Here is a 66,266-nt window from a genome sequence, read left to right as displayed (position 1 = left end):
GAGTTTTATATACATGATAGGTGTCAACCGGATATGAAATATCAACTAGGAGATGAAAAACAAACTTCCTGTGCATAGCTTTAAAACTTAGTAATAAGACACAAATGTTTAAACATCAAGCTTTATGCTGTATTAATATAATATTCAATGTGTCCCAAGAAGAGACTTACATCTAAAGCTGGTAACGAACCGATAGCACTAGATATATCTTTTACCTTGCTAGACATGTTATCTGTATGAACATAAGATCTATATATTCTTATTGATGAAAATGTGGTAACCGAATACTGACATCCAGATTAAGACCATGGGAAGCAGTTATTGTACCTTGGTTATTTCAAAATGTATTTAAAAACAAAACAAAAAAAAAAAAACCTGTCACAAAATTAACCAAAAAAATGTTAAGGTTTGATGAAACGCAGGTCACCCAGATGCGACAACAGAAATATATGGTTTTCCTTTTACATTTTCGAACAGTATCTATTGTAAACTAAGTTTAGTGTCACCCACACTGTTTTTCTTTCAATAAATGTCTCGCACACAGAATTCATATTTGGAAAGCCTTTCTACATTCTGCTCATAATCAGAATATTGGTGGCATATTTAACAACTTGTTCTTCAATATTTCAATGCATCTTCTATATGTTTATTAAGTATGAACATCATTTGAGGCCTACTAAGGTTAATAGAGGCGTGGAGGAAAGAAAGAAGGAAACGTTAATCAGCCTATACACTGCTGCAATGAGCCACATGAACCACATATTTTTAGGGCCCATTTGAAAACTCTGTCTCCCTACCTTTATTTAGCTCATTCAAGACTTAATAGCTGGAATGCTTGGGATTTTGACAAAAGTTTACTTTTATATAATTGACATATATGCATTGATAAGGAGACCACAGCGTTACCATACCAACAATGAATATGGAACAAATAGTACACAGTGATCCTGATGTTGAAGCATGTTTGTACTGCTGTATCATGGGACTAGAATGTATTACCAGTTTGCATTGGTTCGTTAAATCATGACTGCACTTTGTTGTGTGCTGTTACAATATGCAACAAGAATGCAAACAAAGAATGGAAATTAATTTTAAAGATTAGCGGATATAGATTTCAGAGATGTAAGATTTACAGTAAGCCATTGTACAAACTTGCCTTTATTACTTTAGAGAGTTAATAGACTTTTGATTTTTCTTATTGATAGCTGGGTTTTACCATATACAGCTGAACTTTTGAAGTGTTTTGAAACTGATGTTTTTTTAAATTGACTACTGCTTTTATAGGATTAGCTTTCTCGTTAGTATTTGGTTGTTTAATGTCGCTTTTACTTGATTAAAATTCTATATTTGATTTTTTGATATTCAGAGCTCCAGATACAATCCCACAGTTTGTATTTTAGCAGTTGTTAATATATCATGAAACTACTTCAGAGAACACTTCAGATAATTACATGCATTTTGACTGAGGTTTAATTTTGGAATATAATCAACTAAACTCTTATGACACTTTATCTGATCTACAGCAAATATAAACTAGTGTTCTTAAGATTAATGGATATGAATATTTTGGACCTTTGTTTCAAAATGGTTTCTTTCAGAGAAAAAAAAAAATGTAATGCAATCAGAATTAATTGTAGAAAAGACACAATTAAACAATAAACATAAACTTGTTTTATTTAAAATAATTTGTTTTGTCTTGTCTTGAGTTTGAGTTTTAGCCCCTGTATTGCATCTTTGAAACCAAAACAGCAGGAGTGCAGAGAATATTGTATTTGTGTAAGATACTAACACTATAATGATAAAGAAAATTAAAATAATGAATATCATATCCATACACATGAAGAGCTCTGTGAATTGATGTATATGAATTATCTTCCATCAAAATCATCATTAACTGAACTCTACAGATGGCAAAATGTTTCCTCATGATTATTTTAAAAGGGAAGTCAGTAACATGCATACACAGCCACAAATACAAAATGCAGTGACCATGAACAAGTAAATCACCTATAATCAATCACAATATGTACGTGGAAAAATGTAACAAAAAAAAGTCATAGCTGAAAGAGGAAATATAATCCCTTAAAAGATGCAAAAAATGATGTATGCAGGGTACAAAATGTATAAAATATGCAAATAAACGCCAGAAGAAATTATACCGGAGAACCAGAGAGAGCACACTGTGATAAGGTAAACTGAACAGGATGGAGATTGTATACATTTTCCAGTAGACATAACATGAGAACCTACTGCTTAGTAGTTTAGAAAATGTTCAAGACCATCGAAAAGGAGTCCCATTTTCTCACATGGTTTCATATACAACTGTGTTAACCGTTTCTAATTTATATCAGAGCAGTCAGCTACCAAAGTAATGTACACCACCAGAGAGCGGTTTTAGGGATGAATTGAACCCATGGTGATGCAGCTGGATAAACTCAATAAAGCACATATTTTCCAAATGGTGACAACTGACTGGATGATAAACGTGAGCATTTCATCTTTCCTGGCCACACAAACATACACACCCACACATATCCACATTATGACATTGTTCAAAAAGAACAGGAGGCCTACAGTAGATGAAAAGGTCCCTAACCCAGTTTTCAGGAAAGGGATACTGCATGCACATTTAGGAATGTCATCTGGATTATTGCAGTAGTATTAGATGCGTAAATCCCCTTTGTGATTCAGTGTTTTAGCTAATCAACTAATTTACCAAGTGTAATCTCAAGCCGTAGATTAGCACCAACCTGAATATTGCTGAAAATGTCTTTGCCTTTGTAACACATTTGAAATTCTAACGACTAATTTATAACAATTCAACACTGATCAATAAGAATTCATATTGTAAAATGGTTCTGACACAAATGCAATTTTTTTCAGAGGAATAAAACAATTGTAACAGTATAATGCTAGCAAGAAACAACTTGTGCATTTCAAATCTGTTTATGATTAGTGTCTTGCTACTTTTATACCATTTAATACCTTTCTGAAAAATGTTGTTTGTCTTGGCACTTTATTTAATTTTGGAATCTCGTTCTTTGATTGTTGTTGCATTGCAATAAGATAAAAGCAAAGAGATTTATACAGTTGTTAATCATGCCTGATATTTTGTGGATTGAACCCAATAAATCCACTCACACAATTTAGTCAAATGATACTGATACAGAATTTGACAATATTTACCTATTCCGAAGAGACAGGGAAGCAGTCTTTATTTCATTTTTCCTGCTATGATAAAGAGCTCTAATCAAGCCTGTTTTACACAGCACTTGATGTTTACATCTTTCTTAACTGCTTATATGTTTCACCCAGTAGTCCACATTTTTCTGCACAACTCATTAAGTTTCATAACACTTCCTTGGTCTTGACATCTGCATATCTTCAACTGTGGCAGGGCAGGAGCCTTGTATATGAAAAGTATGAGTATATATATACACTGAACAAAAATATGAATGTAACATGCAACAATTTCAAAGATTTTGCTGAGTTACAGTTCATATAAAGAAATCAGTCAATAGAAATAAATTAATTACGCCCTATTCTATGGATTTCACATGACTGGGAATACAGATATGCATCTGTTGGTCACAGATACCTTAAAAAAAAAGGTAGGGGCATGGATCAGAAAACCAGTCAGTATCTGGTGTGACCACCATTTGCCTCAAGCAACGCGACACATCTCCTTCGCATAGAGTTGATCAGGCTGTTGGTTGTGGTCTGTGGAATGCTGTCCCACTGCTCTTCAATAGCTGTGCGAAGTTGCTGGATATTGGCGGGAACTGGAACACGCTGTCGTACATGTTGATCCAGAGCTTCCCAAACATGCTCAATGGATGACATGTCTGGTGAGTATGCAGGCCATGGAAGAATTGGGACATTTTCAGCTTCCAGTAATTGTGTACAGGTCCTTGCGACATGGGGCCGTGCATTATCATGCTGAAACATGAGGTGATGGCGGCAGATGAATGGCACGACAATGGGCCTCAGGATCTCGTCACGGTATCTCTGTGCATTCAAATTGGCATCGATAAAATGCAATTGTGTTCGTTGTTCGTAGCTTATGCCTGCCCATATCATAACCCCACCATCACCATGTTCTGTTCACAATGCTGACATCAGCAAACCGCTCACCCACACAATGCCATACTCGCTTTCTGCCATCACTAATGCTCACTAACAGGGATGTAAACAAATTTGTGCACAAAATTTGAGAGAAATAAGCTTTTTGTGCATATGGAAAATTTCTGGGATCTTTTATTTCAGCTCATGAAACATGGGACCAACACTTTACATGTTGCATTTATATTTTTCTTCAGTGTAAAAAGGTCCCAATTATCAGGGCTGCTGCAAGGCCATAACAAGCGGCAGGATGAAGACCGTCCATGCTACCCAAAAAGCTGAAACTGACGACGACTGGGTTTAATTGTTAAAGAAGGAAACAAAACTACGACCACTGCGTGTGTAACCAGGGTTAGGGTTTTTTTACTTGTATAATAACTAAGGATTAGCTGAGGGGTTTTAGAGCCCACAGAAGTATAGCGAGGTGTAAGCAGGACCTCCATTTATTAGTGGAATAGTGCTTGCTGTGTTCATGACAACTTTTATTTGTAGTGTTTGGTACAGTGTTTTAGTTTTGCCTTTGGTACACTTTGTTGTAGGTCCTCTGTGCGCTATCATTGTTGGTAGCATCATAAATAAACCCTGCGAGCCTGTAGGGCGTGTCAACTCCAACCTCAGTCTCGATCTCCTGTCAATCAAGCAACAAACATACACACATGTCTCCCCTTTTACATCAACATTTTGTTTGTTTTGAGTGTTTGTCGTTTAAGCTAGCAAAATTTTCTGTTTCACACCAGAATTAGACATTGTGACATTATGGGTACAGGAATTATTTACATGGACTCCCTAAAACTCAGTACTTTCTCTAATCAACCTGTTATTCAATTGATATTCCTGCATTCTACTATATCTAATCATACAACTTTCCCATGGATACACACAGTCAAAAATATAAGACAGTTATGTTAGTTCAAATCTTACACAAGGTCATTCCTTAAATGGCCACTCAGTTCTGTGTCTTCTGCCGCTGAGCTAATAATTAAGTCTTTACACACATAATATATACAGTATTTATAGAGATGCATGACAGTATGACAGCAATGAAAAGCCAAGCCAGCTGAAAGAATTCTGTCTTATTTTGGAATTAAAGACTTTGCACTTGTAAGAACAGATTAAAGATGCAGGGTATAGGCTGACAATCCTCATGAAGGCTAATTAATTTGAGTAAAGTGAAGCCTTATCCTATCTTAGTGGATTTTCTGCATAGCCAGACAGCAGTATATATAACACTCCTATTGAAACTGCAAGTGCTCCTCCAGGGCAGCTTATGCCTTTCTGCTCCACAATATTATGCTTTATTATTGCACAAATACATAAGGACGTTTACTTGGACTACGAGTTGTCTTTAGTTCATAGTACATGATTTTGTTTTCCAGCAGCGAATGAGAACTCTTTGTGCTTTTCATCATGACTGAGAAAGCTACTGGGCCCCCAGTGTGCGTTCAGATCTTCTCTCTGATCATCTTGGTAATCTTTGGACTGTACTCCATCGTCAAAGGGGTTTCGTTTGGACTGTTCAATTGGTGGTATATTCTGGGAGCCTCTTGCATCATGGCGGCTGCCTTTGCCTCTTTCCGCATCTATGAGATCTGCATCCTGGAGGCAAGAAAGGAGACTTCTTCAGAACTGTAGTCCACCAGTCCTTAGGGGAATGGGGCAACAGGACTCGCTGGATGCTATGAAGCTTTGGTTGAAGATAACAATCTTGCCTGAGCAATAACAAGGATTACATTCATAAGCTTCTATTGCTACACTGATAGCAAGTGTGTAAATGTTTGGTTTCAGAAATGACGTGATGCTTCAAGGGACAAAGAAGTTTATGTCCAAGCAGCTAAACTACATTTGGAGAAGTAAGCTTGAAACAAGCTCTGTCTTATGATGAAGTTAATAAGGAAAGTGGAAAACACTGAAGAAGAGTATTTTTGTGTAGAATGAGGACAGTGAAACTAGGTCAATGTAGTCTATTATTTTTCTTTAGGTTAATCTCATTATTGAAAATGTATGCTTCAGCTTAAATGTGCATCTTAAATTTGTATAGTAAAGAAGTTCTTAAGAACCAAATTCTATACAGTGCAAATCATAAGATACATGTTGTGATTAAGACAGAATCGCTAGTCCTGTATGTCATAATCTCAGCCTTCACTTGTGCTTCTTACAGTATGGATCAGCTATGCCAGAATCCTGGGATCTGGTTTTACCCTTTTTATGTTACATTAACTTACTTCATAAACCAATTGAGTAAGTGCTAGTATGCAGCATTCATATTTAAGTTTGTGCATGTCAGAATGTGAACGTGTGAATTTATGGGCAACTGTTATAAGTGTCTTTCTGTTTGTACTTTTTGTACTGTTTGTCAAACATATAATTGCTTTATACGCAACATTGACTAATAAAATACATTTGATCCAACTGAACAGATGTCACAAAGACAGCCGAAGTGGGCGGCGTCAGAACCAGGAAAAGGAATGAATGACAGAGAGGTGTGGTTTGGTGGAGCTGAGCGAATGTTTCGCTCAGCATTTAATAAACAGAACAGAAAATAAAAAGGTTGTACAAACAAACACAGGACACGGCACCAAAACCAAATGGACTAGACAGACAAACACGGTGAGCTGCTGCTGCTGCTTCTTCTTCTTCTTCTTCTTCTTCTTCTTCTTCTTCTTCTTCTTCTTCTTCTTCTTCTTCTTCTTCTTCTTCTACCTCTGTCTCCTAGCCCGTTCTCCGAACACCGAACACCCAACCGCGAGTATGTGAAAATGTGCATCTATATATACTGTTGTGCTGGGATTCAATTACTAATTAATTATTCACTTGAATCCCAGCACGTGAATTAATAAAGTGCAATTTCCCGTGCTCACATATTATTACATTTTACTTGCACATGAAGTGCTGTGTAATCCTCGTGCCTAAATACACGTATACATTTTAAACACTCGTGTTACACAGACCCGTTTATATCCCGTGTACCAATGTCTATACACCAACATTTAAACACACCACCCGTAACACATAACAGATAATATACACAGGGGCGGGCACTTTGTCACAACAGAATATAAGGTTCAGAAAATCATCTGTTATTCTGAATCTATTTTTTCAAAAACATCAGTTCTGTGTTGGGTTTCTGTCCCCCGTCCCGCAAGACAAATGCTCAAATGCTGTTGAACTAGGAAATCATACAAACCCTAGCCAATTAAATAATTTAAAATCAAAATCCTGGGATTAAAAAAGACCTCCAGAAAAAACTAAATACATAAAGAAGGATTTCCAAACTTTAACATTGACAATACACTGACAAGACAAATATGTGGACAATGGGAATAAAACTTAAAAATCAAGGTATGCAAATTAATAAGGTCCATGTGATCCACTAGGCCTATATAATCTGTAAGGAGTTGTGTGCAACTATTCATATACAACCATGGTTTATCCTGGTGTGGGCCCAGATGGGGCACTGGTTGATCAAATCAACCCCTCAGTTCATTAAATGTTTATTATTATTATTATTATTATTATTATTATTATTATTATTATTATTATTATTATTATTATTATTATTATAAACTAAATATAAAGTAGCAATACATATAACACAATATGGCAAATAAAACTAATTAGCCACAAATTTCACACCCGGGAGTGTACTGAAATTAGCTATTTGCTTAAAAAACGAAAATATAATACTAAGAGTGAGAGGACGGCTATTTAAGTAGACTATTTTTAAATGGTTTCATTAGTGTTATCAATTATTTAGGGCCAGAAAGTGGTGCATCATCAGAATATGGTATGCACATTACACCATGATACGTGTAAGGTCAGAAAATGGTATGCTGTCAAAAAGCAGTTTGTAGTAATTTTAATGCATGGGACAGTTTATGTACCAGTTTTTTTTTTTTTTCAATACATACACTGATAGTGGTATAGCTTACAGTACAATGTGAAGCAAGAAAGCACTGAAAAGGCCACTGAGAAATTCTTGCTTTAAATATATACATTTCACAACCATTAGTTGTGTTCATAAGTTGCTACAGACCTTAACACTACGTTAAAACATTATGCAGATTTAAGCTTGTGGAATCTACATTAGTTTTAAATGTTTACATGTAATTGTGTTCCTTCATTTAAAAAGATGGATAGAATATATAATAATTGTATTAAATGAGGTGTATATGCATGCTGCCTGTGTGGACTGTATACCAAGGACTTAACATTGAATATGTTGAGTAAAGCTAGATAATAAAGTTTGGAGATAAAACAGTGTTTGTAGTATACCAATTCGCTCTATATAGCAATGCTACAATGTACATGAAAGCAGTGTTAATAATATGTAGTTGACCCTGACTGTAATGGTACAAGAGTATCATTTAGTGCGACAAAGTGCCATTCGTTTTTCATCAGGGAAGGCTAGTGGGTGTATTTCCTGACTCCCCTCACATGAGATTACGTCATAAACGTGACTGAGGCAAGTCATTGAAATTTGACACCAAATCAAATGACCCTCCTTCTTGACCTTTTCAGGATCCTTCACATTATGAAGCCTAATCAACATGTTGACCACCCATTGAACTTCACTGTAGTCCAAAATACCAAAACACTACGAAAACACCTATACAATATTTCCATTACACACATTCATAATATACACCATAAGGCCAAAGACAGTATCAGTTGTGAGGATTATAGTGCTAATATTGATGCATGAAATGCGTAACAAAAAAGAAAAATATAAAGAATATTAACCCTATTATTAAAAAACAAACTAACAAACAAAAAAATCTGTCTGGACCCCACTTGGAGAATTGCTGGGAACTACGTTACTAAGTGTGTTTCCAAGAAATAGGCTGAGGGAGACACATCATGGGAATAAAAACAACGTTTAAGTGGGTGTTTCCTTGTTGCATACCCAGGCAATTACACAGAGTACCATGTTTTAACACATACCCAAATAACACCACACCGGTTTTAAGCTGGTCAATCAGATCACCCAAAACCTGGAGGACATGAACATAAGAACATAAAAAAAGTTTACAGACGAGAGGAGGCCATTCGGCCCATCTTGTTCGTTTGGTTGTTAGTAGCTTATTGATCTCAGAATCTCATCAAGCAGCTTCTTGAAGGATCCCAGGGTGTCAGCTTCAACAACATTACTGGGAAGTTGGTTCCAGACCCTCACAATTCTCTATGTAAAAAAAGTGCCTCCTATTTTCTGTTCTGAATGCCCCTTTGTCTAATCTCCATTTGTGACCCCTGGTCCTTGTTTCTTTTTTCAGGTCGAAAAAGTCCCTTGGGTCAACATTGTCAATACCTTTCAGAATTTTGAATGCTTGAATTAGGTCGCTGCGTAGTCTTCTTTGTTCAAGACTGAATAGATTCAGTTCTTTTAGCCTGTCTGCATATAACATGCCTTTTAAACCCGGAATAATTCTGGTCGCTCTTCTTTGCACTCTTTCTAGAGCAGCAATGTCCTTTTTGTAGTGAGGTGAACAGAACTGAACACAATATTCAAGATGAAGTCTTACTAATGTATTATACTGTTTTAACATTACTTCCCTTGATTTAAATTCAACACTTTTCACAAAATATCCGAGCATCTTGTTGGCCTTTTTTATAGCTTCCCCGCATTGTCTAGATGAAGACATTTCTGAGTCAACAAAAACTCCTAGGTCTTTTTCATAGATTCCTTCTCCAATTTCAGTATCTCCCATATGATATTTATAATGCACATTTTTATTTCCTGCGCACAGTACCTTACACTTTTTTTATACATTTAATCATAAACAAACAATAACATTGCTGTAAGGGTGAACAATCGCGCAAGATACCACAAAGCAAAACTTACAATAAAATTGCCGGAGTAAAACTTTGATATGGTACATGGTATTGTATGTTCTGTGCTTGTTGCTGACAAGCTTTCACCCAACAGATAAACCGGACAAACTGATTGTTTTGTTGTGTAAATTCTACTAATCCGCTGCGGTTTTTTATTTTTATTTTATTTTTTTTATTTTAAACTCAGATATACAACGCATCGGGTACGATTGAATCATAACCGCTTGTGTGCAACCTCATTTTAAATAGGTGTTTTTACTGCGTTGTCACGTTATGTGGTTTTTGGTTCCCCCTCTAGGATAATTTTTACATTAATTTAAGATTTTCAGTACTTTGCTAGATTAGGGTGAAAATTTGAATGCCGAATACTGTACTTAACCCACTGTAAAGGCTAGCTGTATTCAGACCTGCCTTTTTTAATGAGGTGCCATTAGTGTGTCATTTATATTCAAGATGGTTAATTAGCACAATAGTTAATTAAGAAACAAGATGATTAATTCCTTACTTCTGAGATGATTGAGATTAAGTGGGACCGCAAAGGACAGCCTTGAGGCCAGACCTGCTGGGAAGTTGGTTTTTGAATGGTTTGCCTTTTTAAAAAAATACTGTCAAATCGTGTGGATTTGTTGACCTTTTTGGATTTTACTGGTTAAAAGACCTGCCTGATTTTTTACATATAATTTTGTATTAATTTCATACTTTTCATGTTTGGTAATTGTTTTTGACATTTCAAGTTTTACAGACTTCTATTCTGTCTGGGAAGACCTAAACATCTGAAATGTCACCATAAAAAAGTCTCTCATTTTGTATATATATTCCCCAATGGAAATGACAGACGGAACCCTTTGACTTTTTGAATAAAAGTGTATGAACAGGATAAATTCTGTTCGGTCAGAGTTGTTCTGGTTGTAGTGTGAACACTGCTCAGGTGTCTTTGGTCGATTTTAGTATTCATTGATATCCTCACCCATGCCAGTCTACTTTGGAAACTGCATCCATATATTCAAAAGAATAACTGCCAGAAACATTTTCAAACAGTACTTTATTGTGTATTTCTCATGTGTAGCAAATGGACCTCAAAGCTCTCCTTCACAGTGTCATTTTAAAGTCTCAACCATCATAAAAATAAATGAACCCTCTTAAATATGAATAAACTGTTGGCTATTTCTTGAATGTCACCTCCATATTTGTTTTCCCCAATTTTTGAAAAGTAGTGTAAAGCTGTAACTATTTCCCCCTACATACTATAAAAAAATAAAGCAGAAGTAGCACCATTTTACTGAGTAGGCCTACTTTAACATTTTATTTTTTCTGATAGTTAATGTTATTTTGATTAACATGTACACTGCCTTTAATTTACCAACCAAGGGAGTTACATTTTAGCTGTGTAATTATATGCAACAGCATCTTAGGAGTTTATATTTAAGGGATAATGGTATTGCTTTGGCTTGTTACAAAGTGCGTTATTTTGAATGGGACTTTACTTATTAAAAAGGAACACATTATACAGTACTACAATTGAGTTACGTACTGTTTTATCTGAAATCACTGTAGTCCATTGAAAGTTAACTGAGAGCATCAGTAAGTGTTTTTTTACAGGTGTTAATTGTGAGCTGTTTTCCACTGATGTTGTATATCCTTGTACTGTGCATATATTGAATCACTAAATTCTGAATAGTATCTGATTTATTTTATGTTTCCTCAGGGTGGTTTGAATTTTGCTTGAAGCATGTTCTGTTTTGCATATAAATTATTATTATTATTATTATTTTTTGCTGTTTGTGTTGTTATGTTAAAGAACCAGATGAGATAAAGGTCATGTTTTGTTCAATTAAATACATTTTTATCAGTTTTTACAAGGTAAGTTTCAAGGTTTTGGCGTACCTATATTAAATGCTGTGCTGCAGCAAGAGGTTTTGTTTGCAGTTGATTTTAAAATATAATGCGTAAAATTACATTAGAAACAGTTCCCACTTATTTATGTTCTGGCATTAATTTTTTAATTTTTTAATTTGTTTTACTTTTCAGAAATTGAAAATAAATAATCCACCTACACTCCCTGAACAGGATCTCGGCCTTTTGGAGCTTAATAGTATCAACAAAGCAATTGAGATGGTCAAGTGTGAGGTTGAGCAAGAGCAAAAGAAACTGTCCCACTACAAGACCCTACAAGGAAAAGGGGATGCAGATCCATACTCTGCCACAGCAACATCAGTAGAATTGAAGAAGAAAGCACTTGAAGGTGGCAATAAAAATAATGTAACATGACCCAGCCACACACACAAATTGGAGGCAGCTTCAGCCTACTTGGTCACTAGTAGTAAGTACATGCTGGATAAATCTAGACCGGCAACTGATTTGGAATATGATCCATTATCCAACTATTCTGCAGATCTGGGGAACAACAATACAAAGCAGTGTGAAGATCCAAAGAAGAGAGGGATAAAGAGAACCATGGAGGATATGTATGGAGGAAAGTCAGAACCACCTAATAAAGTAACAAGGGATTGCATGGCATGGCAGAATGAACTTAGGATCCAAGGATCTGATGAGGAGTGTGACCTTGTCATTGATATCCCACCTTTGGTAACTCATTTCAAGAAACCCAGAGCCTCTAGGAGATGGATGAATGATGAAAGCCAGCTTGAGGAATCAGATGTAGTTGCCAAAAATCTTCTGCAAAAAACATCTGTTGCGACACCAGCACTTGTGGAAATTGAGACAATGGATACAGTTGATCCTGTCGAGTGCCTCCCAGTTACACTAATGATCTCTGGGGAAGGTGAAACGCCTTAACCAGAGGAGTGAATGTAAAAGGGAATTGATTGAAGTAAAGAAGGAAGGACGTGTTTCATATTTAACTGGAAGCAAAAAGGTTATATTTTTAGAGAGATCCACGAGTCAAATGGAACAAGTTCCTGTTGCTGCCTCAAAACCATTTGAACCTCTGCGAGTTCCTGTAAGATGCCCTACATCCGACCATGCCAAGGTTAGCACCAAATTGCCACAGGAACAAACTGATCTACCCATGCTATTAAAGGAAAAGCTTAAAAAACAAAGCTGATCCAGGAATGGGAGAGCAATTGATCAAAAAGAAAGACCAGCAGAAACCGGAGAGACTCGGCACCAAAGATATGAACCAGTATCTGCCTTCTCAACAAAAGCCCTCTGTACTTGTTTCATAGGCAGCACCTTTTGTGGAGATAACTATGTCACCAGTACAACCTAAAAACCAAGACCAGCATATAACTAAGCAAAAATCAGCTTAAAAAAACATGACCCACTGTCTACCTTCAAAACAAAAACCAAACTCACTAGGTGTACCAAAACCAGATCCCCGTCAAGGAGAATTTGATTTTGCTGGGAAGACTGCATCTCCTGTGCGACCTAAAAATCAAGTGCTGCACATAGCTGAGCAAAAGTCCACTAAAAAATATGTGGCTCACAGTTAACCATCTCCACAAGAGCCAACCACTCCAGATGTGCCAAAGATGGCAGTGGTTTGTGACGTTGCTGTAAATCCATCTATGGGGCAACCCCAGAATTAAGATCGGATTGTTAAGGTGGAATCTTCTTCATCTGAATTGGATAGTTCAGATATGGAAATGTATCTATCTGAAAATGACTGAATGGAAGAATGTTACTAGATTTTTATTGAAGCCAATGAGATCAAACCAGAAGAAAAGGAAAGGAGCAGCAGACCAGTAAGTAATGTTTAGTACCACCTTCCTGGGAATGTATATCTTCTGTACTTAATTCCACAGAAGGTATTGATGGTGTTAGATGCTGGGGCTATAAGGAGATCCCTGTCTTTACGGTATAGAATTTTGTATACAGTGAAACGTAAACGAGATGAGGCAGAAACGGCAGGGCCATCAAACACCGAAATGGATCACTGTTTTGATTATTTCAGTGTCTTACAACTGCCAAAGAACAGTGTGAAACTGTTTCAAATTGTAAATGTGTGTGAAATCCAACATTCCTTTGTACAAAGCGGATCAACCAGTAGATTTTTTTTCTTTTCCAGCAAAAACATTAGGGAGGTGGTGCCATTCCAAAGTCAGACCAATTGTAGCTGGAGTACTGCTGCTCTATTTTAACAATAGCCGTCCGGATGACGAAGACTAACTCGGAGATGAACTAACATGATATATATATATATATATATATATATATATATATATATATATATATATATATATATATATATATATATATATATAAATAAAACAGGCAACTATTTGTAATATTTGAAGTAAAAAGTTTGTTTTTATTGATTTTAATGGCGCTGCTGAGCTTGTAACTTGCTTAAAATTTGAAAGTGTAACCATTATTTTATTTAGCAGACACATTTTTCCCAAAGTAACTTGCACTAATGCAAGATCAGTTACAGTTCAAGAATAATTAATTACAAACTAAAATACAACATGGACACAACAAGTGTAACAGAAACAGTAAATACTTCCTGTGTTAACTGTTAGACAATAGCACTGTTTTATGTGTCTTATCTGGCAGGGAAAACTCAATGTTTAGCCATTTTATTTAACGTGAGGATTTCTTCATATCGGAGAATTTCTTTTTTTTTTTCTTTTATTTGCGGAAAACTAGGATCTCTGCTGATGACCAAGTACTGGTTTTTATGAGATCTTGGGAGTCCTCATATTCCCATCCCCTATGCTTTTGAAGATGCAGTTGTTTGCATTTTGAGTTTTTTGACTAAGCAATGTTCCTCTTTTCAGGTGCAGGAATGTATTGAAATGGACAGACCAGATGTGGAGAAAAAACAAAGTCTCCTCCCAGGACAGAAGAAGAGAGTTGTACATGTGTCAAAGCATAATGTAATTTAATTAATTTGAGTTTTATTGAGCTGCTTTTATTGCAATGTTGCAGGCTCTATCCTGTGCTTCCAACACAAAGCAATTCCTGCTGTCCAAGTGGCCTTATTTGTACTTTATATTTTAGTTACTGCCCTGCTCACCAATGAAATGTATTTCTGTCTTGCTGAAGTTGGTGGCAGGGTAAATTAGTTCTAAAACAATGTGGTGTATTCTAGACTTTCCTAAAAAAAACAAGGGCTTGTATCTGCTGCATTTTTGGGACATAATGCAAAACCAGAACTGGATTAGTCAAAGATTGGTAGATCTCTGAAAGTAGAGCTTGAATGTAAATTGGAACTGTTGACATCCTGACCTCACTTCAAACTACCAAGTTGTATTAAGCAGTAATTTCTGCTTCTGAATATTTGTACTTGTAACTTTGGAGTATTTCTTCTCTCATCATGATGTTGTGTTTTTGGTCAGTATTGTTAAACAAAGCATTGCCATTTATGTTAAATTCCTCTTTTGTTGTATAATGTATATTTCATTTACTGTTCAGTATTGTACATTGATATAAGTGTCAGTAATTTGCTCTGCAATGCTTGTTTTTCTTAAATGGTTTTTACATATTTCATGGTGTGGATATGTCAAGACACTGCACACCTTTCACATATTCAAAGATTCTGATGTTTTGTACCCTAATGGACTATTTTGAAGAAGTGTCAATTATTTGTATGGTAATAAGTTTATGATACTTTATGATATGATATTTAGGAGATGGTGGAGGTTAGTGTACCACTTTATACAATTGGTGGTTGGGGTTGCTATATATATATATATATATTATATATATCTATATATATATATATATATATATATATATATAATTATAGAAATAATATAACTTTACGGTCTTTATAGATATTGTCGTGCAAACAATTACAGCTCCATTGCATAACTTGGAGGTAAATGACCTGACCGGTGCACAATAGTAAAAAAAAAAAAAAAAAAAAAAACAGGCCTGCTGAAGGGTGGAAACAATTATGTTAAGTAAAATAAGTTGCTTTTCCATGCAGCTGTGATATGGGCATTAAAAAGCACAGTGCTTGTGGAGCAATGTTTATTAAAATACTTTTCTGGCTCTGACTATTGTTTGAGTTTTTTCCCCCACAACAAATCATAATAAGGCACAAATTGTTGTTCCCATGAACAGTTACGTGAGAGGCAATGAATAGCGCAGACACATTAGAAGTCTATAATATGTGGAATGTATTATTCTTGCAGGTAAGATTTTTAGTCTCACTTAATAACATTAAGGGATGGGGTTTAGAAGTCAGAAACTTGAAATCAATTACAAACTATTGGTTTACTGAAATTATTATTTAATTACACTGTGTAAACAAGAACCTGTCAGTGCTATCAAAAGGATTCCTTTCATTTTAACTTCTTGCATGAGGAAGTTGCATAAGAAACATTTAAAAGATTAATATCTTCTCATGTATTGGCTTTATTGATCAGTTATAACGTGTCAGTTATATAATATATATATATATATATATTATATATATATATATATATATATATATATATAATATATATATATATACACACACATACACACACAAACTGTGTGTCAAACTGGTGCATTGCAATGCTGAACACTACTCAAAGTTCCTAACTATGCCTGCTTTAACTGCACTTTTGAAAATTTGACTCTACTGTAAATATGTAAAATGCCTGTCCCGTCTTGTTTTTGCATTTACGATAACAATGAAACAAGGAAATGTGCGAAGATATTGCATGAATGTGTACAACACACTAGATAGCAACGCTGAATAAGGTAGTTTGTTATACTCATGTAGTAGGCCATTGATAATGTCTCTGTACATATTGGCTGCAGTTTAGGGAACAAAATGACACAACTGTTATATATGAATGCATTTCCTTTGTTGTGAGGCATCACCAGTCAATTTATTAAATCACACAGCACTGATTTATAGAATCACTAAACATCTTTAAAACAATCTTTTTATTAACAATTTTTACAGTGTATCACAAAAGACTTTAGCCGTGCCTGTTCTAATGACAACATGAACTTCCTAAACCCCTACGTAAAATGAATTTCAGGCGATAAAATGGCAATACATTATGATCCATCTAAATTAAAATAATGCAACACATGCAGGTGCTGTATAAAGAAAAAAACACACAAAAAGTAACACGTTTGTATTTATGTACATTTGTTTTAGAAAAACATGTATTTTTTCAAAAGTATATGAAACGCCCCTTATGCATGAATTTAGTATTATTGGCTTTGTTTTGACGAACGCACCTCAGAGTCGTATATATATATATATATATATACACACACATACACACACAAACTGTGTGTCAAACTGGTGCATTGCAATGCTGAACACTACTCAAAGTTCCTAACTATGCCTGCTTTAACTGCACTTTTGAAAATTTGACTCTACTGTAAATATGTAAAATGCCTGTCCCGTCTTGTTTTTGCATTTACGATAACAATGAAACAAGGAAATGTGCGAAGATATTGCATGAATGTGTACAACACACTAGATAGCAACGCTGAGTAAGGTAGTTTGTTATACTCATGTAGTAGGCCATTGATAATGTCTCTGTACATATTGGCTGTAGTTTAGGGAACAAAATGACACAACTGTTATATATGAATGCATTTCCTTTGTTGTGAGGCATCACCAGTCAATTTATTAAATCACACAGCACTGATTTATAGAATCACTAAACATCTTTAAAACAATCTTTTTATTAACAATTTTTACAGTGTATCACAAAAGACTTTAGCCGTGCCTGTTCTAATGACAACATGAACTTCCTAAACCCCTACGTAAAATGAATTTCAGGCGATAAAATGGCAATACATTATGATCCATCTAAATTAAAATAATGCAACACATGCAGGTGCTGTATAAAGAAAAAAACACACAAAAAGTAACACGTTTGTATTTATGTACATTTGTTTTAGAAAAACATGTATTTTTTCAAAAGTATATGAAACGCCCCTTATGCATGAATTTAGTATTATTGGCTTTGTTTTGACGAACGCACCTCAGAGTCGTTTATTTAACATTTAGGAAAAACTGGGACAAACCTTGCACTAAAGCAAATGTTTAGTTAATCCATCTCTATACAGCAGGTACAATCTTTTCCTCCTTTTAGCTATATAGGTTGTTTTTTCATTTTACATTTAGACACAGTTGATTTAATCAACCTACGCCAGAAGGGATAAGACACAGCTAGATTTTATAGAACATTTTATAGCACTGGGAAATCACCCTGGATTGCATAAATCACCTATTCCTCACTATACTGTGATTACCCCTAAAACTAACTGGTCTATGCACCTTGTGGGAGAAAGGGGTCCCTCACTGGGACTTATATTATGCTAAGTATGGCAGGGAAATGGGATCATCTCTATACTGACTGTCCAATGCAATAATGAATACCAGTAGCCTATTTCTGCAAACTATTCATTCATGCTCTTCTAAAGTAAATTGCTTGTACAATAAGATGCAGTTAAGGACCAGTGGTAGCATTGGCTTCATCCTCTTTCTTTTAACCTGCTTCTTCTGCCAAACAGTCAATGCCTGCATAAGTGAACTTCTCATACAGAGTTGTGTTGACGTATGTCTGCAAAAAGGTAGAAAACAAAGCTGTAATTCATGAAAAAGCTTCCAGTGAAAATCTTAAAATAGCAACTCCTATTGTACGCCTGCCGTACATCTGTAGTGGAAATGGTTGCACACTCGTACAGTGGTTCTGCAATTGGTTCATACTAAAAACATTCGGACAGGCACCAGTGTTCCTAACAGGTGTGGAGACAAACAGAGTGAAGTAACCCAATGCACAGGCTTGGTACCTTGAACTGCAAGCCCAGATCTTAACCACATTACAACCATTATGTCTCAAAAGATGACAATTTAACCAGCATGTTTGATTATATCAATAGTACATTACATTGCATCCCCCTGCACTTTGTGGCAAATTTAGTGTAACTTATCTTTCTCCCAAATCATTGCAAAAAATAATCAATCTTACCTTTCTTTCTTCGAGCATTTTGTTTAGTGATACCAAGATATGTGCAAATGATGGTCTTTCATAAGGTTTCTCACGCCAGCAATGTCTCATCAGGTCATACCTTTAAATAACAAAAAAACAATCCATCACAGTAGGAATGATTGGTTCAAAAGCAACAGAATGTGAATAAAACCTGAAGCCATGGTTTGCACAGACTGTAATATGGCCAGAAAAGGTACTAGCAGCAATTGAAACAAGAAGGTCTCTCTACTGCTTTTTAAGATTTTTCTTTTTTTAAATTACATCTCTCACACTATTTAATGAGTAATGATAAAACATATTCACCAGTATTCTTGAGCCAGCAAACCAGTTTAAAACTGCATTAATAATGCCTCTAAATTCATCATGTGACTGTTTTCAATATCGTACGGTAAGTGACTGGTTATTTAGTCTTTGTGGTGTTTGTTTAATTTTTTATTTTATTATTATTATTATTATTATTATTATGACCTGGCTCACTGAATCTTTGAGTAATAAATAAATGCTTAAATAAAATGTAATTAAATTTAAAGACTCCATGTTAGAGTGCTTGGTACAACGTACACCTCATCTTCACAGTTGAGCGGCTTCTCCAGCCTGTATTTCTGTGGAAGCTTCTCATAGAGTTCAGCACAGGTCAATCCACAATAGGGCGTGCCACCTTTAATAAGACACAAGCAGCACTGGAGGTCAACAGCAACATCTAGGACAGGCAGGTCATGCAAATCAGTATCCTAAAGACAAGGCTGATCACCTTACAGAAATGGGACACCATTATAATACTAGTGTATTATCCTACCCTAAACTTGTAACCTCTGGTGCTAACTACCATACTGAAAAAATGAACAATGATCCTGATATTTTAGCATGTAGGTACCAATATGGTATCATTCTATTGCAACAGCTTACCATAGATTGGTTCATAACATTTATTGTTATGTAAAAATCTAAGAATAATACAGTGGCCCCAAAAGCCAAAAGCTGCTCTTGTGTTATCACTGTACCTTAGTACAGAATAATTGCATTATCATTGTAGTGCCACTGCATTGCACATATAGATGTATGATAAATCGAGAGAATACAATGATAAAAACAGTGCACTCAAATGTGATTGCAGCAAGTGTATGATTGTTAGTTTCACAATACCTACCTAAGCTTACAATCTCCCACAGCAGTACACCATATGACCATCTGTAAAAATACAACCACAATTTTTTTCGCTGAAAATGTCAAGTAGCACAGTCCTCTAAAACAAACATGGGGCCTTATTCAAAAAGCCTGTACTAAGTTAATCTAAATTATCACCAAAAAAAAATAAAACAATGTTCAAATAAATAAAGCAGGTGGTTAATGTAATAGTTTTTACAGTTTGCAATTTAATTGTTTCTTGACAGTTCTGTAATATCAGCAGTTTGAGTTTTGCTTTAAAAGGTGGTACAGGCTTTCTGAATATGGCCCATAGGACTCTTCTGAACTAAACTTGGGACCTTTGTTTCCAATTGACATTTCTAAGAATAAAACAGGTTGGTTGGCACTGTTGGCATATCAACATCAAATGGTATATTATAATGTATACAAAAGCACATTCCAGTTCATATATAATCCTTTATATTCATTACACTGTGCCAATAATTGTAGATCATTTTGTGCAGTAGCTTTTAATTAGGCCATGTAATCTATACTGTTTATACTTCTATTGCCTATTTTCAGATTTCTTGCAGTAAAACAAAAAATGCAGATACTCACACATCACTGTTAGTTGTATACACACTATAATTAAGGGACTCAATTGCCATCCAACGAACTGGAAGCCTCCCCTGTAAAATTACAAAAACTGAATTAAAATTACTCAGAATAAGAGACTCTTTAGTAATATTTCATGAGATTCCAAAATTATTATTATTATTATTATTATTATTATTATTATTATTATTATTATTATTATTATTATTATTAAAGTGAGGGGTACATTTTTAAAGTATGTTTTGTGTAGTATGTCATTCATTGGTTGCTAAGGGTCTGGGCCTGTACGGCAATGTGTCAGCATTAAATATACAAGATTAAAGTCATTCTCACCATTGTCTTCTTCACATACACTTCTTGGCCTCTTGATAATCCAAAGTCAGCTATCTTTGCAACAAAGTTTTCTCCCACCAAGATATTTCTGGCAGCTAAATCTCTGTGGATAAACTAAACCAAAGCTGTAATTATAAGCATGCAAAGCAATCACGATTCAATGCAGGCCCACTTGTACAGATGTATAGATTATTCTTATTTTGTGTTAATGCAGATAAAGAAACAGTAAGTGAAAAGTGCTAGGTAAAATCAGGATAATTTTCCAAAGATTCTTATGCACAATATAAGTAAAAGTATTTTGTACCAAATTGGCTGGTTAACTCCTGACTTTAGAATGACCCAATAACAACCCAATAAGTGCTCTCTGCCTTGCCTGGGAAATACTTAACTAACCCATAGCAGTAATCACCTTATAATGATGCCCACAGCTGTTGATTTTTATTGCATTACTATTGTACAGAATGCCTGCTGTCTAAGCCTGACAATGAGGCTCTCTAAAGGTCCACTTCAGAAATTTCAGCTTTCAATTCAGGTCTAATTCACATAAGCACATTTAAAGAGGGTGTGACTGCTACGTTACAAATTGGTACAAGCAGGCAAAACCCCAGGTGCTCATATGTTGTAAAAGCCTAACCATGCACTGGATCTCTTTTTTCTTTCTTGTTGTGTTCTTATCTAGATAAGTTGTTATTTTTCAGAAGAGGTATCCAATTAGAGGTAGACAGCCTAGTTCTTTTATGAACCTTGTTTGGCACTGCTTGAAAATAAGCCACTGTTATAGTGAGATTTCATATATTACAAGCCTGGGCCAAAGGCTTACAATCTGGAAAGTTTATTATGCCTTAGAAGACACTGGCAATGTGACTATAATGACCACAGGGTGATGCTTTTTCTATAATGGTGAACAAAAGAAGGGTTTATTACTGACCTGTTTCTGGCTGAGATAGTCCATGCCCCGAGCCACGTCCGCTGCAAACTGCAAGAGCTGCTGAGAGGTCAGGGTGGAGGCTGTGCTGTTTGCGATGGCAAACGCAGGGTCTGTCTCCAATACTCTGCTCTTCCGCAAGAAGTCCAACAAGTTTCCATGCAGTGCATATTCAATCGCAACATACAGATACCCTGCACCCAACAGACATGCATTACAAATATTAACAATGTCCTAATGCAATGATTCTGTTGTTTCAGTATACACAATGATTATACTGTGTTATTAAAACACACACATTTCGCTTCCTTGCTGAGTCCTTTTTAACTTGGGAAAAGGCCTCTTTTTTATCCAGGAAATAGACCTTAGTGTTTTTGTGAACATATTTGTGAATTTGTATATTTTTGGATTACTTTTATGCATTATAATATCTACAGTTCTTTTCACAAAATAGAACTATGATGTTACAGAAATCCTACCTCTGTGTTCACATGCTCCCAGTAAATTAATGATGTTGGGGTGATTTCCAAGTTTACAAAGAACTTCCAGCTCACCAGCAAAGTCTCTGTGGTCATCTTTAGAGGCATATTCTAGGAGGGGAAATAAATACTGAACAAACCCATTCCTTCTACGGTAATAATAAAGCTGTACAATGGGAATGCTATGGTGTTCGAGAAAGGGAAATGCATTGATGGACTAAATCAACATTTTTTTAAATTCATATTTAACACTAAATAATTAAAAGGCAATACCTTTCATTCTTTTGATAGCTGCATCCATTCTGTGCCCGTCCTTTTTAATGCGGGCCTTTAAGACCTGCCCGAAATTCCCCTCACCAATCACATCCTGGAATTTAATGTCATTCCACTGGAGTGTGGGGTACACAACAGGCTCGGGCTGGGACTTGGATTTCTTGGCGACCGTGAGCATCCCTGAATTGAACTGTACCACTGGCTCTTCCCTCTACAAGAGGAAAACAGGTTTCAAATAATAATATATACCTATATATAGTCAATAGGAACAACATACAACAGGAATGATGTAATTTCCATTGTGGGTATCTGAGATGATTTCTTATGAAGTTAATGTTCTTTTTGTTTATGTATTTTAAATGAGGGATCTCTAAGTCGTCGTCGTGTCACGTCTACGGATAAATAAACTATAAACTAAACGGATAACAACATAGAACGTCTGTACAGCATTGAAAAACACAATTTAAAAAAAAAAAAAAAAAACAACTGTACTGCTGAACCTCGTCTTCTTTAATAATATTACCGTCACAAGGGTATACGTTTATTATATAAAAAAAACAAACACACATCGGAAACACATATACAGAAAAAAAAAAAGTATATTTACACTAAATCTTGATCCTGTAAGTAGTACATACCACTCCATTTTGGAAAGCCTGTACCATCCTGCGCTGGAAAGTGGCTCTTTTGAGCTGCAACACTATGAAGAAGGCTATCAGAATGGTGAAGCAGGTCATTCCTGCAGACCCCAGGATAGCAATGAGCAACATGTTGCCGTCACTTTGGAAATTATACAATGACACTGGAAAAGAGTCACACCACATAAAACGATGTTAGACATGGCAAAAACTATTTCAAATTTTCAATGTAGAATGCAACTCACTTTTAGGTAACTTTAAATCAGAAAACTATTATGCCAATTGGATATGTTTTGTTTGCATTAAAGGTTAGGTTTATGATTATTTTTGTGTATTAGTATTAAAAATATGTATGGGCTGGATTAAGTAATTGTCCAGTATATAATTCTACTTTTATATTTAATCCATGTTGTTTTCAGTGTAATTTATCAATTGTAAAATATGTTTGCAAAAACACACAACAAGGCATGCCACTGTACTGAAATCCCTCAGGTTTGTTGCCTTGTACCATCAACCACTGAGCAGTGGGCTATCTAAGTAAAACTACATGCCTTTGGGTGTTATTGTGCTTTTAAAATGGCCTATAAAATATAATTTATTTGTACAACAATGCTCTCCCATTGTTTTTTATTGTGGTTAGATGTTCTGTTGCTACTCAATAATGGAATGGAAAATAAAGCTGAAAAGTTGACACCAATTAGTAACACCTGTTCTAAAACCACTTCTTACTGATGAAATGCTTCACGGAGATTATTGAACCCTGCTCTAAAAAAACCTTCCAGTGAACAACAATTTATTTCAGACAAACAAACGTAAGTAATACCAAAAAAAAACAAAAAAACGCTGTAATGTAATAGAGATAATGGCATTGCTGTTGCTTGTTCCTTGGTAATAATGGAACTACTTCATTACTTAAATATATTAGTGAGAACAGTCTATTTAGACCAGAGTTGGTTCTGTTCTACCTCACAAAATGTCAAACTTACTATGGTTATCCTGCTGTTTTCTCGTCTTTATTTCCAATCTGGGGTTTCCCTGGCTTACTCCAATGTTGTTCTTTGCCCAGATCTCGACCATGTAGTGGGTGTCAGGCTTCAGACCTCTCAGCTGAAACTGCGTGACAGCATGTTCCCAGACATTAATCTCGGTCTGCTGGCTATAGTCCTCTGCATCGCTGTTCTTATAGCGGATAATGACAGAGGAGACAGAGTTTCCCTCCTCGAGGGACCAGGAAATGATGGCTGAGGAATCTGTGATGTTACATTTCTGGATGTTGAAAGGAGGGGGTGGGAGCTCTGTCAATTCAAAACAAGGTTGTAGAAATGAGTACTGGGAAATTCAGCACCTGTAGAGGTGTCCATGTAACTTGTTACTTATCCAAATAACCATGGCGGTACGAATACTGTAACATTCTTGAGAATTACATAAAGAGAATTACAATATTTCCCTGAAATGGAATATAAAATCAGATTGTTCAATCACTGCTATTGTTAAAAAAGTGCGCAAACAACAACATGATTTAAAGCGGGTGTAATTGAACAGTATGATCAGCAAAATGGTTTTCAGAATGTAAACAATATAAAGGGCCTCTCCCAAGGCATTTACAATGGTGGACAGTAAATTGCTTCAAGAGCAAATTACCAGCTGATTAATAATCAAAATGTTCAATACATGCAAGTAGACACTAGAAATATCATTCAGAAAAATGTTTTGAGGTATTGAGCAATAAATCCATAGTATACACTTGGGCAAAGCATGGTTAAATACAAAATAACTGTGCAACAACAAAATTACAGCAGAATAACTGTATATTTAAACTAGCTGTACACTTCTATTCCTCTCAGAAAATGTTTCTTTGTCACTGGCGCTTCAAAACAGAGCCCATAGAACGGGAGACCCCAGCATTACTGTTCAGCCTTGAGGTCAGCTTCAAGATATGCAAGCCTTACCATCGCTGAAAGTCCAAGCTGACACAGGGTTGCTCCACTGGCCTACAGACTTGCACGTCACACAGACCTTACACTGGTACATCTGCTTGGGCTCCAGGTCCTTGATATCTACGCTGGAGAAGTTCCTTGGCACCTCTAGGAATATATTCTTCTCAGATCTATCGTTTAACCGACTGCATTCCACCTGGTAAACGCGCTCCTCTGGAGATCCGACCACAGGCTCCCACATAAGGCTCAGGGACGTCTGGCTGAGTGGAATCAGTTTCACCCCCGATGGCGGAGGAAGATCTGGGAAACAGCAAAAGAAAAGTTAGGAAACGAGAAGAGGCCATTCTGCCCATCAAGACTCCCTTCTTACCAAACCATTTTCCCCTGCTTGGGAGATGTAATTTAATAGGACAGAATCTAGTGGCTTAGTAAACGTTCCCAGTTTTAGTTCCATGCATGTATAACTCTGTAAAAAAGTGCTTCCTACCTTCTTTTCTAAACTTACCTTTACTCAGTCTCCCTCTTGTTTTACTCTCTGTGCTAAATTTGAACATTAAATCTGTTTTTTAAATTGCCTCACCACATTGGAACAATGCTGTACTTTTAATAATGAGTCCACAATAACTCCAAGATAATTTCTGAAGTTTTTGTTCCATATTTCTATCCCATTTGTTTTATACTTGTAACCTAGATTTATTCACCCAATATGCAAAACTTTATATTTCTTAACATTCAAATTAATTATAAGCCTCCCCAGTTATAAGGTCCAAATGCAAAGGAGATTTTAGTCAGTACCAGATGTAGTAATAGATGTATATAAATATATATAATATCTATATCTATATATATATATATAATATATAATATATATATATTATATATAGATATTGAATGGGTTAAAGTAATTTGGACAATTCGCCTGAGACCAAAATAGTCTTACACTTTTAACTTTTCAAAGCCCATTTTAAACTGTCTCTCAAGATACAATATTATGAGATCTCTGCATGTCTTTTAGTGCTAAATATAAAAACAAGCAATGTGTAAAAATAGGTTAAGTGGAGTACTGTTTTGATCTAGCTGGATAATTGGAGTTGACAGCAAGGATACGGTATTACAGAATGTTGCTTCTGAAGTGATTGTAAGAATGCATGGTATGAATTACATTTGGGAAACTGCCTTTATTATAATGAAATGGGTTATAGATCTTAATACACAGGCAAACCTTACCCAGCATGGCAGTGGAACAGCTGGCCTCAGGACCTGGGTGCCCTTGACCTCCTTCTCCTTGGCGACTCAGCTGGACACATATATTATACACTGTCATTGGGTTCAGTTTCTCAAGCTTCACTACTGGCCCATTCACTGAGAAAATAAAAATTGGTTACAGTACTTTCAGTAAAGAACGGTGGCTGGTACATTACATACTGGTAACTGAAGAAACATTACAGAGTTTTGCCACAAGAGGGAGACCAAAAAATACAAATGTAGAAATTAAGCAAAACATTAGCAATCTTGTTGTCAGAAATGTTTGTTTTATATATATATATATATATATATATATATATATATATATATATAGGTTGGTCAACCGTGGCCTGCTCTTTCCACATAGAGTATTTCAATACCCACCCATAATCAGAAAAGTCAAAAGTTCAATACAGTTTGTTGAAAAATAAATGCAATTTAGTCATGGAAATCTTCCATTCTTTCAATTTCTCATGGGTTAAGCTTTGTGAATAGGACACTGTCATGCAGTTGCACAGAAATAAATAAATACATTAAACAACAAATATTACCTTCAATGGATGACCATGACTGCGATGCCCTGGCTGATTTGTACAGAAGCTTTACAGATGTTATAGGTCCATCCCCAGTATAGGGCTCCTTGTTGATGGCTATTACCAGGTGATAAGGCCCACTGCTGTTCAAAGTTGGGGCATACAGAGGCTTTGGAGAAACTAGAAAAAAGGAAACTGTATTCACACTTCTTTGTCTCTCTAGGATATTATAGGGTATAATTCCAAATCATTTCCTTCAGTTTTTAGTACTATATGAGAAAAACAACAACAACTAAGTAATATAATTCTCTTAAGCACCCCCGACACTTGTCTGTTTCTCAATTTGTAACATTTTCCTTGACATTTTTTAAATCTGATTTTCCAGTGTAGCCACAGTGCATTGAAAATACCTTGCTAAAATCAATTGTATTAATATAAACACAGATGTCAAATAAATAAAATTGCAACAATGCACAGTACACAGGAGGCAGAAAAGCTGTGTTATAAAAGTTAAGGAGGGTATTGTAAGGAGAGTGAAATGCTGTTCTCATTCAGTAAACCAGTATATTGTTTCTCAGGGTCCCCTACCTTTCACATCCACATTAAAAGATGTTTGTGTATATCCAGAAGCAGTTTTCACCTGGCAGGACCAGGTTCCCGAGTCGCGGAGTTGTATCCTCTCCACTTTGAATAATGCAGTAGACTGGTTGCTCAAAATTTGAGTATCTGTTGGCTGGAAACAAGATCAAAACAAGTTAGAACTTCATCATTATGCATGCAACAGATTTATTTGGACTCCAAGAATATCTTTCAAATATACATAGAGAGCTAAAATGTACATTAAAGATATACATTGATAGCATATTTATTGATTTATTCCTCACTGAGGTAACAATTCTAATTCGGATCACATCAACTTTTCTCCTTAACTTAAGGAAAGGGTCAGCCAGAAAATATGGAGAGACGATTGACAACCTAAAAATATATTGCATGAAATATTATTTTCTTGTCCTCCATGTTTCCTTTCCACACACCTAGTCACAGTACGGAATACACTTCAAGGCCAGTTCCATTTAGTTACCACAATGTATCAACATTTCCAGAAGCTGGAAAGCATAGTTCAAACATACATGGAAAAAAAAATATTGTAATAACATAACCAGCTTTATAAGATTGATGATGATGAGTGTATAACATTTTCAATCTAGCTATGCAAAAACACTGGATGTTTTTTTTGTTGTTTTTTTTTTTGGGGGGGGGGGGGGTTGTTGTTTTTTTTTACCAGTTTTCCTAATGCAGCTGATACCTTCACTTACAATAGTGTCACTAGTGACCTACTTTAACAGGTGTTTTGTCAGGTTTCAGCAGCATAATCTCTCCATGGAGCAAAGGAGGATAGCTTTTTGCAGAACAGTTGAGACTGTAATGTATCCCATAATTCAGTTCAACATCCCTTAGATTACTTGTCACCTGAGGAGGCACATCTTGAGAACCTGTAACAGAAGAAATACATTATGACTATCTATTACTCAGTGTAATTTGATAAACAGAACTAGTTCACATTAAGGCTGCCCATATTTTGCCCTTAGTGAGACTAGATTTTGTTCAAAATCTGACTGAAAATAAAGTATTACAAATATATAAATGTGAAGAAGTCTGAGCATTGGGGCCATCGTCTATAACTTTAAACTCTAAATCATAGGATAGGAAGTCAAACTACAAAGAATCATAAAATAGATAAGGCATAAAATAAAATAAGACAAGCATCTGAGCAGCCTTTGTCAGTGACTTTGATGTTACAATGGCTGGCGGCCTCCTTCCCGCTGAAAATAAGCAGTTAGTACAGAGTTACCTTGCTTTACCTTCTTTCTCACAGTGTTGGCCGTGCCAGTCCTTGCAGAGGCACCCTCGGAAGCGGTCGCAAACACCACGGTCTCGACACTCACACTTGAGTTTACAGTCAGCTCCGTAATACCCAGGCAGGCAAGCTGAAAGAACAGATTGTTAATGAGAAGTTAGAGAACTGCATTATTTCCATAAAACAAAAATCCAATTACTGTCCAATGTGACAGTTATCTCTTGACATGGACATTCAGACAGATTAGAAAAACCGGACATCTTATTTAGAAAATGTGATTTTCCTGGGCTCTTCTCACTGGACCAAAACATGAACTGTGTTCAAATATATTTTAAGATGACACTGGTGGACATACTGCAATTTGTGACAAGGGTCCCTCGTCCATGCTGGTCTATTTAATACTTGCAGAAAGGATTAGTAACTTATATTGACAATTGGGCCAGGATTTCAGCAGGACTTGAACTTTAACCAAACTCTTTGCTTTGTAGAAAGTGCATTTTGTAAACACCCAAGATCTACCCATTCCTCACCTTCATTGCATCTTATTCCCTTCCAGCCAGTAGCACAAGAGCACCCGTAGGGATCTCGTAGACAGAACACGCGGGACTGACAGCTCCCACCATCACACTTTTCTTTACAGGTTCTTCCAAATCTGTTCTCACCACAAGCTGGACATAAATATATTTTAGTCAGATTACTTAATCTCTAAAGCAAACAATAATACTATTTCCACACCGCCCATGTGACGTAAAATACCCACCTCCTTAGTATAATATTACTATATTACATGGAACTATGTTAAAATTTGATGGCTGCCACATCCAAGTCAAACAGAAAGATGCATACAGGTAGAATGAGATATGTTTCCTTTGAGATATCCGATCAGTGGATACCCAAAATGGTAGGAAATATAATTGTGCAGTTGCTTGTACTACACATTTACTGCTGTTGACAGTAGCATGCATATGTGATTAACGATATGTGAGTTACTATTGCTGACATTTTTTTCTATATTACTGCTTTTCAACTCTGACTGCTCTGCTGCTGATCTGTTCATTTGATCAGACTTGTTTGTGTATTTTGTGCCACAACCCCTTGTAAATGAGGCTGATTAAACCAATCAGAATTAATGAACGTTCCACACATGTTACACTGTATTCATTTGTGAAAACAGACTTGGAAAAAACATTATTAAAATACCTGCTAACACCACCTCACGTGATTAAGCCTTTTACCTATTTCACATGTCTGTCCCATGAAGCCCGGTGCGCAGATGCAATCTCCTGTCTCGTCGTGGCAGACTCCACTGTTTATGCATATAGGGCAGTCCTTTTTACAACCAGGGCCCCACTTTCCAGCTGCACATTCTTGTAAAGGAAAAACAAAAGAGAAATTAGAACAAATCAGTGGCCAGGTGAAAATATATGAAAATACATAAACCTCTGAAGACATTTTGTACAATTTTCTTCTTAATAATGACTGATACGAGTGACCAATAATTATTATGTTTTCTTTAAAAAAAAAAAAAAAAAAAACAGACAACAGTTATTCTACTGTTTTCAATAGCTGACAAAAAACATGTGGGGTTTTAAAATTCTAGCGTTGAATTCAAATAACATTTGCTAATAAAATAGTAGTGTTACGCAAGTGAGAGAGAAATGTAAAGGCAATACGTAACGATAAGGTCATCTTTTTGGCTTGCAGGTAATAGGAGATACCAAATAAGGTCATTTCATTGTTCTTGAATGATAACATGTAGCATATTATTTTACGTTTGGAACATTTTAAAGAAACTGCATGAGCCAGTAATGTATGGTTCAGTGGGGTTGCCTTCCTATTACTGTGAGCGTAAACTTCTTTAGTTCTAGTTAGTTCTAACATTAAGTAGATAAGTGCTAATCATGGACTGTGAAGCCGTCTATTTGTATTGCAGACAGCTTTAGTATAAATTAAATTGCACTGACTTCTTACTATCAGCCTAGTGAGAGCTGAGGTGAAAATTGTTCCCCCGATGTATCTGGCAGAGTAGAGACCCGCGTCTTGCAGCTGAACGGAAGAGAGTGAATACACCAGTATCGGGTGCACCTCGTCTTTGGGCACAGAGTGAATAAATGAACCTGAAAAACACCAATGAAAACTGTCAATTTTAAAAGAAAATAGGGTTTTAGCCAGTTAATGCAAAAAATGCCTTCGACAAATGGGCGGTAATTAACAACATCCAAAGCAAGACCAATATTTAATATAGTACATGCTATTAGTAAATGTTTATTTATAATGAAATTTGTCTGTGAAGTAAGTACAGTTACACAATGAAGCTTGGTGCTGAATGGGTTCACATTAGAAACTATTGTATTGTTTGTCACAATATAAAAAGGAGGATGTGGCTCAAGTCCTAATAAAGAGTTTTTCAAGTTGAATCTCTAAGTTTCAGGTGGTGACATGGTACGCTGGCTCTTCTCCTAGGCTTTTGGCAGTAATGCTATATCGTCCCTCTGATAATCTTTTCATCACATCTAGTTGATAGGGCTCTTTATTTTAAAAGGCAGTCATAATAAGAAATCCATGATCGCCATTTCAATTATTTACTTGTGTCATTAATGGTGATGTGCACTATTAACGATGGATGCACGTGAGGAATTCTGTCTATCGTATGCTTCTGGAATCTCCATGTATTGTGACACAGTCAGAGGAGTAAACATACCTGCTGTTTGTGTATTTGTGAAATATTTTATAAGTTGAATTAATCTCAAAGAGTACTAACCTCATGATGCTTCACAAGTTCATAACCTTGTCGACTTTTGTACAAAAGCAATAGGTATGACTGGATTGTCATAAACATTTTTCATGAGTCAAAATAATCCACTTTAAATTCCAAAACAGATTATGCTCATTTAAAAAATATGACTGAAAACCCCTTTACCATTTTTATAGATGACAGCGTCCTCTGAGACTGTCTTCACACGTGAAAAAGAAATGTTGACAAGTTCACCCTTGTTGACTGTAATAGTTAATGATTCAGGACAGAAGGTAGCTGGAAAACAAAAATTAAAAAGGCAGGTCTGGAATGAGCAGAACAAACTCAAGTATTGTTGCTCTTATCATTGGTATAGACATCATGGCAATATTAAATTAAGAGGGTCAATTTGAACGATTCAAACATCTTAATACAGCCATCCTAAAATGTATACTGCAAAACTGATCATTCAAGAACCTCATTTTGCTCTATTTGTACTGTATGTAATATATATATATATATATATATATATATATATATATATATATATATATATATATATATATATTTTTAACTACATCATTTCAAATGTCATTTGCTTGTTTGTTTTTTTACAGATCATCAGAATTCGCTTCACTGTAATATGAACGTCATAAAAAAAGTGTCTGGTAAAATATGTACGAGTCTTAACTTCTAAGCAGGATTGCCAGATTTCTGACAGAAAAACAGCAACCTTGTTCTTCAAAACAAAACCAAACAAGGCCAAGAGCGAGCGCAAGCCACGTTAGAGTATGGGCGTTTATGCAAATTCCAATCCGCGACTCTCAAATTTCAACCGCGACTCTCAAAAAAACAAGCCCAATCTCATAAGTAGACTTGGGAATTCTGCTTCTAAAAGAGATTATATTGCGATCAATGGGCGTCTTTTGCTGTAGGGCGCAAGGGTGGGCAATTGCCTAATCATGGCCTAATCAGTGGATTTATTTTTCTAACACATTTTCGCCATATACATATGTTAGTATTAGTTCGGCAAATGAAAGGTTATTTTCGTGCATCATGAAAAGGGTCAAAATATACCTGCGTACAGCTACTGGGGATGATCGATTGAATGGTCTTTTGGTTATTGTGAGCTAACCCAACAAAGCAAAAACATTAGAATTTACAGGCTGGTGTTGCTAAATTTGTCTTGATGAAAGCAAGACGCGACGCTTTTTTATTTTAGTTTATTCGTACAACTCTGGTACATATTTCTACTTTAGACCTCGACAAGAATGCGATACTTATTTAGCAGTTTGTGTTCATTGGTTTATAGTTGATGTAAAGGGCCTGATGTTCAGAAGATGCATATTTTAGAGAGAAAATAAAGGTTGCAGTGCATTCAAGTTTCTTTTTTTTTGCCACCTAATTATACGTCCTTATTTTCAGCAGCGGCAGGTTCATATCTCCGTATTTGCAAAGTATTTTGCAACTTCTCCTTATGACTGATTCAACTGAAATGGCAATCGATTTTCCAGTTCCTTAACAAGGCAATTAGACACATTTCAATAGTCTGGACTTTCATTTAACTGGAAAACAGGAGGAAGTGCACATGTTGTCGTAACAATGGGGAAAAAAGAAAGGAAAACTAAATTTTTAGCCACCCAAATTGAGATTTTCCTGGATTATATTTCAGCACATCAAACTGTTCTTTTGGGCAATACATATGGTTAGTGGTAAAGACTTTACCCACTTTTAAAACACACAAGTTTTGGTGAAAACTACGACAGTAACCTTACACACTTTATTACTATAAAATGAGACTCTGGAGAACGAAATTTCCGATTTTATTATAAACCAGTGTCGTGCTTTAAGAATAGCTGCATTGCACATTCTGTATCATTTATTTTAAGAATAAGAACTACGGTATGTCGACAAAGCGTAGCACGCGACCCAATTACTGCCTGTTTTTCTCCCAAAGGTAACATTGAAAAGGAGAAAGTGCATTTACTTATAATGCCACCAGATGTTTATTAGAATTTCTATTCAACCACTGTATAGTTCATTAAAATAGACCCCAAAGATTGCATAGATTTTTTTTAGATGTTCATGGATATTGATTATACAGTCAGCGACACTTTATTGGGAGGCCTTGGGAGAATTAGAAATATCCTGAATAAGCGGCAATTAAGGAGAGGCATTTGAGACGACCTTAGTCACACTTTCCTGTTCCTAAATGAAAAGGAAAACAATGAAATCACAGCTTCTCACAAGGCGAGGCACCTGCGATGTTGACACGACAACTTTCTCTGCAACATCACCTTGAGAAACCACAGGAGACTCCAGCTCCTTCAAGAGTTCAACATGGTTTACACAATTTACGCAAGTCATAGCATAACAAATACTCAATACGTTGTGCTGTTCATCATTTGAAAATACCGTATCACAATTAAATGAAATGATGTCCAAATTAAACAACATAAATAGCATTGGGAAGAACTTTCTTCCCGAATTATATTCCATTCAAACAGAAATCCCGATTAGGTGGCGACGACTGTATAGAGGCTAAAGGTAATTTACCTGTTGTGGCATTGAAGTAGAATCATGATGATTATTTCCAACTGGTTTGGTTTGTAAGACTTTCAAAATATTACAACTGATTACAACTTGTTTATAAAGAAAGGAGAAATAATATATTACAGTATATACATTACCACTTTCTGATTCTGTTCAGTGTTGTATGAAAGAAAAATGGAAAAGAATGTTTTACCTTCATCTAGCATCTTAACTGTATATACTTTATTTGAAGAGTCTTTACTTCTTTCACCACAATAAAAGGCTCCAAAAATATCACTGCTCCTTTCCGGCCAGGTCACCTTTGATGCACAACGATGACTTTCATCTTGTCTGGCATGCTGTGACATCTGCTGATTAGGTAGAGCCAAATCTCTTCCAATGTTTGGCACATCAGGAATGCTCCACTCGCTGTTGACACACAGCAGAGATGCTTCTGAGTTGGTAGCAATTGGGTCTGGGTTTATCAGTGTGAGGTCCATTACTGCATGCGCTTTATCTGAAATCACAAAAATAAAAGTTAATATAGTAAATATGAATGAGATACAAAATAGCTTCTAAGTATCTTATCATTGATGGCACATATTATTGAGTCATGAACATTGATAGAGGCCTGGGCTTTGTGGGACTTTTGGTGGTCTGAACTTAGGATAACCACATTGCAAAGCCACTAAACAATTCACCATGATTGACACCTTTGCATAAGGTTCTAAGGCCAAGGATCGGATTGCCATGGTAACCAAGCTGATCCTCTTGTCATCTCATCAGGATGCTCAAAGTTGTGTTCTCGGCATTAACATGAACTTCATTGATAAAAAGTAAGGACACATGTTTTAATTAGTTTCTTTGTGTAATGAACTATTGTAAACATCTTCATCTTCCCTTTTTTATGATGTATCCAATCATTCTAAATAGTTCTTATTACTATTACAGTGATCATGATCTATTATTCACTAGAACATTACAATGTGGGTTTAACACATGCTCCACCTAATTCCCCGCTAAAAGATGCATTACATCATTGGTACAAACAGTCCTTCCGATCCATGCTCTAAAAATGATGCAATATTCTTAACGTTATTCCTGAATTCACTTTTATACCTTTTGTTAACAATTTTCTACTTACTACTTGACTGTCATTTAATGGTCCTAAATTAGGTAAGGAGCCAGTATTTTAGACATTTTATAAATTGTAAATGTTTTCAAATGCCATTTTTACATTTATTTGTCCACCTTTCCCTATCATTTTATGATATTCTGAGAGGCCCTTATATTTTGAAAGTTACCAAACCAAGAAAATGAAGCCTAGAGTTTCATAACTGGAACTGTGTTTGTAATAAATAACATGACAACCTACATGTAACCACTAGTTAAAGAGTAAGCAGCAGGGTTCTGAAAAATATAACATTACATGCCCGCATGTGTTGCTACAGCTGTTTAAATAACCTACCTGTCTTTTCTTTTCATTGTTACACTTAGAACTTTAAAGTGTTTCAAAGCTCTTTTCAAAATGGCTGCTCTAGTGCACTGGGGTTTGAGATCTTTCCTCTAAATCACTGCAGGTAAAAAACGATAACAAATTTTCTGTTCCGTACCATATCATGGATCATTATTGCTGTGTTACCTGTTTGACAATGTGGGCAATAGTCCTTATACTATAAGTGCACTAAAATAGCTTTGAAACAAACTTTAGAGTTATATGTGTAAAATGTTGTCAGGATGTTAACAATAAAAAGAAAAATTACAGGCACGTTTTTTTACTCTATATTTTTCAGAACCCCGCGACTTACTCTTTAAACCTATTGGTACAAACAACATACAAAAACAACCATTAAATAAAATTACATTAAAGACAGTGAAACAAACTTTTTTACTTTCAGTAAAAACTAACTGACTTGATCCTAGTGTGGGTCATTCGTGGTTTTTCATTTCATGGATGGCTAATAAATAAAGCCAAGTTAATAATGCTTCGGAGGCCATAGGTAAAGCTAACACAATATGGAGGATCTTTTGTACATATTTTTACACTATTTTACACTAAGCTTGTTTGTGTCAGCTTTGCGTGAGAAAGCACTTGTGACTGTTGACAGAATTGGGCTGCTTTCACTGGCAGGATGAGTCACACCCTAGTCATATGAAAACCAACCCAAGCCGATCAGGGTCTGTTCCTGCTCCAACTGGAAAACCACTAATACAGTGGGCCCAACTTTGAAGACAGTGCAATGCACTTTTTTTTTTTTTTTAAGGCGGATGTTAGCACATCTTTTTTCACTAGCAGGGCAAATTCACTCAATACGTGGAACAAGTCTGTTAATCTTATTCTGCAGCACATATTGTAGCCAAATGAACACATTCATGCCTTGAAGTCTACATGCACTGAACAATAATAAACATGCAAATATGTAAACTGCAATTGTCATACCTGTATATGTTACATTCAAAGCACTTCATTGAGTCCTGCACTTTAAATGACTTTTGAAATTAGTTGTCAATTTAAATGTTAGCTAGTGTAGTTTGGGGGGCGTGGACCTGTGGGCTTCTAATTTCCTGTCAATTATTACCTATTTTCTATTTAAGCCCTGATCACTTGCACCTTTGCTGTCTAGCATTTCGTTTTCCTCCTCCTCCCGTCCTCGCCCGCTCCTCTATCTTAAGTCCGGTCCTTTCTAGATGGCATTTGTCCTACTAACAGCTCCTTTCTGCTTCTTCTGCCCTATCCTTACAGCCCCAGCTCACGCCCCATGAAAAAAAAGGTAATATTGTTGAATGTTTTGTTTTGTAATTGACATCATTTACCAGTGCAAAAAAAATAAACAGGACAAGATACAGAAATAAGTTGAACTGAGCCCTTACATACTTTATCAGTTTACTGTTTACAGTCAAAATTAATTTGGTACATAATAAAATTTATCCTATTATACTACCTTTATATGCAAAATAAACACATTCATTTAAATATGTGAATTTATATCAATAACAAAGCAAAACTAACAGAAATCTTTTTTTTTTTATAAACTCTTCATCAAAATAATGGCAATTCAAAGATATTTTCCAAAACTGGATGTAGGGGTGGATAGGTTTGTGTATCTCCATCCATGTCTGTTGGTTGATGGGCTCTCCATGCATTTAAGTGCAGTAAGTCTACACCAGGGGTGTCCAATCACGGTCCTGAAGGGCCATTCCACTCCAGGTTTATCAGGTAAAATGGTATAATTAACTACTTCAGCGTCTGAATGGTTCAATTAAACAATTTAGAACAGGGTTGGAACAAAGACCAGGAGTACAAGGGTAAACTTTGGCCACTCCTGGTCTACACTATAGTCCTTCAAAATGACAACATTACAGAAGTGTACAATACAACTCAAACGAACAGGACTTTGCTCTCTGTGCATGCATCCGACATGATTTTATCACAATTGGGCCTAGTATGTGTATGTTTTGCAGTGACAAGTCAATGATTTTCTGCCAGTGGAAAATAGTGTGTGACTAAAGGTCAGTGTGTAAAAACTTAAAGGTCAACAGGGTAAAAAAAAAAGGCAATCTAGAGGTTACTGTAGTGTAGGTAGGGGTACTGCCATGACCTTTAACTTCAAACCTATGTAACCATATATTATTAGGGTGACAAAAACTTGACATGGGGAAATCAATGTCTTAAATGTGGCAACCAGATGCTGAATGAGTTCAATGATTTTCTGCAATAGAAAATCTATACTGTAAATCTGTACGACACAGACATTGCAGCTTTGTATAATGTCAACACTTCTGCTTCCTTTAAGATGATGAAACAATCAGGCAACTTTTATCTTTTTCTAGCAACTGTTGACTTTTCAAGCATGTTGCTCAAATCCACAATTTTTATTTTGTTGCTTGAGCTTTTCACATTGAGGAAAATTGAACCTAAAATAGGAGTTGCTTGGAAAAGTTGCTTTAATAAATGAATGGAGCTTCATTTTCTGCTAGTCTGTTCCATGCTTGTTCCACTAGACATCCAGTGAGTGGTTTTGAAACCCTTTCTCCCTGGCCGCTCACCAGGGTGTTAAACCAGCCAAGTGATCAGTATGGGATCCCAATGCGATTTCCCAAGACTGAAAGCTGAAATCTGTTCTGTTTGTGCCTGCTTGCTAGATAAATGTAGTTGAGAGTGGTTTGAATGTAACCTGCTATTGTTGTCATTCTGGTGCACACATTGTTCTGTTAAAGGGGATGTCTCATTCAAATTGATTAACTATTCACTTTGTTTCTATCTTGGCACACCCATCGCATTTCCAGTTTGTGTGAACGCACGCAATGTCTTGCCCTTCCCAGAATCCTACTGGAAAGGACGTTGCAGTGTGGTCGAGAGTTAACAATCTGTATCCAAAACCAGGTGTGATATTATACAACATGATGGTTTGACCTCTTTTTCAAAGTCCCTGCAGTTGTAAGATGTGAAAACACTCTGAAAATCTGATTGTGGGCTGATTTCATGAAAAGGGACCTGGTTTTGATTTATACACTTCATCTTATAAAGCCCCAATTCCCCTTTAGCTCTGCTGTTAACAATGGGTAACAAAGTTTGATATTCTTGACCTGTTCTTGGTTTCTAGAAAAGCTCCAGTCATATAAAGCACATTTTATAGCAAGAAGGTATCCCCCCCGTCACACCCCCCACCCCAAAATAAAAAAGGTGCTATTGTTTATGGTTGGGTAATAGACTGTTAGTAATAGGAACTGTTCCAACAAAACAGCAACAGCTGTTTTTTTTGTTTTTTTATAACAGCACAGATGCTTTTAGAAGTATTAAATGACTTATTTGTGTTGTGGAGCTGTCATGAATTGTAATTATGGATTGATTCATACAACATCCAAAGCATTGTTATGGGCCCCTTAGCAGTATGGGTTGTGTCACTTAACACCATAGGTTTGCGGTTACCTCATGTCAATACAGCCCCTGTCATGACTCAATGCTTCATTCACTTGCAAGCACCAGCAACACAATGTCCTGTAATTCACAACCGAACTTATAACATATTTACTTCCAGCATATTTGTCAAAACTGATGGGAACCCATAGATATTTTTTTTTTTTTAAAAAAGCAGAGTATTATTGTTGTATTAAATCTGCTATCCTTGCATCATAAGGGATATAAGGTAAACCATTTACCTTCTATACTAAGGGAGGTAGAGGTGGGGGTGTTAGATTCAACATGACATTCACCATGACTTGGGTTGATTATCACAAACTACCACACAATTTGGCACAAGTCAGTCTCTGCTTGAGAGAGGCACAGAACTAAATGGATTAAGGTGTGCTAAGATTATAAATGTAATTCTTATTTTTGTTGAATCGGTTACTGTAACAAATTAAAATATTGCATGTCATAAATAACCTATTGCTGCAATGAGGCCCACGGCTGAACGTTTTGGATGTTTTATAAATATTTTCACATGAATGCAGATCATGTACTTCCACTGTGGCTATTCATTTTTTTAATCTCCTCCATATATTGGTGGAGGGCATTGAACTTCTTAAGATGATATATGGCATGCTTGAGATCAAGCAGAGTTGTGTGGCTAAGGTATTTCAGTGTTGAGGTCAACAGCTCCCATGCTGCTATCATCAAATAATTGTTTCATGACTTCTTCCATATGCTCAGTAAGCACCATTATAGTGTTGGACAAGTGTTACATCTTTTAAAATTGCAGCTAGGCAACACATTCCTTAAAAAAAAAAAAAAAAAAGACGCCGTGCACACTATGGAAATGTTCATGTTCTGAGCTAAAAGGGACCAAATTGTTTTTTCATATTTTATATTGTTCTATAGTTGTTTAGTGGGCAGATACAGTTTTTTTATGTCTCTTAAGTCTGAGAATTGCTTACAAAGCTGCTATGATACCAGAAGATTTTAGTAAGCTGCGTAACCTGAGTTCAGTTTCTTTATTCTTTTTTTAACACTGGCATTAGAAGGGGCATACCCAATTTACATTGTGCTTTAGTTGTTTAGTGTGCAGATACATGTTTTTTGTTTTTATATTTTATAAAAACAGAAACACACTTGAAGGCAAGCAGTTGTATTAAGAAAGCCCACCTCTCTGGTGTTTGAGCACAGTTGTATTAAGAAAGCCCACCTCTCAGGTGTTTGAGCGCAGTTGTATTAAGAAAGCCCTCATCTCAAGTGTTTGAGCGCAGTTGTATTAAGAAAGCCCACCTCTCAGGTGTTTGAGCACAGTTGTATTAAGAAAGCCCACCTCTCAGGTGTTTGAGCGCAGTTGTATTAAGAAAGCCCACCTCTCAGGTGTTTGAGCACAGTTGTATTAAGAAAGCCCTCCTCTCAAGTGTTTGAGCACAGTTGTATTAAGAAAGCCCACCTCTCTGGTGTTTGAGCGCAGTTGTATTAAGAAAGCCCTCCTCTCAGGTGTTTGAGCGCAGTTGTATTAAGAAAGCCCACCTCTCAGGTGTTTGAGCGCAGTTGTATTAAGAAAGCCCTCCTCTCAGGTGTTTGAGCACAGTTGTATTAAGAAAGCCCACCTCTCAGGTGTTTGAGCACAGTTGTATTAAGAAAGCCCTCCTCTCAAGTGTTTGAGCACAGTTGTATTAAGAAAGCCCTCCTCTCAGGTGTTTGAGCGCAGTTGTATTAAGAAAGCCCACCTCTCAGGTGTTTGAGCGCAGTTGTATTAAGAAAGCCCTCCTCTCAGGTGTTTGAGAGCAGTTGTATTAAGAAAGCCCACCTCTCAGGTGTTTGAGCGCAGTTGTATTAAGAAAGCCCACCTCTCAGGTGTTTGAGCGCAGTTGTATTAAGAAAGCCCACCTCTCAGGTGTTTGAGCACAGTTGTATTAAGAAAGCCCTCCTCTCAAGTGTTTGAGCACAGTTGTTTTAAGAAAGCCCACCTCTCAGGTGTTTGAGCGCAGTTGAGCCGTGGGTTCTCATTTACACAGGCATGCTCTACCCGGGTCAGAACCTACTCAGGTCAGGACCTGGTGTGATGTGGGTTGCTACACAATTTCACACTGTTTTAATAAATCAGGGTTGACCTGGGTGACAGACACAAGTACACAATACGCATATCAGTGCCCCAGAAGCAGCTTGTTACGGACTCTTCCATCCAAGCTTCTCTGGATTGAATTGTCGTCCCAAATGTTTATTAGAGCAATTGTTTCTTCATCCCTGCTGCAATCTGGCTCATGCTGTGCCTCAATCAACAAAAATATGGCTAAACAGAATAAACAGAAATGTTCCTTGCGAAAGTGAAACCTTCACACGGGCGTGGCTGTTTGTTATTTTGTCAGCTTACAAACGGCTGTCATGCATTCAACCTGGGTCAAAACGTGTTGACTCACATCCTGCATGTAGCTAGAACCCAGGTCCGGACCCAGATAGGAGTGCCAGGGTGAAAGGTGCTTTAGTACAACTGCTTTCTATCTTTTACAGTTTTGCTTACATGTCAAACCACACACACACACACACACACACACACACACACACATACATATATATATATATATATATATATATATATATATATATATATATATATATATATATATATATATATATATATATATAGTTAGATAATCTATATAATAATCTATGTACAAAATAAATTGATAGGGTATCATCCCATCTGTCTAATGTTACAAAAATAAAATTTTGTTTGGATCGGTCGAAGTATATTATTTATCAGGTCGGTTAGTTATCAGACAACACCGGTCTGTGATTTTTCCTAAACGCAAACATCATGGATTTGCGTTTGTACAGGAGTCACTGCTTTTTTTTTTTTTTTTTTTGCTACAGTATATACACAGATTTTTACACATGGAACATCCTTATTCACTGCTGCATGCCCATACAAGTATTGTGCCCATTCATGGCCATTTTTCACATGCATGCTAGATTGCTGGACATGATTCAAACTATGAGCACAAACTATAATTTTGATCAGAATTACAATATACTGTAAACATTCATAACTATTTATAACATTTAAAAACAGCATTTTTTTTGTCTGTGTCTGTATGTTCTCCATGTTTCCTTTCCATCTAGTAAACCCAATGCATTTAATGTATAGAACATGAGCCTTGTGCAATAGCAGACAAAAGTATCGGTAACTTACGCTTATTATACCATAATTCCAAGTAACAGATTAAGGACAAGGATTTACCAAACTTTAACCACTTTTTAACAAAACAAAACCAAAATACACAATTTCTAGTAATTTAACAAATCATTTATTTAATTTATTTTTATTTGTTTATGAAATGTATTGTCACCCCTGCTTTAGTATTTTGTGTGTCCTCCTTTTGAGAGTGTGTCCTCCTTTTCAGAAGTTTATGATAATTCCTAACCACTATGTTACATCTTTGTTTTCTTCAAGCATTCCATAGTTGACTTAACATATGCCAATGCTTTTTCCGTTAACAAATATTTGAAATTGCTTAAGTGCTTTTGCTTTTTTTTTAATAATGGTTGTTTGTTAAACTACCAGAAATTGTCTGTTTTGATCTTTGTCATATTAATTTGTGGCTAATGTTCAGTAAATGCTTGTATTTAACATTTTTTCTTGAATTATCTTATATTAGTTGTAGGGTGCCAAACCCCTTGTCTGCAACTGCAAGTAGCTGTAGTATTTATTATGTTTGGTTCTTCCTTCCTCCACAATTACAATAATCCTAGGAGTTTTCAGTGTTGGGTGAGTTTTACCAGTGCTGGTGGTGCCATATTTATTTAGGAAGATATTTTTTGGGGGAAAACACAACAGTTTCTTATGACACGTGTGTATGGACCTCATTAAATTTAAGCTTTGAAGTGTAAAAAAATCTTAACTGCAAATCTACAAAGGAGAAAAAAAAAACAAAACAAAAAAACAAACTTTGCATGTAAAGTTACACCCAACATTACATTATCAGCAGTCATGGATATTTACATAATAATGAAAAATCTACAAGCCAGATGGTATCATAGGCTACTCTGTCATTCATGGACAAGGAGAAAAATAGATGAGGCAAAGGCAGATCAAATATATCTCTTCTATAAAAAATGAATTATACGTGGAATTTGGTAAAGGAAATACATGTTACTGTAAAAATGCATTCATCCTAATTTAATCTGATTTGCCCAAACTGAAAAGCAGTCCACGATGCCAAGAGGAGTTTGAACAGTTTGTCTGGATGTACTCTAAAAACTGCTTACATTTATCCATCAGTAACTGCAAATAAATAAATAAATAAATACAAATAAGTAGGTTTAGTCAATGTACCTATTTTGGGACAGTTTTCATTTGGAATGCAACCTGATGGCAATTTCAATTTACACTTTGCATTAGTAACTTTGCTTTAGAAAGGGCTGACATAATGTTAGTTTAAGATTTTTGATGAAGTGCAACAATAGACACACATATACATATGATGCACATATAGATTCCGAAAATTAAAATTAGGTTATAGTTGATGAAAATTTGTCTTTCAGCTCTGCGTTCATTATCCCTTGAGAATATTATTCATCAATTGAGAGCATGCTCACAAGACCAGCCACAGAACATTAACTAAAGAGTCACCACCTGCATTTCAAAAATGAATGGCAATGCCAATTTTATATTTCTAGTTCACCCTACAATGGAAATTGTTTAAATTACTGTAATATCATCACTATAAAAGTATTATATACACATATACAGCAGCAGAACTGCAGACAGTTTGACAGGTCAGCAGAGCCTATCCTTCGCACAAGTTCAAACATACAGTGTGAACCTATCCTTTGCACAGTAATCTTCTATAAAAGTACACTAGTTTGGAAAATGGATAAGTTGATGAATGATGACATGAATGAGATTCAGTAAACAAGGTGGTCGATGTCAGATGATCATTTCAAGATTACATACAAACTCCGTCATCTAGCAGTTCATTTGGAAGACTAAATAAAAAATGCAAAGGGCAGTTCTACTTTAAATGTAGAGCATTTCCTTTTATAAATCTCATTTTTCATTACACAAACCTGATAAATGTTACTAAAATGTCTCAACGTTAAAGATTGAATGTTTGGACAATTGAAGTTCTTTTATAAATTGACTATGCAGCAATAAATCACAGACAAACATTTGACATTGGTTTGACAAGTTACTCCCAGAAAACAATGAAAGCTGTAAAATAAAGAATTATGAAAATAGTCCTTATCAGATGGACTATTAAACTGTAAAACAAGCAATATGGCTTTCGTTGTGTTTTTACAAAAGAGGGAGGAGGTTATTTTCTTTCAAAATAGACACAGTGCTTCCCCACTTTACAAGGAATGAACGCATGGGCCTCACTACAGTGGATCACTGGTTTATGGTAGGCTCGCAACAACCTTATTAGACCATAGTGCTGCAGATTTGATCCTTGTTACCCCTTGTGCTCCTGCTGTTTTATATATATAAGGGGGGAATCCCCTATGTGGTGTCATCAGAAGTTTAATTTCATTATAGTAACTTTAAAATATAATTTCATATCCACCCATGTTACAAACAATATACAGTGTGCACCTAGAGTACTTGGAGCCAACTGAGTCCCTTACAAAGGCTGGACATTGTTCTTGAAGTTTTTCATTTATACTGGTATCTGAAAAGTAACCTAAACATGTTTAGAGTTATCTTCTTACAGTTTTAGTCTTTCCAAAACCCTTTACCCAATGCTGGTTGATGACATAATTGACCTTAGGCAAAAGAATAGTAGATTGTAGTCACAAGGTTGTTTATTTTGCATTGTGGTCTATAATGCCATGATGCTGAGTCACACATCAATCTTTATGCTTGTAGTTTACTTTGGGCTAATTATAGCTGCTATGTTGGGACTATTATTGGATTCTTTAACAACAGCCTAGAAAAATGTCATGCATACAAAACATTTTACATTTTATATATAAACATTAATCCATACACTTTACATATCTCATGAGTTGAATTAAAATGGGCCTGTTCTTGTTGTAGTGGTGCAAATTTTCTGTAAACACCTGATAAAAAGTATTATGGACAATGCTTTATGAACAAAAGACTCCTGTAGGTTAGTGTTTGTTAACAACGTGTATTGTGTATCGTTTGGGCCCTGTAGTACCGAGGGTTAGCCTTATATTACAGGCTCACAGTTACTTTTCTACTGTACTTCAGGCATTTCCTTTCTGTTTGGTTTGGTGTTTTTAATACATGTTGCAGTTACTTTATCTCCAAGTGCAGCAGTGGCATAGTGCGCCAAGCAATAATTAATGAAAGCTTCTTTGCTAAATAAATTAAATAATTGGCATGCTGCTTTATAGAAAGCTGGGTGTGGAGTACAGTAGCTAATTGGTATTTAGAAAGAGGGGTGTAATCTGATGAAGGAAGAGGGGAAGTTGTGGGGCGTTTTGGATATCTGTATTTAATGGATACAGATGACAACTGGTTAAAAAAAGAAACAAATGTACTATATTGCTTTTGCTTTTGCTTTGTTTTTTGTTGTTTTTGTTTTTTTCAATTGGCATCTGTATCCTGGACAAACCATGTATGTGGTATATCTATCATTTACATTTTGTAACATGTATCAGTAATGGTTGCTTACAGTATTAAAATGTTTATCAGCTCAATGGGCTAGAAAATGTTTACTCCAGTCCAGTAATTGTTTTTTTTTTAAAGGAGAAAAATGTGTGTTAATTAAACAAAACATCTTTCAAATCAAATTAGTTATAATGTTTCCCCAAAGGGAAAATCTATAGCTTAACTATGTGTGCATGTCAATCAAGTTAACATCCCTGCATTATAGTACTGCAACTCAACACTTGGCTTTCCTCAAACTGGCTTTCCCAGCATCTTCCCCAAAGCCATTCAACATCAACCATTTTTAAATTTTCCCGTGCTTTTCCCATGCATTTTATACAATGCATTTACCTTAGTTTACCATGATTTGCCATATCTTTTAATGCTTTACAATACCTCTCAGAGCTTTATAATGTTTACCTATGCTTTACCATACTTTCAGTATTCTTTATTGCACTTTGTCATGCTGTATATATTTTAAAAGGATTATTTTAAAAGTTGAATCCATAGGTAGTTAAAACATGGTCACACACAATTGAATGCCCTATTGGTCCCTGTTTCAAATAAATCCAATTTTTATATATTTATATGATATACAAACAAACAAGCAAACAAACAAAAAAACTACCACATTGAAATATGGATAGGATGAATTCTGAACCATGAGCAGCCACAATGTCCAGAGCCATGACCCTCTATGCACCCTAGATCCAGTAGTGCACTGGCACTGATCTATATCATTATATAATGCTGTGATCCCCGACCATCATTAGTAATCCAAAAGACAGAAAACTCATCAAGGTACAAGGATTGAGTCCAGGTTTCAATTTGTATTATTAATACAGTATAGAAGTGACGTTTACAAATCACATTGGTGTGCAGCTGAGAATTGTAAAATTTACAATAGATTAACATGCTCCAAAACTTCTCTGTCTATATTATGTATATTATACACCAGAAACCCTTCTCATTATCTAAAAAGTACCACAAAATCATAATTTTACATTAACAATGCATGTGCCCAGGATCTGTTCTTCGTTACATGTGTTTGATGATTCACTTTGGCTTGCTACCTTCTTGTGCTTAACCTGCTAACAGGGGAACTGGTACCAACCCTAATTTAAATATGGCATGCCCCTTCTCTGTAAATATTGGAAGTTCCGCAAGTGGAGTTGATGGACTTGTATTGATGTTCAGTAAGACTGATAACTTCTTATTACAATTTACTCCCCGCAGGGAAGTAGTTGATCGACTTGCGCCCTAGGGCAAGTTCTCAAAGAAATGTTTCTAAAACCACGTTTCAAGAGACATGTTTCAAGCTATGTTTATTTCAGAAACCTGAGCTGTTTATGATAAATATATTTGAGCAACACAAGCTGTTTTATAAAATTTTGACATTCTAGAAAATACAGAACTGTCTTAATCTGAAATTTTACAAATCCATGTAACAAAGTGTGGCTTAAGCCCATTTGTTGGGTTTCTTTATTGAAATCAAGGATTTTAAGATGAAATACTGCAGGACAGTTTAAAGTGTTTAAAATGTGCCGCATCCTACTTAACACCGGTGACAGGGATGGCGCAATTCAAGGTATCACTCCCGCCTATGCTTCTCACTCTACCCAGAGATCCCCCAGTTCCCTGGACAAAATGGCTGGATTCTTTCTCCAATATCTTTTGGCTTCAGAACTGGAAGACATATTGGATGCTTGTAAGTGGGCCATTCTGCTACACTGCTTAGACATTGCCACCCTGGGACCTGAAGACACATACGAAGCAGCAGTAAATGTACCCACAGCACATTTCAATGCTAGACACAGCGCTTTAGTGAATAGGTTTTGATTTCTGCAATACACACAGCAAGAGGTGAGTGCCTCAAACAGTTTAGCAGCTAATTGTAAATTTGAGACTTTATGCAACTAAATGATTTGTGATCAATTCATTGAAAAGACACACACTCCTCAAATATGTGAGCGTTTGCTGCTCTAACCAGATTCTCTTACACTTGAAAATCACATGAAATTTAGTTATTTTTACATCACGTAACCTAGCATATTTATATCTGCTCACTAATAATTGGATAGCTACATAACCAGAGCAGATCTTTGACTATCCCATTTGTTAAAATTACTTAAGACCTTCAGCTGAGGTAGAGAATGCCTTCAACTATTTTTTTCTCGTCTCCAAATGCCCATTTGATTTTGGTAATAGATTTTCTATATATATATATATATATATATATATATATATATATATATATATATATATTATTTTTTTTATCTGTGATCAACTCTTTAGTTGATTAATTGGTCCAGCTCTAATATATATTTTTAAAAAGACTTGAATCACTAAAGCACAATTTTATTTTGCATGGAGGTAAAATCCTTGTATCCAAGTGTCCCTCGTAAAGAAACTTTAGAACTTGTCAAAAAGCACTAGATAATAGACTAGATAAATCAATACCCACAGCAGAGGTGCTGAACATGATCAACGTAGTTTTAGAAAACAGTTATTTTACATTTGTTGATAAAAATTACAAACAAAATGATGGTACCACAATAGGATCTAAATTAGAAATGCATTTTGTCAGTACATACATGGGGAAATGGGAAGAATTACTTAGAAAATCAGAAAGAGAACCTTTAGAATACATTCGGTTTGTAGATGATATTTTTGGGGTTTGGACAGATGGAGAAGAATCTCTTTTCCAGTTTCATAAAATGGCAAACGAAATACACAGTAATATTAAGGTGGACCTTCGATGGACAAGAAAAGAAATAGAATTTTTAGATACCGTAGTAAAACTTGAAGAAGGTTCAATTGAGACTGACCCCTTCTATAAACCTACTGACATGCACCAGTATTTACACATGTCCTCTGCACTTCCAATACACACTAAAAGGGCAATCCCAAAGGGGCTAGGAATAAGAATACGAAGAATATGCTCTAAAGAAAGTGACTATGTAAAACAAAGACATGTATTAAAAACAAATCTTTAAAAAAGAGGATACAAAGAAAGAATTATAGAGACAGAGTTAAGAAAAGTGGATAAACTAAAAAGAGATGATCTACTAGATTATAAAAATAGAGATAAAAAGGTCAAGAGAGTCCCATTAGTAATGACGTACTCTAAACTTTTGCCCAATATTTCGAAGATAGTTTGGAAACACTTGCGTATTCTACATAATTCAGAAAAATTGAAAAAAGTGTTTCTTAAGGCTCCAGTTGTAGCATTCAAAAGAGAAGCTAATTTAGGTGATATTCTAGTTCACAGTAAACATTAAAGAATAATTGACAAAATAGGTTCTACAAATACTTGCAATAGTACATGTACAGTTTGTAAATACATGGACAAAAGTAGAAATATAATTAAACATAAGAACACCACATATTCACTAAAAACTAATGTCTACTGTGAAAATAGCAATGTTGTTTATGGAATAGCCTGTGAAAAATGTGATGAAATAAAATATGTTGGAGAGACTGAAACAACTTTATATAAAATAATTCAGAACCACCTTTCATTAATTAGAAATAAAAAAAATGAATGAACCAATAGTACAGCACTTCACCAGTCAAGGACATGACATAAATGATGTAAAGTTTGTAGTATTAGAACAGCTAAAATTAGATAATGCGACATATAGAAGAATAAAAGAAAGTAAATGGATAAATGGACTGAACACAATTATGCCAGTGGGACTTTAATTCCTTAAAGGAATAATTCCAATAAATATATAAAAGTTAAAAATAATTAAATAAAGAAAATTAATTCAAAAGTTATGCATGCTGATACGCTGGGGAGACCATATCAAGGCTGATCCTCAGAGCCATCATTGCATGATAATATAAATATAAGTTTATATAAAATAATGTTAATTAGAATTAATATAGATTTAAAGATATAAGTAAAAGTGATGTCACATATAGAACACCATTACATCATGTAAGAATAAATCATGGATTTGAATATAAACAATAACAAGTAGTTGTCATGCCGTCAAACACCTATAAATACCTCCAATGTTTTGATTCAAACACAGGCTCCCTTGAGAAAGATATGTACAACATATCGAAACGTTGGGCAGCTGGCTCTTTGAGCTAATATATATATATATATATATATATATATATATATATATATATATATATATATATATATATATATATATATATATATATGTGTGTGTGTGTGTGTATGTTAGGTGTATGTTAGGACCCCAAACCGAAATATGCCCCCAGCTAGGTTGGGTCGACCACATCGAGCAAGGGTTCATTTACATTTTTAAAACCCCCAAATATTTCCATGTTCGGGGTGGGGTTGTCTTGCGAATGACCCAATCACGATGCAGAACATTAACTTAACCCAAACCCAATCTGAAGAAGATCGTTCGGAAACACAAGCAGTCAGCAGCAACATCACACTGTGCGTCGGTATTCTAATTAAAGCTACAGTATCACATTAGCTGTGCAGTACTCAGCAGATAACAGTTAAAGTAGTACTCTATATTTCATTCGATTTGAATGGTAAATATGTTAACATGTACTGATATATTTTGCCAGTTGTTTTAAATGAAGCAGTAAGTAAAGCAGTAACAGACTTCCTGGAAGTCAAGGCAAGCAAACTGGTAACTTTCTTTAACCTAGTGTGGTACTTGGTGTATGCTTTAAATGAAAATACATGTTTGCTTTAAGATGTTTTTCTTTAAAAACTGCACATATGAGACTTGTGTAGCTAATGGAAGTAAAAAGATATTCATGACCTCCCACTGTTTACTGCATGCAACTTTACAGATTGATACTGTAACATTTAATACAATAAAGTGATTACACTGATAAAAAAGTAACTATATTTGTATAGTGAAAACAGCCCTACGATATATTACAACACGACATTGAGTAAGAGTAATAAAAGCATTGCAATCGCATAAACCAAGCAAGAAACAACAAAGTTACAGGAAAAAGCTTCTGAGTAGATTATTTTTGTTAGTGTTATTCCATTGTTATAATTGTATCCTTCCATGAAATAATGCTTTGACTTTTTACTAAATGGGGCCCATTGTGTTTATTACATTAATTAGTCTATAAAGGTATTTAAAAGGCAAGTTTCATGGGTCTATGATTAATGGGCAATACAAAATATACTGCTTAAAGAAAACAAGAGGTAGTAACACAAATGCAGACCTGTTGAGCCAAACTATAATACAGTGGTGACATTACATTTCCTTCATTAGAAGAAAACAAATTGACGGTCTAACACTTCATATCTGTCTGGATATGTTTGAATGTATTTAATTGTGCATATATCCAATTATTATGAAATTTGTTATTAACTCTATCTAGCATACATTAATGAGATCATCAGATTCCAGAGCTATATGATGGTATCTGTCTGTCCGGTGATCCATCTGTCTGTATGTCACTCTTATATGGTGACAAAACTAATGAACTGCAGCTGAATCAAAGCTAGTCGAAAGTAAATAGCTGGTTTTGGCTTCCAGTATATATCTGGTGAATTGATTACTAAATTGTGAATACAAATTCCATTGATAATTCTTGTTCTATACCATTCTGTACCTACTGTTGATTATCGCTTTGTTTTTTAATCATATTTAGAATTGACCTACTTGTTTAGTATAATGCATCTATTGATAGATACCTAACTCAGATACCTATCATTATATATATATAATTTAGTGGGTTAAAAAATTCAGACGGAACAAAATTTTACCCCAATAAATAAATTGGACCATTGCAGAGGCCCATTAATTGAGTTTAAAGGGAAAAAAAATAAAGTTGGGGTATAACAACACTTGTAGGACAGCTTGCTCAATAAAATCCTGTTTTTGAATAGGAGACCATTATCTATTCAGGGATACCAAGATAGTTACTAAGCCACGAGTCTTAGCTGGGTAAAACTTGCAGCTTATAGCTTGTCCAGTCTAAGCCAATACTTGATAATTATTACATTACCACAGGGTTTAAGACTCCTGTACAGTCTTGTTAAAACATGATTTACCTATATTTATTCAATAATGCAATTGCTAAGATGTGAAACAGTAGAGAAAATAAAGTTTTTGAAAACAATTTATTTAGTATAACAAATATGTCCCCCAACGTATTATTTTTCTTGATGGTCCAAAAACTAGCTGATTGTATGTTTGTACCACCCTACTCAAAAACATCTCACCCCAAATGTAAAATTGCAATGAAAATAAAGAGCCACTTACCTGAAACTAACATGCAACAGTAGACAAATAACGATGCCAAATAATACATTTTTCTAGGACTCGTCCATCTAGCTTGCTGATCATTACAATCCATTGCTCATTATTTTGTTTCCAAAAGTTTCTTCAGTGGTTTATCAAGACTTGGAGAGCCTGTCTGAAAAGCCTAAAGCAGCATATCCTCACAAGTCTGAAGTGGATTAAAGCAGAGCCTCTGCTGCTGTTCAGGCACAGGGAGTCAAGAGTTCCTTTTTCCTGTTTCCTTTGTACATTAGGATGGGAAAGGCAGGGTCTGAACAATTGCTTTACTTTAATTACATTCATAGGACCTGAATGCCAGCTAAAGCCACCACATAGAATACATGCCTCATTGTAAAGCTGTATCTATTCCAAACAACCTCTGGGACCAGACACCCACTGGACAGAAGTTTGTTACTAATATCAATCACTAGTTTTCCTGTAAATGTCTGTAACGTAAATGTGCAAATATATGCATGTTATTGAGTATTAGTGCAAAGGTTGTGTCCTCAGCATGTCAGGCATGAAATATACTGTACTGGTCATGAGGTCATCGGAAAAGCTGTTTAACTGCCTAGATTGTGAATTTAAAACACATGCATTTGTATCATTCAAAACTCAGTATTAGCAAAACATTCACTTTAGGCATGAAATCGCAAAATGGAGTGGTGTACCATACTTGCAAATTGTTCATAATTTGTGGTTCATAAGTGGCAATTAATGTGTTATTTTTTCCACTTTGTATGAGGTATTTGTTGGAAATCTGGTAAAACAAAAAATGTGATTACAACCATCTGCCTTCTGATTACCATTGAACTGAAAGTAATGCCACCACTTAAGAAGAACTGTGAATTGACAAGAGCTTAAATAATAGCTCTGCACAAAGAAAACTGCAGTGAAAGGAATATTGCAGAAAAACTCTAGGGATGCATTTGCAAAATACATTGTAGTGTTATGGGTAACTTAACAATTCCCAATATGGAAAAAATCTATGTTTCATATAAGATTTTGAATGACTATTATAAAATATGTGTTTCATTTAAGGCTTATATTGGCCTTATATGTGTATTGTCAAGGATTTGTAAGAACACGTGTGGTAAACATCTACATATAAGATACTTATGATACTATGACTGCCCATTTAACTGAATTAAGATATTTTTAAATGTCTTTGTTTTACTGTAAAATTTGAATACATAAACAGTTAATATATTAATTGTATATTTGCATAATTATCTCTATTTCCTTACCTCTCCTTTTCATTAGAAGCTGACACATTTTTATTTATATTTTTTAATGCTGAAGCATTTACAAAATATCGCAAAGCAGAAATGCCTAGAAAGTAGGATTTAGATCACGTTAGATTAACGCATGTATGAAATAAAAATAATAAGACAGATTTGGTAGCCAAATCATTTACCCGCCATCTGTGAGATTTACAACATACCAAAAAATTATAATAATTTTATTGGAGTAACTACGTGTCAAACATGTATAGCTGGCCAATTATAATAGTGATACAAAATGTTGTTTTAAATATCAATATGAATATTTAAAATGTAACTTTTAAAAACATATCAAATAATATCTGTGAAAAAAAACTGTGAATTATATAAGGTAAAAAGGTGAAATTCCATCACAGTCTACAGAGGATTGGATTCTCCTATCAGAAAAAAAAAAAAAAGGTATGTCACAGAACACCCCACCACCTGGATGTATGTATGTATTTATTTATTTATTTTTTTTTTATTTAGTAGTTGCCAATTGATATTTACCAATTTTTTCTCCTAACTTGAATTCGCCAATTGTATTATTTTAGGCACTGCTCACCACTACCACCCCCGCGCTAACTCAGGAGCAGCAAAGACGAACACGGGCTGTCTTCAGAAACGTGTGCTGTCAGCCAACCGCTTCTTTTCACTCTGCAGGCCAGTCATGTAGCCAACCCAGAGCTACAGCATTGGAGAATAACACAGCTCTGGGCAGCTTACAGGCACGCCTGCAGGTGCCCAGCCAGTCTATAGGGGTCGCTGGTGCATGGTGAGCTGAGGACACTCTGGCCTATCTAAGCCCTCCCTACCTGGGCGAAGCTCGGCCAATTGTACACCGCCCCTTGGGAGCCTGGACTCAGACTGGTGACCTCCAGGCTATAGGGTGCATCCTGTGCTCCACACGGAGCTTCTTTACCGGATGCACCACTCGGGAGCTCCTCCTGGATGTATTTCTACCTGTACAAAAACAAAGGTGTTTTATATATCGAGCATCAAAAGAAACGTATCACTATTATATTACACTATTGACAAAATGTTTTTGGTTTCTTTTTAATCACTCGATCATTCATCCTTGACGATGACACGCTTGAGTGACGATGACTGATGCATATGCACTTAATCACCTAATTCGTGAGACAGTTGATTGGACACTGGATATGGAGTGATTTCAGCTGTTAAACTGCAAGTTTGAATAAAAGCAATAAAGAAAATCACAGAAAAAAACAAACAAAAAAAACAATATGCCACGTCTGTCAAGAGAGCAGCGCCTTCGTGCAATTGACATGTTTGAGGCTGGATTAGGGCAGCGTACTGGGACAGGTCAGAAACAGGGAGATCAAGTGTTATAACACCTGCCCAAGATCGACAGATCATTTTGCAGCCTCTTTGTGATGTCAATTGTTAATCAGCACAATAAAAAGTCACTGCACCTGCTCTAAAACAGTTTGTCATTTTTTGATCACATCTAGTAAATTGTATCCAAATAGAAGTGATAAGTTTTAGATTTAAAGCTAACATTGCATTTATATTTTAAAAATGTAAAGACCAAAATAAGTTTAGTTTACCAACCCATCTCAGTTACATATGTGAGCAGGAGGATGATGGGAAATGAAGTTCTGAGAGGTCCATGTGGTACGTTTAAAGCCATCTTGAGGCAGGTAATGCAATTTAAAAGTTTAAAAAAATAGTCAATATATAATATATATATATATATATATATATATATATATATATATATATATATATATATATATATATATATATATATATACAACAATACACACACTTTACGTATCAAATAATATCTGTGAATTATAACTATGAAATATATGAGGGACAAAGGTAAAACTACATCACAGTCTACAGAGGATTTAGCCTACAATTCACACACAGCAACATAATTTGTGCACAATATTCTTCTGAATCTATTCCCTATAGATATTTTGCAGAAAAATAACTTGAGAGAGAGGAGCAAAGAAACTATGGAGCACAGCCACAGACCTGCATTAGATGCAACACAGATTGATACCATCTACAGTAATAATTAGTTAATTAATCATTTTTTTTAATATATTGATAAATTCAATTTTAGTCCGCTAGTTAGCATACATTCGTCCTCTCTTTTAATATTTGGTTGCAATATTGTACTAGTGGTATTGATATTTATTGACAATATATTTTGTACAATGTTACCTATTTCGGAATTGTATTTTCAAAGGCATGGACAAAAAATAAAAACATTGATTTCTACAAATATTTATGTAATATTTGGTGTATTTTTGTTATTGTTTTAATTGTGATATGTTTCAATTTTAAGGAGACACTTTGAAGAAGTGGCCTAGTAATACTCTATAGGCTGCTATTGGTTCAGCAATCAATTGCAGGTTGGCTGAACTGCAATAAAAGTAAAGAAACTTTACATTGGCTCAAAAAAGTGAGGGAGATGTGAGCACAGAATGAGTATGTGATAGTGTAGCCATGATTTAATAGGAATACAAATACTCAAATGTTTTAAGTTCTTACAGTTTATAGTTCATATTCGTGTTTTGCAATCTACGTAGGCAGTCAGGAGTTTGTGTATTCATAATGAAGTATTTCATAAATAATTTCAATCTGTTTTTGCAACAAAAAAAACAAAACAAGTATGTGTTTACAAATATACGGTAAAATGTACACCACTGTTTAACTTGACTATTTTGTATAAGCTTTTCCAACATGATTCTGTAACGTCAACTTTGTCAAGTTAGGCTGCTTGTTTTTCTTCTTGAAGATTTTTCTTTTCTTTTCTTTTCTTTTTCAACCAGTATTGGAAGAGAGGACCTTTAGGGTTTTCTAACATGCAGTATCATCTCTGAGCTCATATTTACAGTTACAGCCAAAAGTATGCATACCCTTGGCAATTATGAGAATATTTTAATTGTTGCAAATCTGATAAAAAAATTACTTAAAAACACTTAACTACTTTGAAATAAAAGCAACGTCCAGTGCAATATTTACCTGTAAGATCGCAAGAAATATGCTTTTTAGAAATATGCTGACAAAGGAATATAATGATAACAATAAGACACATGCTATATGAACATTGTGGTTAAGACAATATCAAAAAATATCAGTTGCACTGCCATATTTGAAAATAGCCAGTCCTAAGGCTGACAGCACCTAAATATATATATAAGAAGGAGGCAGAAATTGACTCACGGAACTCCTGACTCCTGTATTCTGTACTAGACTATTAACTATAGACTGGTAGAGTTTATATGTTGTTGCAATTTTGTATACCATGCCCACAATGTTTATACTGATAGTTGGTAAGAAAGTGGCCATGAACCTAATACCATGCATGATTGTATAATTTGGGGGTCTATGTTTGGTTTATTGCTGTATTTACTATTATCATATTTTTAATTGTACTTGCTTTTGTTACATATCATCTTGAGACAGAGATCCATTTAAATGGAACTGGGTTCTGGTCTGGTGACTGACATGTCCATTTAAGTATATGCTACATTTTCTGTTCAGTCTTGGATCATTCCCTGCTGGAATATAAACCTTCCACCAATGTGTTTCCTGACAATGCTGTCAGTTTATTTAGCTAAGATTATCTGATAAAGATTGTACTCTATTATATATATTTTACAGCCATACTCATGAGCACAAAATATAGAGTATTCTATTATAACAAATGTACTGTATGGCTAGGAAAGTAAGTTCAGACCTAAATAAACACCTCAACTTGGGCAATTACTTTCTATATCAAGCTCTGCATCTGCTTAGCAAGGTGGTGTAATTTAGACCAGTGCTTCCAGTCATGCTGCTTTTGGATTTATATTCCAAAACGAGAACTAGTAAATACAATACCTCAAGTCCGTAGAGTTGAATACAAAAACCTTTTTCAACATTAGAACACCTGTTGGAATGTAAGCTACTTGCTTCAGTGTCACATAGTCCTCTGCGTGTCTGTTATGTTTGTAAACCGCATTCCCATTATGTAGGATGAAAAGTATTTTCACTGATGTTGCAGATAAAACCAACTTGAAATCACAAATAAACCAATAGAAAATGCTTAATGTAATCACTGACTAATGAAAAAAACATTTCTAGTTCTTACACTGTATATATACACACACACACATTGTATACACTGTATACACTCAATACCAGGGGGTATGCACCATATCAAGTGCTGACAGACATAAAAAAAAAGAAACATCTTAGCCATGGGCAAACAGAATGTAAGTTATATACAATTACGTGTGTGTCAGACGTATTCACTGCCACGGACATGCGTGCCTGTGTATGGACAAGTTCCAGACCCCTGTTCAATACTCTTGATGAAAACGTCACACTACGCCATACACTGTATTTCTTTTGGTGCTTCAGTTAACATACAAAAGTACTATACTTCACATTTTAAGTTATTCCATCAAGTGTGGCCTGCCCTAGCTGAACAGTTTGAAAAATGCAATGATTACAGACACATAAGCAAAACCCTTGCCATACCACAACATAACCACAATGAAAACAGTGCCTGTGGAACAAATACTGCACACTGACATAGCAAATAATATTAATTTCTAATACTACTGTACACAGCCATTGCATTCTATAATGTACTACAAAGCCATTCAATTTGTTTAGTAAAACATGTAGTAAAACATTCTAAGAGTCTCAATTGTGTTCTAACAAGAAGCAATAATACTGATAAAACCAGAAAAGAAAGTCTAAAGCCATTCTAAAGATGTATAACCACTCCATCTTTCAATGCAGCATTTCCACTGGGACAACATATGGCAGTGGTGTGGGGGTCTGCCCAGTGATGTAATTGCTCTTGATAGAGAAGTAGAGACAGGAAATTTCACAGTACCAGGGAGTGAGTGCTTTTTCACTCCTCCAGTGAAAGTAAAGGTTAGTCCCATATTGTGGATTCTAAGGATCTGTTACAGCACACATGTGCTGGTGGCACACTGCCAATATGTACAGTATGCAGTGTAGAAGTGGAAATGTGCCATGTAATAGCTGCCTTGGGATTTATCACTGGTAAGTGATGCAATCCAGGGCAAAGAAACAATATAATTATTGACTTTCCATATGAGAAAACCCTAAAACCTCAATTATCTAGCTTGATCATATTTCCTTGTAAAAAGAAAAAAAGCTGATTGTATTTTTTTGATGATGTTTACAGTCAGAACCTATAGTATTGGCTGTTGCTAGTGGACTAGGTACATCCAAATGACAAAGATCTATAAGATACTTATTCTGATGACAAGACATGTCAACAAATGTAATATTTACCATGGAAATTGTATTGCCAGATTCTTATTTTTTCTATGTGTATCAGATTGTGTTGAAATAGACATGTTCATACTATTAACACCCAGATAGATCCATTTTAAAGTAACTTGGATTGCCAAATATCTTCCATATTATTTATCACGTTCTTCTTCAAAGTCACTTTACTTCACAAATTATGTAATAAGTTTCACAAACTTCACTGTCCCTCAGATGAGATCCTGTATAAAATAGCAACTTTGCATGCTGACTTCCTGTACTGAACCACTTTAAAAGACTTTCCTATCAGAATTGTGATCAAACATGTTAAAACTCAGCAGGGCAGAAACAGCAGCAGTGAATAATGCAGGAAACACATTGTACTTGAAATGATTGTATTCCTCTCTGAAAATATGCCTTTACCTTGCACTGCTTATATAGTACCTTGCTTTAAAATAGGCCACACTTGGTAAATGTGCAAAGGCCGTTATTTTTATAGATAAATACATTATTTAATGGTTTAAAATCAAGAATAATTAAACTGTTGCTCCCTGCTACTACAATAATTTGTTTCTGATCAGGTTTAGATTTGTATTCCGAAGTATTTGCACTTTCTTAAAAATGGGACTCATATTGGGATATTAAATAGATAAGCAAAAAGTGTCATCATAATGTAATCCCCTGCATAAAGTTATACTATATTTGAGTACCACAGACTAAAATCGATTTTACTTGCGCACTTCACCCTCATCATCATCATCAGCAGAATCTTCCTGGAGAATTTAGCCAAGGCATCAGAGTCATTAGCAATTATTTCTTCTTCAAGTACTGTAGGATACTTAATTCAATCAATGCTCAGTGGCTGGTGGTTTTGTGTTCCGTTCACAGGATGTCAAACCCAATAGCACAAAACCCCCTACAGCTTGCTCATCTGTTAGTTTATGGTGTATGAACAGGTTAACCCCAGACAAGATTAAAACCTGTGACCTGGTGACCCAACAGCATGTGTTCCACTAGCTGATCCACCAGCTCACTTTTAGAATGAAATAAACCAGAGGTTCACCACATTTTAACCTCTTCAGCTCCACTACTGATATGCCATACTTGTGGCCCTAACTAGCTAAGAGGACACCGAGGTTGTGTCCTCTTGTTTTTTTGCTCATTTTGTTTTCTGATGCTCATGTAAAAGTTCTACAAAAGACTTTTCTGTTGGTTTGTCATGTAACATAGATGTGGAAGTTGAATAGTAAATATCAAGCAGTCGTATAAATACTGGCAGCTATAACTTGAAAGCTAAGTTTGACGTTGGCAGAATGTCAGCTCTAGTAACAAAGCTGGTCATACAACCTCAACGTTTTCCAATTAAAGGTTCTTACACTTTACAGTAACGACAAACTCAACTTGTTATAACCCTGTTTTTGAAGAACAAGAAATACAAGCTAAAGTAAGTTCTTAATACAGACTATGTGTGTATTATATAGAGAAACACACAGTAACTGGGTACCTGTCAGGCAGCATAATGAACTAACAGTAGTGACTCTTTAAGAGATGCAACTTTCAATATCTCTATTCTATTAATGAAGATGGTTTGAATACATAGTGTAGTATTCATGAAGCATTGTCATGCTGATAAATGCTTGGACTACAATGGACTACAACTCATTTGGTTGCTGGAAGCCAAAGTATAAAACAGTATATTTATTGTTTAAAAATCAGTGAAACTTATTTAAAAGGAAACGATATTGAGCACAGGTTGATCAGTGGAAAGTACAGTTGCCAGGAAAAAAAACATTTTTAGGAAGAGCCTGATTCCTAAATGAGCAAACGGAAGGTAATATTGTTTTTATATACAGCACTAGGAAAGTTCTAACAAAGCTCAAATGTTGCTATTTCTAATGTCATGTAAGTAACTTGTTTTAAACACTTAAAATGTTGTTTGGGAGTCATAGAGGCTGACATCATATGAAATATCTTCATTGGACAACTGAAATCACCCATAGTGAGGAGGTAAAATCAGTTGGACAAAAAAATCAGTCCTAACATTATTTTGGACTGCTGTTTTGCTTTTTTATAGCTTCATATGATCACTTTTTTTTTTTGTTATTGTTCACTACCGGTTCAAAACATGAAATGGCATAGCAGCAACTTTTAAGTGCCTGGATTCACAAGCATGCAGTGCCATGAAGTGTAACTTCAGCATATCATATATTCTTTAATATGTGTTTCTGATCTACATTTTGTGTTTTGCAGTAATCTCAGGGGAGTGAAAGGAATGCAGATGTCATGCCTCTAGTTGGTCAAAAGCCCAATAAGTTTTTTTTTTTTTGGAAAGCCCCATATATTGCCTTTGGACAACTTGATGAGATTCTGGGGGTTCTTTCCAGCTGGGACCCAGATCTTATCCTGTACCCTTGGGCATGAGGGAGGGGCTCTTCCCTTGGCTGACGGAACTGAGAAAGACTGTACTCGGCTACTCACTGTTCTGATAATGCTCAGCGGAAATCAATAGCATTAAAACAATAGTGTTATCAGACAGCAAAGTTCCTGTCTCCATTTAACCCTTTCAGCTCTCTATGTTTGGATGGTGCATGGATGTTTTTATTACAGTCACCCATTCATCCTGCTAGTGTCCTTTTGTTTTTAGATGATTTGGAAATCTACCAATGTGCATAGGTTTAAGATGATATTCAAGTAAGTAATATCCTGCCATTCAGTAATTTTGTCTACTAGGACCAATTCTTATGATATATGAATTGCAGCAACCTTTTTGTGTTTAATCGTAAGCTATCGTTTTGCTAGCTTAGATGCCTGTCTCATTCTCTTACTGATTTTGTGTTTCAGGATTGCTTTCTTAAAAAAAAAAAAAACCCTATTACATAGCCTATTTTTAAATCAGTACAATACTACAAAATTCTAACTTCTGGTTGAAATAAAAAATTATAGTCCACCTGAATCGGGAACCCCTTGAACTGTTTGGAGTCCTAAGCTTTTGCTTAGTCTGCTTATGCCCAGCGCTACCCCTCTTTGTCATCCTCTGCTTTAGTCACTCTTGTTCCACTATCATTTATGGCTCCTTTTTGCCCTTTTCTATCTTCAATATTTTCAGTGTTTTCCTGAGTTCCACTCTTATGCTCTCTTTTTCTTTCCTAATGTTTCCTCGCATGTTTTTTCCATGTCTTCTTTGTTTATTGCCAAGTTTGTTCGAGTGTTGATTTCTCTGTCTCTTGTTTCAGGAATTCATATTTATTGGAAAATGCCATCTGAAAGCTGGCTTTCATTTTGGTATCAGCACCGCATTATATCTGACAGTTCTGTTTTTGTTGGTATGAAACTTTTTTAAGTTTCAATCTGAATTTAACCATAAGTAGGTGGTGGTCTGAGCTTGCCTCAGCATCTCTTTTCACTCTGACATCTAATAGTGATCTTCTAAACTTCTGGCTGATACAGATGTGATCTAATTTAGCATAACTGAGGCAGAAGTGTTAAAGGGACTAGGAGCTCTTAAAATAAACAAATCCCCTGGGCCGGATGAGATCCTCCCAGTAGTACTCAAAGAAATGAAAGAAGTAATTTACAAACTGCTAACCAAGATCATGCAGCAGTCTCTTGACACAGGGGTGGTACCGACAGACTGGAGAATTGCAAACGTAATACCGATCCACAAAAAGGGAAACAAAACTGAACCAGGTAACTACAGACCAGTAAGCCTGACTTCTATTATACGCAAACTTATGGAAACTATAATAAGATCCAAAATGGAAAATTACCTATATGGTAACAGGGTCCTGGGAGACAGTCAACATGGTTTTAGGAAAGGGAGATCGTGTCAAACTAACTTGCTTGATTTTTTGAGGATGCAACATCGATAATGGATAATTGCAAAGCATATGACATGGTTTATTTAGATTTCCAGAAAGCTTTTGACAAAGTCCGCACAAAAGATTAATTCTCAAACTGAACGCAGTTGGGATTCAAGGAAACACATGTACATGGATTACATATAACATGTAGAAAACAGAAAGTACTGATTAGAGGAAAAACCTTAGAATGGAGTGTGGTAACCAGTGGTGTACCACAGGGATCAGTATTAGGTCCTCTGCTATTCCTAATCTACATTAATGATTTAGATTCTGGTATAGTAAGCAAGCTTGTTAAATTTGCAGACGACACAAAAGTAGGAGGAGTGGCAAACACTGTTGCAGCAGCAAAGGTCATTCAAAATGATCTAGATAAGATTCAGAACTGGGCAGACACATGGCAAATGACATTTAATAGAGAAAAGTAGTAATGTACTGCATGCAGGAAATAAAAATGTACATTATAAATATCATATGGGAGATACTGAAATTGGAGAAGGAATCTATGAAAAAGACCTAGGAGTTTTTGTTGACTCAGAAATGTCTTCATCTAGACAATGTGGGGAAGCTATAAAAAAAGGCTAACAAGATGTTCGGATACATTGTGAAAAGTGTTGAATTTAAATCAAGGGAAGTAATGTTAAAACTGTACAATGCACTAGTAAGACCTCATCTTGAATATTGTGTTCAGTTCTGGTCACCTCGCTATAAAAAAAGATATTGCTGCTCTAGAAAGAGTGCAAAGAAGAGCGACCAGAATTATTCCGGGCTTAAAATGCATGTCATATGCAGACAGGCTAAAAGAATTGAATCTGTTCAGTCTTGAACAAAGAAGACTACGTGGTGACCTAATTCAAGCATTCAAAATTCTAAAAGGTATTGACAGTGTTGACCCAAGAGACTTTTTCAGCCTGAAAAAGGAAACAAGGACCAGGGGTCACAAATGGAGATTAGACAAAGGGGCATTCAGAACAGAAAATAGGAGGCACTTTTTTACACAGAGAATTGTGAGGTCTGGAATCAACTCCCCAGTAATGTTGTTGAAGCTGACACACTGGGATCCTTCAAGAAGCTGCTTGATGAGATTTTGGGATCAATAAGCTACTAACAACCAAACGAGCAAGATGGGCCGAATGGCCTCCTCTCGTTTGTAAACTTTCTTATGTTCTTATGTTCTAATGGAATTTGTGTACTATGGTCACATGATGTCCACATAGTCTTGTGTACCATTTTGTGGGGGAAGACACTTCTGCCGATGACATAGTTATTAAAAGCATATAGGCAGAGATACCAACTTCTGAAAGGAGAAAATAGTAGCATTGTGCTGTGTGTAACGAGGCAGAATTATTTTTTAAGGCTAGTGGCTGCTAGCCCCTAGAAATTAAAATGTTCTTTGGCTCTGGCGAGCAGATGACCTCATTTTTGCTGTTCAGTCTATAATACTGGTAATTGTAAACACTAAGGATTTTGAAATTAAAAAAAAAGAAAAGAAAAAAAATACTTCAACACTGATTTTAAAAATTGGAATTCCATTTATTCTGGATTTAAATATTAGTGATGTTTTAGGATCTCATAAGTGCTATCAAACCTTTTCTGAAATATTCAACCTCACAACTAAATAAAAATAACTATCAAAATAACAACACCCCAAGAAAGATTTAACACAATGTGTTTTACTTACATTTTACTACTCTGCAACAAAACACAAAATGCTGTGTAGTATCCATTAATCAATCAATTAATTAATTAATTAATTAATTAATTAATTAAAGAGTTAAAACTCAAAACACATTTGCAATGGCGAGTGTCAGATTTTGCTTATGGTGTTTCTTAGTACCTGTGTGAGTGATAGTCATGACACACACCATGCTTCAGAGGTGTCTGTCAGTCAATTTTAGATGGAGGAGAGTGACATTTTCTTTTGTTCGATTTGTGAATCCTATTTTAATAACTGATAGGCTGGGATTTTGTCATAGAAATTTGTAATAAAAATCACAGAGCAGTCACAGTAAATTTGTTCAAAATCACGGAGGATGGGGAAATGGTGTTTGATGTCACTGGGATGAACTTTTTTTTTTTTTAAATACAATATACAGTACCTACTTAAGTGATAGAGCCAGTCGATGCAGGCTCTACTGTGTGGATGATGACCACGGCTGGAGTTATGCGTCCCGAGCCATAGATGAGGTACAGCATGCATCGAGCGGGCGCTATCATTATTAGAAAACGATTTTTTTATTTTCTTTAAAAAAAAAACTTTAAAACCTATATTTACCTTGAACTTCTGGTATTTCACTGGGTAATCTTCCACTGAGGAAAATAGCCCCTAATATAATTAGAATAGAAAAATGACATACACATACAGAAAACAGGTTATTATTATTATTTGGCTAACATATTTATTTATTAGGGTCTTACTCTTTCTTATTACAATCTATCTGGACATTGCCAGATAAATTAACTGTACAATTGTTGAATAGTCCATGTAGTATAAAGTCGGACTAGAAACTTGTTGGAGATGGGAAGTCATTCAATCTGGCAGGGAGTGGATTGGCTGGTGCGGAAAGAACTGAAACAGGGCTGGCAGTTTGACTGGCTGGTTTTGAGACAGAGTGTTGTTTGGAGCCAACTGATGACAAAATTGTGTCAGTGATTTTGCATCATTAGAAAGCATTAGACCTATTTCTTCTGTGTGTGGGACTTTGTGGCAAAGTGGTGAATACGTGGAGGTGAGTGCAATGCAGAGCGGATAAATCACACAGGCAAATGATTCACAGGTGCAAGGGTGTTTATTAATAATTATAATGTCCAGAGCCTTATGGCAAAACCTGCAAACAATAACAATGAGGGAAGTGGTACAATGGCGTGTATCACTCCTGTTTGTAAAAACCCACGGGTTTGACCTGCAACGACAAATCCCATCTTTTCTCGCTCACACAAAACACAAACCCAGACACAGTTCCTACAGTACGTGAATTTAGTGCTAGTGGTGCAAAGACAGTTCCTGTAATGGAAAAGGTGACCTGTGATATCCGGGTTTACGCTGGCCTGTGGCTGCAGCTCCGGATCGTGTTTAGCATTCTTTAGTGAGAAGACAAACAACACAAGACGCACAGTGTTAGTACACAGACTGACAACACTCACGTCTTTCGGTCTCAATAATACAGGCTCCTTCTAGGTCATTTCGTATTACCATATGCAAAGGAACAGATCACTGAACCTATGTCCCCCTATTTATACCCTCGCCCATGACCCTTAAGTTAACGAGCGCATCTGCTCCTCCAATCCTCGGATGCCACGCCGTCTACCGTCCGGGTTAGTGAGCTTGGGTGCCGTAGCTCCGTCCCCTTCCTAAATGGCCGACTTCCACCTACCCTATGGAATAAATTGTCTTGCCATTTGCTTAAGGGTACTCTGTTCCTTCTTTCTAGTGCCCTCACAGGTCGGGAAGGAGATCTAACACCAAGCGTCATTTGATCTCTCACAGACTTGTAGGACCTGTCTCTGTTAAATCAAAGGTTATGACAGCTCCAGATATATTTTATAAAGATTAAAGCGCTAACATAATTTTGATTTAATCAAAGCCAGGTCTAGTTATTCTAGCAGTGATAGATATAACATTTCTATCCATTAACCTCAACACTGAAGTTAAACTCTGAGCCTTTTAGTTTGACATTTTTATGCCTGTTTTTTTTTTTTTTTTATATATATATATAGAGATCACACCTTTATATGTCAGAGCTTTTTAAACTTGCCTATTTTTCACACATTTTGGTCAAATTAAGTAATACAAAAAGACATGAGTTCATTAGCTATAAACATTTAGACTGAATAAAAAATGTTTCAATGCAGTGGTTATGCAGGATATTTTGTTGACATGGATTGTCCATACATTCAATACACTTTGTGAAATTTTGTTACACTTTTAGTGAAATGCACCTATAAATATAAAGTTACCAAGCACATGAGGAGTTTTAGGCATGTGTAAATTGTAAAGC

The 66,266-nt window shown here is 35.6% G+C and overlaps 1 protein-coding gene across 2 annotated transcripts; it reads right to left on the bottom strand.

Moving 5' to 3' along the window:
• Window positions 1-16,782: 16,782 nt before the first annotated feature.
• On the bottom strand, window positions 16,783-52,057 carry LOC121303549 (angiopoietin-1 receptor-like). 2 transcript variants are annotated; one of them, XR_005947815.1, is made up of 24 exons: window positions 51,858-52,057; window positions 34,311-34,613; window positions 31,751-31,861; window positions 30,795-30,947; window positions 30,066-30,197; window positions 29,361-29,498; window positions 28,835-28,960; window positions 28,311-28,465; window positions 27,561-27,705; window positions 26,991-27,152; window positions 26,422-26,556; window positions 25,207-25,494; window positions 24,244-24,552; window positions 23,258-23,421; window positions 22,620-22,830; window positions 22,347-22,457; window positions 21,871-22,061; window positions 20,943-21,056; window positions 20,613-20,683; window positions 20,017-20,057; window positions 19,431-19,527; window positions 18,849-18,948; window positions 17,859-18,440; window positions 16,783-17,100 (listed from the first exon to the last, which is right to left on the bottom strand). XR_005947815.1 is itself a non-coding variant. In XM_041234316.1 (23 exons), the coding sequence occupies exons 1-23, from the start codon at window positions 51,949-51,951 to the stop codon at window positions 18,366-18,368; spliced, it is 3,426 nt and encodes a 1,141-aa protein (XP_041090250.1). In that variant the 5' UTR covers window positions 51,952-52,057; the 3' UTR covers window positions 17,541-18,365. The 2 variants fall into 2 exon arrangements, 1 of the variants encoding a protein (XP_041090250.1); XM_041234316.1 differs by lacking the exon at window positions 16,783-17,100 and having other exon boundaries at window positions 17,541-18,440.
• Window positions 52,058-66,266: the final 14,209 nt, after the last annotated feature.

This window comes from Polyodon spathula, chromosome 2 (assembly GCF_017654505.1).
Source record: "Polyodon spathula isolate WHYD16114869_AA chromosome 2, ASM1765450v1, whole genome shotgun sequence".
Taxonomy (NCBI): Eukaryota; Metazoa; Chordata; class Actinopteri; order Acipenseriformes; family Polyodontidae; genus Polyodon; species Polyodon spathula.
Note: the sequence above shows the minus strand (reverse complement) of the source record. Positions and strands in the feature narration are given on the sequence as shown.

Bases quoted from the DNA above. Each gene is read 5' to 3' on its own strand.
- LOC121303549 (XM_041234316.1), bottom strand. From the start codon at position 51,951: ATGGATTGTAATGATCAGCAAGCTAGATGGACGAGTCCTAGAAAAATG. The intron at 30,198-30,794 runs GTCAGTGCAATT...TTCCTTTACAAG, and splicing joins CACTAGGCTGATAGTAAGAA to AATGTGCAGCTGGAAAGTGG. The intron at 18,441-18,848 runs GTAAGATTGATT...ACCTTTTTGCAG, and splicing joins AAATGCTCGAAGAAAGAAAG to ACATACGTCAACACAACTCT.